Source organism: Triticum aestivum, chromosome 2D, assembly GCF_018294505.1.
Source record: "Triticum aestivum cultivar Chinese Spring chromosome 2D, IWGSC CS RefSeq v2.1, whole genome shotgun sequence".
Lineage (NCBI taxonomy): Eukaryota > Viridiplantae > Streptophyta > Magnoliopsida > Poales > Poaceae > Triticum > Triticum aestivum.
In genome coordinates, this window is record NC_057799.1 from 95,229,175 (window position 1) to 95,297,155 (window position 67,981).

At 46.7% G+C, this 67,981-nt stretch overlaps 1 protein-coding gene and 1 pseudogene across 1 annotated transcript; both read left to right on the forward strand.

Moving 5' to 3' along the window:
- Window positions 1-19,753: 19,753 nt before the first annotated feature.
- LOC123048900 (sinapine esterase) lies at window positions 19,754-22,832 on the forward strand. The gene is made up of 4 exons (XM_044471919.1): window positions 19,754-20,197; window positions 21,422-21,640; window positions 21,767-22,009; window positions 22,119-22,832. The coding sequence occupies exons 1-4, from the start codon at window positions 20,089-20,091 to the stop codon at window positions 22,739-22,741; spliced, it is 1,194 nt and encodes a 397-aa protein (XP_044327854.1). The 5' UTR covers window positions 19,754-20,088; the 3' UTR covers window positions 22,742-22,832.
- A 3,828-nt stretch (window positions 22,833-26,660) lies between these two features.
- LOC123055688 (GDSL esterase/lipase At1g28570-like) lies at window positions 26,661-53,644 on the forward strand (annotated as a pseudogene).
- Window positions 53,645-67,981: the final 14,337 nt, after the last annotated feature.

The following is a 67,981-nucleotide window of genomic DNA, read 5'->3' on the forward strand; positions in this document are numbered from 1 at the left end:
TAAGAAAGTACAACGTAAGTATGCGATATATAGTAAAAGTATGAGACGTTGGCCTGCCAATAAGGTTGGGCCAAGTGTGGGGCTATATCAGATTTTTATAGCCCCTGGTGTCCTTTATGGGATTACATATACGGTGCCCTGGTTTAGTTTTATCCGGGCTGCCAGACTCGTCTAACCGTGTCTGTGGTCTTAAAGACCAGTCATGTTTTCTGATATTGGAGGCCGCTTATAGTCCGGCCGCTAGGGCCGCCACTTGTTCCTCTGCACATGAAGAGCGTTGTGTGCTTCCGTTAACGGTGATAACGCCACGTGGACCGGGCATTTTGAGTGTAAGGTAGCCATAGTGCGGTAATGCATTGAAGCGGGCGAAGGCCGTTCTTCCAAGCAATGCATGATAGCCGCTTTGGAAGGGTGCAATGGTGAAGAGTAGTTCTTCACTTCTGGAGTTGCCTGGGGAGCCAAATGTTACCTCCAGTACGAGGAGCCCCTGCCGTAGGCTTGAACACCTGGTATCACCCCTTCAAAGGTGGTGTTGCTTTGGCTAATTCTGGATGGGTTTATCCCCATCCTGCGGACAGTGTCCTCGTATATTAAATTGAGACTGCTGCCGCCGTCCATGAGGACATGGGTTAGATGGTATCCGTTGATTATTGGGTTAAGCACCAAGGCCTCTGATCCTCCGCGCCGAATACTAGTTCGGCCGTCCGTGTGATCGAAGGTGATCGGATGGGACGTCAAGTAGTTAGGTGTGGGTACGATGGGCTCTATATCATGCGCGTCCCTGAGCGCGCGTTCGTGCCTTCTCGTGGACGTGTGAGTCGCGTGGATCATGTTTACTATTTTAACCTCTGGCGGGAATTTTTTCTGTCCCCCAGTGTTCGGCTGACGTGGTTCATCCTCGTCTTCACTTGGTGTTTCCCATGCCTTGTGATCGGCGTTTAATTTGCCGGCCTGCTTAAAGACCCAGCACTCTCTGTGCGTGTGGTTCGCAGGTTTGTCAGGGGTGCCATGAATTTGGCACAGTCTGTCTAGGACTCTGTTCGGACCGGATGGTCCCTCTTTACTGCCTTTAAATGGCTTCTTTTGCTGATCGGGTCGAGAGCCTCTGAATCCGGCATTGACCGTTGTATTGTCCGGGCTCTCGTCCTTGCTTTGGCGTTTGTTTTTGTTACGCCGTGGTTTCCCGTTGCCATCCCTTATTTCGGATGTGCTTGGGTCGCTGGTGCCTTTACGGGCCAGCCAGCTATCTTCTCCCGCACAAAAGCAGGTCATCAGGCTTGTTAAGGCTGCCATTGTCCTTGGCTTTTCTTGGCCGAGGTGTCTGGCGAGCCACTCGTCTCGGATGCTGTGTTTGAATGCCGCTAAGGCTTCAGCGTCCGGACAATCGACAATTTGATTCTTCTTGGTGAGGAATCTGTTCCAAAGCTGGCAGGCGGACTCTCCGGGCTTTTGGATTATGTGACTTAAATCGTCTGCATCCGGAGGCCGGACATAAGTCCCTTGAAACTTGGCCCTGAAAGCGTCCTCGAGTTCCTCCCAACTCCCGATTGAATTTTCGGGGAGACTCTTCAACCAGTGTCGAGCTGGTCCCTTCAGCTTGAGGGGAAGGTATTTAATGGCGTAGAGGTCATCCCCGCGAGCCATGTGAATATGCAGGATAAAATTCTCGATCCAGACCCCTGGGTCTGTCGTTCCGTCGTATGCCTCTATATTCACAGGTTTAAAACCCTATGGAAATTCATGGTCCAGTACTTCTTCGGTGAAGCACATGGGGTGAGCAGCCCCTCTGTATCTGGGCGTGTTGTGGCGTGCCGTCGGCTGTTGTTGTGTCCGGTGCTTATTCCGAACTGGTATTTGGTTGGTATGATCGTTTTGGTGACCATAGTCGCTCGCCGGGGTGTGTCCCTTATGTTCGTATATGGACCTGGCCGCGCCGGATTTCTTATCAAGGTGCTCGCGCTAATCGTGCGGTTGTGAAGCGGTACGTCTGGCTTCCTGGTCATGTTATTCTTGGGTGGAACGGCCTCGTCGTCGAATTCTGGCAGTAACTTGCGTTTTGGATAGCTCTTTGTATGGCGATCGTCGCCGTACCCTTCTTCAGTGTCTAGCACTTTATTCCATCTGCGATTGAGTGTTTCCTGTGCGGCTTTGCGCCGTTGCTTCTGCTTCTTTAGACTTCTCGCTGTGGCCATAAGCTTTCTGTGGAGGTTATCTTGTTCCACGCGTTCTTCCGGAATGATGAATGCATCATCGTCCGGACTGTGTTCTTGTCCTGGGGCGGTTTGATGAACTTGTCCCGCGTGGTCATTGTGATCGGGCGTCTGCTCCGGACTCGGTTCGGCGTGACCTGGCTCGTCCTGCTCCATCGCTGGGTCCATGTGGTCGTTGTTACCTTCGGAGTTTACTGGTATGTCAATCTTTCTTGCGCTCTTGTCGCTATTTTTACTGTTGCTGGACTTTGAGCGGCGTCTGCGCCGTTGTTTTGGCTTTTGCCCGGGGGTTTTATCCTCCGGATTGTCACCGTCGTCCTCCCTGGGCGTATCCACCATGTATATATCATGTGACGAGGCAGCAGTCCAGTGCCCCAGAGATTCTGTATCTTCTCCTGCATCGTCGTCCATACCGTCGATGCCTTCGGAGTCGAAGTCAAGCACGTCGGTTAAATCATCAACCGTGGCAATGAAGTGGGTGGTGGGTGGGCAGCGAATTCCTTCGTCGTCTGCTTCCCACTCGAGCCGGACATAGTTTGGCCGAGAGCCTCCTGACAAAGAGAGAGACTTTAATGAGTTCAACATGTCGCCAAAGGGCGAGTGCTGGGAGATATCCGCAGCGGTAAACTCCGTCACCGGAGCCCAACCTGTCTCGGCTGGCTCGAGAGTGCGCGAACTGGAACCAACATTCGGATACAAGTCCGGGGGTCTGGAGTCACAGGCTTCCACAGAGGTGAGACCTGTGTTCGGCTCCACCGCCGATGAGCGTGCGGCCTGCAGGGCGGGGTCCATCCACCCGTCCTCGGGCCATGCAGCCTGCTCCGGATTTAGGTCCGGGTCTACTGCAGGGGTAATATCCTGAGCATGGTCCGACGGCAGGTCTAGGCCGTGCTCATCGTGACTGCCCGGCACTCCAGGCACAGGCCCGATTTCGTCGAGGATCAAGTCTCCACGGATATCGGCCGTATAGTTCAGGTTTCCGAACCTGACCTGGGGGCCAGGGGCGTAACTGTCAATCTACTCCAGATGGTCAAGCGAATTGGCCCGCAGTGCGAAGCCGCCGAATGCGAAGATCTGTCCGGGGAGAAAAGTCTCACCCTGGACCATGTTGTTGATGATTGAAGGCGCCATCAAGCCTCGCAGCGACGACACAGAGGAACTCTCAATGAAAGCACCAATATCGGTGTTAAAACCGGCGGATCTCGGGTAGGGGGTCCCGATCTGTGCGTCTTTGGCTGATGGTAACAGGAAGCAAGGGACACAATGTTTACCCAGGTTCGGGCCCTCTCGGTGGAGGTAAAACCCTACTTCCTGCTTGATTAATATTGACGATATGAGTAGTACAAGAGTAGATCTACCACGAGATCGTAGAGGCTAAACCCTAGGAGCTAGCCTATGATGATTATGATTGTAATTGTGATCGGCCTTCTAAGGACCAACCTCTCCGGTTTATATAGACACCGGAGAGGGCTAGGGTTTACATGGAGTCGGTTACAAGGAAGGAAACACAATATCCGGATCGCCAAGCTTGTCTTCCAGGCAAAGGAGAGTCCCATCCGGACACGGGACGGAGTCTTGAGTCTTGTATCTTCACGCTTCAATAATCCGGACGATGTATATAGTCCGGCTGTCCGGATACCCCCTAATCCAGGACTCCCTCAGCCCCCTCCACCATAATCCACCTCGGTCATATCGTACCGGTGCTTAGGTGAAGCCCTGCGTCGGTAGCATCATCATCACCGTCATCACGTTGTCGTGCTGACGGAACTCTCCCTTGAAGCTCTACTGGATCATGAGTTCGAGCGACGTCATCGAGCTGTACGTGTGCTGAACTCAGAGGTGTCGTGCGTTCGGTACTTGGATCGGTCGGATCATGAAGACGTACGACTACATCAACCGCGTTGTCATAACGCTTCCGCTTTCGGTCTACGAGGGTACGTGGACAACACTCTCCCCTCTCGTTGCTATGTCTCACCATGATCTTGCGTGGGCGTAGGAATTTTTTTGAAATTACTACGTTCCCCAACAACCAAGTTGTTGCAGTTTTGAGCTCAGTCGAGAATACCATGTCCTTGGGGCTTGCTTAAGCCCGTAAAGGGCCTTGTCCAGCTTGAATACATGAAAGGGTGAGTTCTTTCCTCATATCCTGGTGGCTGCCTCATATAGACCTTTTCTTCCAGAACACCATGAAAAAACATGTTCTGCACATCTAGGTGTCTCAAACTCCACCCCCTCGATAGAGCAATAGAAAGAACAAGCCTGATAGTAGCAGCTTTAACAACTGGACTAAAGGTGTCCTCATAATCTATACCGTACCGTTGTTAATTTAAAACCTTTGGCTACTAATCTAGCTTTGTATCTATCTATACTACCATCAGATTTTTTTTATTCTATAGACCCACTTACAATCTATAATATTTTTACCACTTCTTGGAGGAACAAGATGCCATGTCTTGTTTCTTTGAAGTGCTAGAAATTCCTCATCCATTGCTTTTCTCCATCTTGAGTCATCCAATGCTTCTTGGACACTTTGTGGCTCACCTGTTGAACAAAACGAACCATATTTTATTTTATAAATTTTTTCATACCGAACAGTATCATCTGAGGGAATCAGTGGTTTCATGATTCCTGACTGAAGTCGTGTACATCCTTGCACAGGAGTCTGCACAATCTAGGAATCAGCCTCCTCCACAGAAGATCCGGGCGTTGGCACGTCAGACACATGCGCCGAATCCTCAGAACCAGCAGCCGAATGCCCACTGTTGGACAGCGACTACACGAGCCCAGGTGAGCCCACTGGACCGGGCGCAGACCCAGACTGGATCGGCTGCTCCGCGCGCGCGAGTGGCGATGCAGTACCGAGCGACGTGGCAGCCTGGTGTTGGTTGCCGCCGCTTGAGGGCGTGCGCACCCGCCCAGACGGGATCCGCTGCGGACTGGGGCTAGGCGACTGCGCGGGACTCGATGACGACGTGGCGTTGTGACGTTGGCGGGTGCCACTGCGCGTTACCTCCTCTGCGCATGCATCAGCACCGGATTGGGCGCCGATTTCTTCATGGGATCGCACGCTCGTATCTCCTCCGGATCGCGCGCCTGGATCAGCACCGGATCTCGTGCTGCTATCCTGTCGCCTGACATGCGATATGGACTCATTTTCTTCCATATATTCATGATTTGCCATTAATTCTGGATCATTTTGTTCCAAATTTTGACCTGTATAATCGTCCACAAATCCTGCATCATCTGGAGAGGGTGTGTGAGCAGTACAAATATCAGTCACATTACTTTGGTCATTGCCATTATTGCCCCCGTGATCAAGGGAAGTGGATGGGTGGAGATGTTCAGGAAGGAGCAAGATTTCCTTCCAGAGCAGGGTGCCTGCATTTGGATGGAGAGACGCAAATGGAAACACATTCTCATCGAATACGACATCTCGGGAGATGTATATGCGACCAGTAGATATATCAAGACATTTGACCCCCTTATGACGCGGACTGTAGCCTAAGAAGACACATTGTTTGGAGCGAAAAGAAAGTTTACGAGAATTATATGGGCGAAGATTTGGCCAACATGCGCATCCAAACACACGGAGAGAGTTGTAGGTAGTTTTTTTGTGAAAAAGACGTTCATAGGGGGTTTCAAAATTGATAACACTACTGGGAAGTAAATTGATGAGGTATGTGGCAGCAAGAAAAGCCTCATCCCAATATTTTAATGGCATAGAGGAGTTTGCAAGAAGAGCAAGTCCAACTTCAATGATGTGGCGGTGTTTTCTCTCAGCCGATCCATTCTGCTGATGAGCATGGGGGCAGGAAACATGATGTGCAATGCCAATATTTTGGAAAAATGAGTTTAGTTTCTCATATTCCCCACCCCAATCAGATTGGATGGCAAGGATTTTGGCATTACATTGGCGTTCAACACGTGCTTGGAAATTTTGAAAAACCTCAAAGACATCAGATTTTTTTCTCAATAAGATAAATCCATGAGAATTTGGTGTAATCCTCAATGAAACTTACATAATATTTATATCTACCAATAGAAAGAGGGGCATCTCCCCATACATCAGAAAAGATCAACTCAAGAGGTTTGGTAGATACACTAGTAGACACTGGATAGGGTAATTGGTGACTTTTTGCTGGTTGGCATGAGTCACATACCGATTCAACATCTAACTCCCCATGACAAGGAAGTTCATTATTCCTAAGCACACGTTAAACTATTGAAAACGAAGGGTGACCAAGCCGACCGTGCCAACGCGATGCAGATATCTTGATGACACCATAAGCTTGTTTATTTGACGTCCTAGATGGAATCAATGGATAGAGACCTCCTCTATACCTGCCTCGATGCAGCACCCTCCCCGTGACCTGATCCTTAATAAAAAAGAAATAAGGTCAAAATTCAATGTAAACATGATTGTCAAGGGTAAGACGATGAACAGAAAGGAGATTTTGTGAGGCAGTAGGAATATGTAGAATTTTGTTTAGATGGAGATCTTGATTTTGGGTTCTGATAATGGAATTTCCAACATGACTAATATTCATACCTGTACCATCAGCAGTGTGGACTTGATTGCCTCCGTGGTACTTGTCACGGGTGGTTAACTTCTCGAGTTCACCTTTGATGTGATTAGTACCACCACTGTCGGTGGCCAATCTTCTGGAAGATAGTCATCCGTGAACCGGTAGCAGCACTCCATCGCAAGGTGGCCTGGCTTGCTGCATATTTAGCAGTGGGGGCGATTGTCGTTGCGGAAACCCCCACCAGTCGGTCCTCTTCGTCCTCCTGGTCTAGGGCGCCCCTTGTTGTTGTTGTAGCTAGGGAAGGCACCACCAGGGCCGCGGCCATGTCCATCGCGCCCGCCACCGCGGCCATGGGACATGCCACGACCACGCTGCTGACCACACCCACGAGCAGCGGCGTTGGCTGAAGATCTGAAGCCGCCTTTGCCAGAGGCTTAAAGAAGCTCGATGCGCTGATCAAAGTTCGCCATCAGGGAATACAGTACATCTAGTGTAAGCGGTTCAGTACGAGCATCAAGGCAGAAACCAGGGGTTGTATTCCAGGTCGAGGCCGGCCAGGATGCAGGAGATCAGTTCATCTTTGCCAAGTGGTATGCCGGCAGCCGCCAGCTCATCAGTGAACGACCGCATCTTGGCGAAGTAGACCGCGACTGACTGGGTTCCCTTCTCGGCGTTGGAGAGGGAGATCCGGAGGTTGTTGATGCGGGAGCGGGAGTGCGATGAAAACATGTTCGTCAGAGCGGTCCATGCCGTGTGCGCCGTCTCCACGGTGACCATCTGCGTCAGCACCTCCCAAGAGATCGAAGTCAGGAGGTAGGCGAGCACTTGCTGGTCCTGGGTGACCCAGGCCGCGTGCGCCGGGTTTGGCATGCTCGTAGGCTTGCCATCTTTGTCGGCGTCGGTGGTGGTTTTCTTAGGCTCGGCAATGGATCCATCTAGGTATCCAAAAAGGGAGGCTCCACGTATCTGGGGAAGGAGTGTTGGGGAACGTAGTAATTACAAAAAAATTCCTACGCACATGCAAGATCATGGTGATGCATAGCAACGAGAGGGGAGGGTGTTGTCCACGTACCCTCGTAGACCGTAAACTCATAATCGACCGATCCTAGTACCAAAAGTATGGCACCTCCGCGATCTGCACACGTTCGGCTCGGTGACATCCCACGAACTCACGATCCAGCAGAGTGTCGAGGGAGAGCTTCGTCAGCACGACGGTGTGATGACAGTGATGATGAAGCTACCGGCGCAGGGCTTCACCTAAGCACTGCAACGATATGACCGAGGTGGATTATGGTGGAGGGGGCCACCGCACACGGCTAAGAGATCAATGATCAGCTTGTGTGTCTATGGGGTGCCCCCTTCCCCCGTATATAAAGGAGTGGAGGAGGGGGAGAGGGCCGGCCTCCTAGGCGCGCCCAAGGGGGGAGTCCTACTCCCCGGTGGGAGTAGGATTCCCCATTCCCTAGTTTGAGTAGGAAAGGGAAGGAAAGGGGAGAAGAAGAGAAGGAAAGGGGGCCAGCCCCCCTCCCAATTCGGATTGGGCTTGGGGGGCGCCCCCACCTTGGCCGCCTCCTCCTCCTTTCCACTATGACCCATTAAGGCCCATTGACTCCCCGGGGGGTTCTGGTAACCTCCCGGTACTCCGATAAATGCCCGAACTCACCCGGAACCATTCCGATGTCCAAACATAGCCATCCAATATATCGATCTTTATGTCTCGATCGAGACTCCTCGTCATGTCTGTGATCATATCAGGGACTCCGAACTACCTTCGGTACATCAAAACACATAAACTCATAATACCGATCGTCACCAAATGTTAAGCGTGCGGACCCTACGGGTTTGAGAACTATGTAGACATGACCGAGACAAGTCTCTGGTCAATAACCAATAGCGGAACCTGGATGCTCATATTGGCTCCCACATATTCTATGAAGATCTTTATCGGTCAAACCGCATAACAACATACGTTGTTCCCTTTGTCATGGTATGTTACTTGCCCGAGATTCGACCGTCGGTATCTCAATACCTAGTTCAATCTCGTTACCGGCAAGTCTCTTTACTCGTTCCATAATGCATCATCCCGCAACTAACTCATTAGTCACATTGCTTGCAAGGCTTACAGTGATGTGCATTACCGAGAGGGCCCAGAGATACCTCTCACACAATCGGATTGACAAATCCTAATCTCGATCTATGCCAACTCAACAAGTACCATCGGGGGACACCTGTAGAGCACCTTTATAATCACCCAGTTACGTTGTGATGTTTGGTAGCACACAAAGTGTTCCTCCGGCATTCAAGAGTTGCATAATCTCATAGTCGTAGGAACATGTATAAGTCATGAAGAAAGCAATAGCAATATACTGAATGATCAAGTGCTAAGCTAACGGAATGGGTCAAGTCAATCACATCAATCTCTAATGATGTGATCCCGTTAATCAATTGACAACTCATGTCTATGGCTAGGAAACTTAACCATCTTTGATTCTACGAGCTAGTCAAGTAGAGGCATACTAGTGACACTCTGTTTATCTATGTATTCACACATGTACTAAGTTTCCGGTTAATACAATTCTAGCATGAATAATAAATATTTATCATGATATAAGGAAATATAAATAACAACTTTATTATTGCCTCTAGGGCATATTTCCTTCAGTCTCCCACTTGCACTAGAGTCAATAATCTAGATTACATAGTAATGATTCTAACACCCATGGAGTCTTGGTGTTGATCATGTTTTGCTCGTGGAGAGGCTTAGTCAACGAGTCTGCAACATTCAGATCCGTATGTATTTTGCAAATCTCTATGTCTCCCTCATTGACTCGATCGTGTATGGAATTGAAGCGTCTCTTGATGTGCTTGGTTCTTTTGTGAAATCTGGATTCCTTTGCCAAGGCAATTGCACCAGTATTGTCACAAAAGATTTTCATTGGACCCGATGCACTAGGTATGACACCTAGATCGAATATGAACTCCTTCATCCAGACTCCTTCATTTGCTGCTTCCGAAGCAGCTATGTACTCCGCTTCACACGTAGATCCCGCCATGACGCTTTGCTTAGAACTGCACCAACTGACAGCTCCACCATTCAATATAAACACCTATCCGGTTTGTGACTTAGAGTCATCCGGATCAGTGTCAAAGCTTGCATCAACGTAACCATTTACGACGAGCTCTTTGTCACCTCCATAAACGAGAAACATATCCTTAGTCCTTTTCAGGTATTTCAGGATGTTCTTGACCGCTGTCCAGTGATCCACTCCTGGATTACTTTGGTACCTCCCTGCTAAACTGATAGCAAGGCACACATCAGGTCTAGTACACACCATTGCATACATGATAGAGCCTATGGCTGAAGCATAGGGAACACCTTTCATTTTCTCTCTATCTTCTACAGTGGTCGGGCATATAGTCTGACTCAACTTCACACCTTGTAACACAAGCAAGAACCCTTTCTTTGCTTGATCCATTTTGAACTTCTTCAAAACTTTGTCAAGGTATGTGCTCTGTGAAAGTCCAATTAAGCGTCTTGATCTATCTCTATAGATCTTAATGCCCAATATATAAGCAACTTCACCGAGGTCTTTCATTGAAAAACTCTTGTTCAAGTATCCTTTTATGCTATCCAGAAATTCTATATCATTTCCAATCAACAATATGTCATCCACATATAATATTAGAAATGCTACAGAGCTCCCACTCACTTTCTTGTAAATTCAGGCTTCTCCAAAAGTCTGTATAAAACCATATGCTTTGATCACACTATCAAAACGTTTATTACAACTCCGAGATGCTTGCACCAGTCCATAAATGGATCGCTGGAGCTTGCACACTTTGTTAGCATCCTTTGGATCGATAAAACCTTCAGGTTGCATCATATACAACTCTTCTTCCAGAAATCCATTCAGGAATGCAGTCTTTACATCCATTTGCCAAATTTCATAATCATAAAATGTAGCAATTGCTAACATGATTCGGACGGACTTAAGCATCGCTACGGGTGAGAATGTCTCATCGTAGTCAACTCCTTGAACTTGTCGAAAACCTTTCACACAAGTCGAGCTTTGTAGACAGTAACATTACCATCAGTGTCAGTCTTCTTCTTGAAGATCCATTTATTTTTGATGGCTTGCTGATCATCGGGCAAGTCAACCAAAGTCCACACTTTGTTCTCATACATGGATCCCATCTCAGATTTCATGGCCTCAAGCCATTCCGCGGAATCTGGGCTCATCATCGCTTCCTCATAGTTCGTAGGTTCGTCATTGTCAAGTAACATGACCTCCAGAACCGGATTACCATACCACTCTGGTGCGGATCTTACTCTAGTTGACCTACGAGGTTCGGTAGTAACTTGATCTGAAGTTACATGATCATCATCATTAGCTTCTTCACTAATTGGTGTAGGAGTCACAGGAATAGATTTCTGTGATGAACTACTTTCCAATAAGGGAGCAGGTACAGTTACCTCATCAAGTTCTACTTTCCTCCCGCTCACTTCTTTCGAGAGAAACTCCTTCTCTAGAAAGGATCCATTCTTAGCAACGAATGTCTTGCCTTCGGATCTGTGATAGAAGGTGTACCCAACAGTCTCCTTTGGGTATCCTATGAAGACACATTTCTTCGATTTGGGTTCGAGCTTATCAGGTTGAAGCTTTTTCACATAAGCATCGCAGCCCCAAACTTTAAGAAACGACAACTTTGGTTTCTTGCCAAACCACAGTTCATAAGGTGTCGTCTCAATGGATTTAGATGGTGCCCTATTTAACGTGAATGCAGCCGTCTCTAAAGCATAACCCCAAAATGATAGCTGTAAATCAGTAAGAGACATCATAGATCGCACCATATCTAGTAAAGTACGATTACGACGTTCGGACACACCATTACGTTGTGGTGTTCCGGGTGGCGTGAGTTGCGAAACTATTCCGCATTGTTTCAAATGAAGACCAAACTCGTAACTCAAATATTCTCCTCCACGATCAGATCGTAGAAACTTTATTTTCTTGTTATGATGATTTTCCATTTCACTCTGAAATTCTTTGAACTTTTCAAATGTTTCAGACTTATGTTTCATCAAGTAGATATACCCATATCTGCTCAAATCATCTATGAAGTGAGAAAATAACGATACCCGCCGCGAGCCTCAACATTCATCAGACCACATACATCAGTATGTATGATTTCCAACAAATCTGTTGCTCGCTCCATTGTTCCAGAGAACGGAGTTTTAGTCATCTTGCCCATGAGGCATGGTTTGCAAGTACCAAGTGATTCATAATCAAGTGATTCCAAAAGTCCATCAGAATGGAGTTTCTTCATGCGCTTTACACCAATATGACCCAAACGGCAGTGCCACAAATAAGTTGCACTATCATTATCAACTCTGCATCTTTTGGCTTCAATATTATGAATATGTGTGTCACTACTATCGAGATTCAACAAAAATAGACCACTCTTCAAGGGTGCATGACAATAAAAGATATTACTCATATAAATAGAACAACCATTATTCCCTGATTTAAATGAATAACCGTCTCGCATCAAACAAGATCCAGATATAATGTTCATGCTTAACGCTGGCACCAAATAACAATTATTCAGGTCTAAAACTAATCCCGAAGGTAGATGTAGAGGTAGCGTGCCGACCGCGATCACATCGACTTTGGAACCATTTCCCACGCGCATCGTCACCTCGTCCTTAGCCAATCTTCGCTTAATCCGTAGTCCCTGTTTCGAGTTGCAAATATTAGCAACAGAACCAGTATCAAATACCCAGGTGCTACTGCGAGCATTAGTAAGGTACACATCAATAACATGTATATCACATATACCTTTGTTCACCTTGCCATCCTTCTTATCCGCCAAATACTTGGGGCAGTTCCGCTTCCAGTGACCAGTCCCTTTGCAGTAGAAGCACTCAGTCTCAGGCTTAGGTCCAGACTTGGGCTTCTTCACTTGAGCAGCAACTTGCTTGCCGTTCTTCTTGAAGTTCCCCTTCTTCCCTTTACCCTTTTTCTTGAAACTGGTGGTCTTGTTGACCATCAACACTTGATGCTCCTTCTTGATTTCTACCTCCGCAGCCTTTAGCATTGCGAAGAGCTCGGGAATTGTATTATCCATCCCTTGCATGTTATAGTTCATCACAAAGCTCTTGTAGCTTGGTGGCAGTGATTGAAGAATTCTGTCAATGACACTATCATCAGGAAGATTAACTCCCAGTTGAATCAAGTGATTGTTATACCCAAACATTTAGAGTATATGCTCACTGACAGAACTATTCTCCTCCATCTTACAGCTATAGAACTTATTGGAGACTTCATATCTCTCAATCTGGGCATTTGCTTGAAATATTAACTTCAACTCCTGGAACATCTCATATGCTCCATGACGTTCAAAATGTCGTTGAAGTCCCAGTTCTAAGCGGTAAAGCATGGCACACTGAACTATCGAGTAGTCATCAGCTTTGCTCTGCCAGACGTTCATAACATCTGGAGTTGCTCCTGCAGCGGGTTTGGCACCTAGCGGTGCTTCCAGGACGTAATTCTTTTGTGCAGCAACGAGGATAATCCTCAAGTTACAGACCCAGTCTGTGTAGTTGCTACCATCATCTTTCAACTTAGCTTTCTCTAGGAACGCACTAAAATTCAACGGAACTACAGCACGGGCCATCTATCTACAACAACATAGACATGCAAAATACTATCAGGTACTAAGTTCATGATAAATTAAAGTTCAATTAATCATATTACTAAAGAACTCCCACTTAGATAGATATCCCTCTAATCATCTAAGTGATCACGTGATCCATATCAACTAAACCATGTCCGATCATCACGTGAGATGGAGTAGTTTTCAATGGTGAACATCACTATGTTGATCATATCTACTATATGATTCACGCTCGACCTTTCGGTCTCAGTGTTTCGAGGCCATATCTGCATATGCTAGGCTCGTCAAGTTTAACCCGAGTATTCTGCGTGTGCAAAACTGGCTTGCACCCGTTGTATGTGAACGTAGAGCTTATCACACCCGATCATCACATGGTGTCTCGGCACGACGAACTTTCGCAACGGTGCATACTCAGGGAGAACACTTGTACCTTGAAATTTAGTGAGAGATCATCTTATAATTCTACCATTGAACTAAGCAAGATAAGATGCATAAAGGATAAGCATCACATGCAATCAATATAAGTGATATGATATGGCCATCATCATCTTGTGCCTTTGATCTCCATCTCCAAAGCACCGCCATGATCACCATCGTCACCAACGCGACACCTTGATCTTCATCATAGCATCGTTGTCGTCTCGCCAACTATTGCTTCTACGACTATCGCTACTGCTTAGTGATAAAGTAAAGCAATTACATGGCGATTGCATTTCATACAATAAAGCGACAACCATATGGCTCCTGCCAGTTGCCGATAACTTCGTTACAAAATATGATCATCTCATACAATAAAATTTAGCATCATGTCTTGACCATATCACATCACAACATGCCCTGCAAAAACAAGTTAGACATCCTCTACTTTGTTGTTGCAAGTTTTACGTGGCTGCTACGGGCTGAGCAAGAACCGTTCTTACCTATGCATCAAAACCACAATGATTTTTCGTCAAGTATGTGCTGTTTTAACCTTCAACAAGGACCGGGCGTAGCCACACTCGATTCAACTAAAGTTGGAGAAACTGACACCCGCCAGCCACCTGTGTGCGAAGCACGTCGGTAGAACCAGTCTCGCGTAAGCGTACGCGTAATATCGGTCCGGGCCGCTTCATCCAACAATACCGCCGAATCAAAGTATGACATGCTGGTAAGTAGTATGACTATTATCGCCCACAACTCACTTGTGTTCTACTCGTGCATATAACATCTACGTATAAACCTGGCTCGGATGCCATTGTTGGGGAACGTAGTAATTTTAAAAAATTCCTACGCACACGCAAGATCATGGTGATGCATAGCAACGAGAGGGGAGAGTGTTGTCCACGTACCCTCGTAGACCGTAAGCGGAAGCGTTATGACAACGCAGTTGATGTAGTCGTACGTCTTCATGATCGACCGATCCTTGTACCGAAAGTACGGCACCTCCGCGATCTGCACACGTTCGGCTCGGTGACGTCCCACAAACTCACGATCTAGCAGAGTGTCGAGGGAGAGCTTCGTCAGCACGATGGCATGATGTTGGTGATGATGAAGCTACCGGCGCAGGGCTTCGCCTAAGAACTGCAACGATATGGCCGAGGTGGATTATGGTGGAGGGGGCCACCGCACACGGCTAAGAGATCAATGATCAACTTGTGTGTCTATGGGGTGCCCCCTTCCCCCGTATATAAAGGAGTGGAGGAGGGGGAGAGGGCCGGCCTCCTAGGCGCGCCCAAGGGGGGAGTCCTACTCCCGGTGGGAGTAGGATTCCCCCTTCCCTAGTTGGAGTAGGAGAGAGAAGGAAGGGGGAGAAGAAGAGAAGGAAAGGGGGCCAGCCCCCCTGCCAATTTGGATTGGGCTTGGGGGGGCGCCCCCACCTTGGGCGCCTGCTCGTCCTTTCCACTATGGCCCATTAAGGCCCACTGACTCCCCGGGGGGTTCCGGTAACCTCCCGGTACTCCGGTAAATGCCCGAACTCACCTGGAACCATTCTGATGTCCAAACATAGCCATCCAATATATCGATCTTTATGTCTCAACCATTTCGAGACTCCTCGTCATGTCCGTGATCATATCCGGGACTCCGAACTACCTTCGGTACATCAAAACACATAAACTCATAATACCGATCGTCACCGAACGTTAAGCGTGCCGACCCTACGGGTTCGAGAACTATGTAGACATGACCGAGACACGTCTTCGGTCAATAACCAATAGCGGAACCTAGATGCTCATATTGGCTCCCACATATTCTACGAAGATCTTTATCGGTCAAACCGCATAACAACATACGTTGTTCCCTTTGTCATCGGTATGTTACTTGCCCGAGATTCGATCGTCGGTATCTCAATACCTAGTTCAATCTCGTTACCGGCAAGTCTCTTTACTCGTTCCGTAATGCATCATCCCGCAACTAACTCATTAGTCACATTGCTTGCAAGGCTTATAGTGATGTGCATTACCGAGAGGGCCCAGAGATACCTCTCCAACAATCGGAGTACAAATCCTAATCTCGATCTATGCCAACTCAACAAGTACCATCGGAGACACCTGTAGATCACCTTTATAATCACCCAGTTACGTTGTGACGTTTGGTAGCACACAAAGTGTTCCTCCGGTATTCGGGAGTTGCATAATCTCATAGTCATAGGAACATGTATAAGTCATGAAGAAAGCAATAGCAATATACTAAACGATCAAGTGCTAAGCTAACGGAATGGGTCAAGTCAATCACATCATTCTCTAATGATGTGATCCCGTTAATCAAATGACAACTCATGTCTATGGCTAGGAAACTTAACCATCTTTGATTCAACGAGCTAGTCAAGTAGAGGCATACTAGTGACACTCTGTTTGTCTATGTATTCACACATGTACTAAGTTTCCGTTTAATACAATTCTAGCATGAATAATAAACATTTATCATGATATAAGGAAATATAAATAACAAATTTATTATTGCCTCTAGGGCATATTTCCTTCAAGGAGTTGGGTCTTCCACAGAAGGAAGTTTTCACGGGTAAGCTTCTCGGTGATTTGGTTGTTGAGGGGATTTGCCGTGGCGTGGGATGAGGAGGAAGACATGGCGGCTGGAAAGGAAAGGCTAGATGTGTTTTGGAAGGGAAGCTCTGATTACCATGTGAAATAAGGAAGCGTGTTAACCTACCGTAGTAGGCCGCTAGTTTCGTGCTATATAGGATCAAAAAGCCCTGATCGAGGCATATACAAGATATCGTTACAGACTTGGACTACAAGAATATAAAGAGATAACAACGAATCTAAAGAACTCTAGGCAGGGTTCGGTTTTGGTTTTATCTCAACCAAACCGAGTACAACGAGAATATCTAGAACTCTCTAGACTATTCCTAACATATCCATGGAGGCACATATGGTAGGGGTAGGAGGAGTAGCGATATCCTCTTCGGCCTTCTTGGGCGCTTGCTGCATGCCATGCTAGGGCATTACAAATCGTTTGGTTGCAGAGATTTTTGCTCTTCGTGAAGGTGTGGTGTTTGCGAAGCGTCGAGATTTTGCGCATGTGGAGATGGAGGCCGATAGCTTAGAGGTGGTGAACCTCTGGAACTCGTGCCATGATTCGCACTCTGTTATAACGCCATTACTCTTAGATATTGAAGAGTTAGCTTTTAGTTATAGTTTTTTCTTAAATTGTTTGGATTGCTTATCACATAAGGAGACATGCTAACATACCGAGCCACCTTTGTGCAAAGTAAGCTTGCACTCTGGAGGTGACGAAATGTTGAATGGACTCCCCTCCCCCCACCCTGGTTTGTGGTCACGAGCCTGATGGCTGACATTGCCGGAGCCGTTCCATACGAATAAAGCTCTTTAGATTCCCACGAAAACAAAAAACAGAACACATATAGGTAGTACAATACTAAGATACGGTCCACAACGTTGTATGTTTAATGTATATAATATACTCTCTTTATAAAACAAATATAACACATTTTAAATCACTATTGTTTACGGAGGAGCAGCTTTTCTGAGGAATTAGAGCATCTACAGTCGTGCGCCCTAAACACGTCTCAAACGCTCGGGAGGTCTGGCCGGTCACAAAAAATCAACCAACCCAAGAGCCTCAAACGGGCCTCAAACGCCTGGACTGACCGGCACCCCTCATATCCAGCCTAAATATGTGGCGGTCCAGGCGCGTCCGGGCATGCCCACCACGTTGGCTTGGCCCAGCCTGGCCCACGCCTGCCTTACAAATATCATCGTCTGGAAAACCCTAGACCACAGTCAATCCGAACTCCACTTCACCCCCCTCTCCGTCCACTCCACTTCCAATCCTCTCCAAAAGCATCCCATGGCCGGCGACCGAAGCAGCGCTGCCTCCGGTGGGGACTCCGGCTCCGACGATGACTGGTCTAGCCTACTGTGCGAAGCGGAGCCCGACGATGTGGAGGAGGTCGCCCTCTGCATCACATTGAGGCGTTCGTTCGTCGACCAAGGCGGGTCGGCAGCGGCGGATTCACTTCGTCAGCGCCAGACACAGCGTCGCCGACCCTTCCCGCCCGGCACGCAACTCCAACCACTCCGCTCCGCTCCTCAAGGTATGCCGCCCACTACCAGCACCCTCTGCTCCGGAGGTGGTGCCCGACCACCGTTGGGTCCTTGTGCCCGCGCCGGGGACGACGCGCACTCGGACGCCCGAGTTAGAGGCACAAGCAGCCCGGCGCAAGCGGCAGCAGACGAGGGAGAGAGCAGCGGCGTCCGAGTCGATGTCAGCACGCCGTTCACGCGCGAGCACGCCGGTCGATCCTGAGGCAGCGCTCCTCGCGTCTGTCCTCCATCGCTCGCTCACAATTGCGGAGACGGATGCGCGGTGCCCGCGCCGCAAGAATGCCAAGGCGCTCAGACTCGCCAGCGAGTTGTCGGAGCGGGAGGCAACAAAGGAGCAGGAAGACGGCTTACATTTGTTTGTTATCAGCTGGTTAAGAGTCAATTACACCACTGGTGTCACAACTTGGCGCGAAAAGTCAGTTTAGTGCTAAAACTTGCGGCATACATTGAACTGGTGCCACAACTTGGCTTTGATGTGCATATACGGTGCAAATCACGTTTCTATATGAACAGAGTGCTTTTTTTGGGAAACATACGAATAGAGTGCTGATCAGGCATGCCAACATGGCATGGGGCCCGCTGTCAGCGACTGGACGGCAAAGTGGACGTGTGGCCTGCTTTTTTGCAAAAATAAAATCTCAAAAAAAAATTGTCACGAAAAATACTATGCCACGACCACAAGGGTCCACTTGTCAGCTTCCCACAAATAAATGAAAAATAGGTACCTATAGACAGCAGCAGAGCAAGGCTAACCACCTGACTCTCAGGCATTTTATGTAATAATGGGATGCTGCTGCTATATATTCTTTGTCTATTAAGCGGGCTGCAGACCCTACAGCCCATTTTGTTCTTTTTCTTTTTCCGGAAATTTATAGAATATATATAAATTATTATAGTGTGTTATAAATTATATATATATATATATATAATAAATTACATTATAAAATAATCATGTATGGAGTTAGCATTTATCCATATAATAAATCATGAATTACAAAGTTTTTCATGTAATAATTTGCATATTGAATAAGAACTTATACTCAATAAATTCTTATATAAGTTTAAAATTGTTCATAGTTGTAACAAAATATTAATTTACAAATATAATCATGCTTTAAGTAAGTGTTTACGTTTTTATATATTTTAATAAATGCTTATATAACTTTAAAAATATTCAAAGTTAAAAAAATATGCATGTAGTGTATAAAAGTGTTCCTGCTTTAAGAAAGGTTTTTATTTTACTATATATTTAATAAATTCTGAAATAAGTTTTCTAATATTCACAGTTTTAACAAAATTTTCATTTAGTATATAAAGTGTTCATGCTTTAAAAAACATATATTCATCTCATAATGTAAAAATAGTTGGCTGGGATTAGAAGCAGCGACATGTAGTCAGCATGCCCGAGTGGCCACCACACCACCCAGCAGCGTTACCTTTCTTTAGGAATTTATAAAATATTTTTCTATTTCGATAAATGATAATATAAGTTTAGAATGTTCATGACTTAAATAAAAAATGTAGTATATAAAAGTTTTCATTGTTATTTTAAAATTTATTTTATGTTAACACACAGTTGCAATTTACATGTATTTCATTTATTTATTTTAAAAATAACAGTGTAAAATGGGTCGCTGGGACTCCAACCGGCTTAAGTGTTAATGGTTATTCGTTGGAGGCTTCGGAGAGGACCTCCTTCCTTCCACCCCTCCCAGGAGCTCAGGTGAAAACCTCAGACCCCCCTGTTCGAAGCGACGACGACACACGGTGGCGTGCTCCTTCCTGAAGGCGTTGCTCGGGGGCTGCTCAAGCGGCGGTGGAAGTGGCGGCGGTTCGGTGTCGACACATGCATTCTGGTCAGCTTCATCTTGGAGGTTGCGGCGACGTAGACGACGCTCGTCTGGTGGAGCTACTGCCGATGGTCGAGGCATCGTCGGCAGTCTGCGCCATCAGGTTTGGGATGCTCAGGGGGAAACCCCAGATCTGGGTCTTCCGGATCGGATGATGATGGCGTTCTATCGCTTTCCCTTCTGGGGGCATCGTCTTGGAGCAAGTGCTGGCTGGAGGGATGGTGGAGCGGTGTTTCATCTCACACATTGATGGCGGCGGAGATCGATGGCATGGCGCTGTGGAGACTCGGCGTCGATGCGCGGAGATGGGCTCGCGCAGGAGGAGGTTGCTGTCTGGCGTCATGGTGACGTCAATGGCCGAGTGGCCAGGCAAGGTAGAAGCCTCAATATGATCTGAAGACCTGTGGAAGATGGCGGCGACGACACACGAGTGCAGCTGACCGGATTGTGCCCCGGACCCGGTATGTGGCTCGGCTGGGGCTTCCGAATGAGTTTCGGCTTCCGGCTTTTGATGTTAGGCTTAGGTGAGTGGTTTGGGTAGTGGCCCAGCTAGCACCCCTTCATCATTTTGGATAGGAGTAGCGGCATATGTTGCCAAGATGGTGGATTCAGGCACATTGTTGTAATACTTTGTAAGATCCTCGAGAATAATCAATAAAGTGGCCGTATGCATCTTCCAGATGCAGAGGCCGGGGATCATCCTCCTTTTCTAAAAAAAAAGTGTTAATGGTTATATGAGTTTCGTAAATGATGTTTGGTGTATTGGTTTGTCGGCGGAACTACAGGCGTCATGTCATGTGATCGAATCCAAGAGTGACAATTTTTGCACAATACTAGCCTATCTCTGAGAAAAATATGGGCCCCTGCCAAGGGCTTTTTCATGAGAAAAAAATGTGCAAGGTTTTCTTTTTTGCAAAATAGCAGGCACATGTCGTCCAGTCGCTGACAGCGGGCCTCATGCTACGTTGGCGCGCCTAATTAGCATCATGTTCGTATATAAACATGATTTGCACCGTATATGCAGCAAAAGCTAAGTTGTGGCACTAGTTCAATGTATGCGTAAATTTTAGCACTAAACTGACTTTTTGCGTCAAGTTGTGGCATTAGTGGTATAATTGACTCGCCGGTTAATTTGATGGATGGCGAGGCGGCTTACACTTGTTTGTTATCAGCCGGTTAATTTGTAGCACTAGCAAAGATATGATGCATTGAGTGTGCCCTAGTGCAGTTGCCGACAATGTATATGTTATCCAGTAACAGATATTGGCCCTGCGTGTACGCCTTGTGTACTATACAAGTTGTGTACAAGTCAACTGGGCCAACAGTCGATCGATCAATTCCTCGAAGTCAAATCTCGTTACTCCATTGCCTCGTTTGCCACGAGTTTCGTTTTGCTAGCTGTTACTATCTCCTACCAGTACCATATTATTGTTGGAATTTATTTTCAAACAATCACGGAGATAAGATAAGATAGCTACGTGCGTATCACATCATATATAGCTCCAGCTGCAAGTCCGGGCTGTAGGGCAGAACTGGGTGAGGCTAGCTAGCTCGAAATCAAAACCATTACTTTCGATCCATCCACCACAATGGCGGAGGCGTCGGCTCGACAGCGTCGGCGTCGCCTGCGCCGGCGAACCGGAGCAGGTGCTACAAGCGTATGTTCAGCTTCGGCGACTCTCTGATCGACACCGGCAATTTCATCGTCCACTACGCCAATGCGTCGGGCCCCGTCCTGGCGTTGCCCTACGGGGAGACCTTCTTCGGCCGCCCCAACGGCCGCTGGTCCGACGGCCGCCTTGTTGTCGACTTCATCGGTAAGTACTTCCATTTCATGACGACGACAGACGAGGCGTGCTTAATTACTGCCCATCTTACTGTACGATACATAATGAATAATGAATATACGTACATGCATGAAAATTGGTACTACGTACGTGCAGTGGAGAGGCTGGGGTTCCCGTACTGGCCGGCGTACCTGCAAGCGGCGGCAGGGAAGTCGCCGGCGGAGGAGTTTCGGTACGGCGCCAATTTCGCGGTGGCGGCCGCCACGGCGTTGAGCCAGGAGTTCTTCATTAAAAAAAACCTCAGCGTTGACCAGTTCCCACCGATCCCCCCCTACTTCCTCGACGTCCAGATCGGCTTGTTCAACATAGTGCTCGCCGCGCTCGCCTCCACAAACCAAGGTACTTAGAACAAAATCTATGGCATATATATGCATGCGCCATGGCTACGCAAACGCACCGAGCATGCATATTATCTTCTAACCACACCATCTCGGCCATGCTCACGCAGAGCGGAAGGAGGTGATGGCGAGCTCGCTGTTCCTGGTGGGAGAGATCGGCGCCAACGACTACAACCACCCCTTCTTCCAAAACAAAACAGTCGAATGGGTCAGGCCCATCGTGCCCCAGGTCATCAGGTCCATCGCTCTCTCCATCGAGGCCTTGATCGAGCTGGGCGCCAAGACCATGTACGTGCCGGGCATCTTCCCGCTGGGGTGCACCCCGCAGTTCCTCTTCCTCTTCCCCGGCGACGACCGCGACCCTGCCACGGGCTGCCTCCGGTGGCTCAACGACCTTGTCCTCCTCCACAACCGCATGCTGAAAGCCACGCTCGAGGAGCTCCGCCGCGACCACCCCGGCGTGTCCATCACCTACGTCAACACCTACGACGACGTGCTCACCCTCATCACCAAGCCGGCGGAGAACGGGTTCAGCGTGGAGACGGTGCTGAAGGCGTGCTACCCCGTCTTGAACGCCGGGCCGGCGGCGGTGCCGTGCCCGGACCCGTCGACGTACGTGTCGTTCGACGGCCTGCACATGACAGAGGCGGCGTACAAGATCATGGCCCGAGGGGTGCTCGATGGCCCGTTCGCCGCGCCGCCCATCATGTCCACATGCAACCACAACTGTTAGACCTGCGTACAGTACCATGTCCCGCACGTACGAGTTGCTGCTGCCAAACCACAGGATCATATCATCATTAACCCGCAAAATATAAAATCATCATTTGATTTGAATCGACATTCTTCGTTGGTGTGTCTCCTCGACGCCTGAAATAATGTAAATCGTTCCCGAGCATGTGCTATGTTCCCGCTGAATAAATTCGCGTGTTGTGCATCATTGTTTTTACAGAGAGAACTGTGTTCGTTGGGTAAGCAGTTTAACATGATCTTTTTTCCCCCGGATGAAACTGATTGCATTAATCAAGTATGGTCATTACAATTGTGTTGGCATAAAATAGGAAGTACCTAAAACTCATCTAGATGAGATATAGTTTGGTCTCATTCACTTTGAAAACAAAAACAGATACAACCCACGTCAGCACACATGTATCTTATAGCATCACATCCGATGGCTATAAAAGGTAAATGAGACCAAATTATATCTCATCTATATGAGCTTTAGCAAAACTGAATAAAATATATAGGGAGTATCTAGAACTCATCTAGATGAGATATAATTTGGTCTCATTCGCTTTGAAAACAAAAACAGATACAACCCACGTCAGCACACACGCATCTTATAGCATCACATTCAATGGCTATAAAAGGTGAATGAGACCAAATTATATCTCAGATGAGTTCTAGCAAAGCTGAATATCTATCTCATCTGCTTTTATCATGTTACTCATCATGCTTTGCATCCACTTGATGCTATATTTTAAGTTAAAAAAACACTCTTTATCAAAAAAAATATGTCCCCATGCAGCCAAACAGCGGCACGAGGAAGAGCATGCCCCATCTAGGCAAGAGTATGGCTCACCCTATTCAGATCCCTACATACACGAGATATCGCATGCTCTCGACCTTATCCTAGCAGTTGTTTAATCACACTAACTAGAGAAACAACGGGAGCTATTCTGAATTGAGCGCTCATCATATCAGCCAGTGGCGAACCTAGCGGAGAGTCAAAGAGGGGAGGATTAGCGGCCCCCTAATCGAGGATGAAAGCCATTGTTGTCCGTCAGAGAGTGCCAACCCTTCCACACAAACGCTGACAACTCAGTCACTAGTGCACTCTCTTAGAGCATCTCCAACAGGTTGTATATTGTCTTATTGGTAAAATGTTCATGTTATGAGTAAATTGTACAAAACCATCACTTTAAAGGCAAGGTTTGCCAAAAACAGTACAATACATTTTTTTTTCAGAAAACACCGTGTCTTCTGTAATCTTTTTGCAGAAAGCACTGATAGGCGGATCGGGCTCAGTTAAGTGAGATTATGACAGGTGGAGCCCGTTGGTCAGGCTGACGTGGCACCAATCTGTCACACCGTTACATCGAATCGTTTTGCTTGACAGGGGACCCGCTCGTCAGTGAAACACTATCTGTGTCAGGCCACTCGGTCATTTTATCGAGCAGGTGCAGCTCACCGCGGCCGTGCAGGTGTTGCAATGGAGGCGCGCAGCTCACCGCGGCAAAATCACCGTTCGTGCCTACTCCTTCTGGGGCTGAGGCCGCCGTCCACCGTGGGCGAGGCAGAGGAGCCGGCACTCGACCCGGTCCTGACGGAGCTCCACCCACTGCTGCCCTTGCTCGCCGGGACCGCGCTCACCGCGCCACCGCTCTCTGCGCCCAATGCTGGCCGCGCCTGCGCTCGCCGCGCCCCCGCTCGCTGCGCCTGCTGCTGCCCGCTCCGGCGATGCAATGGAGGCGCGCAGCATGGATCCGGCGGAGATGACCCGATCCCGACGGGATCTGGACGAACTGGAGGGCGGCGAGGCGGTTCCCGATGGGTCCGGTTGCTGCCACCGCCGGCGAGGACTGTCGAGCTGGGGCGGACCAGCGGGCTCAGGTACATCGCGAACCTCGAGATCCCGTCGCCGTTGGCGCCTGATCCGCCGGGCCTGCCGCGCCGCTGGTGATGGTGCCTGGCCGGGGAGGGCGACGGGAACAACCAGCTGCTGCTCGTGCTGCCTCCTGGGGACTTGGGCTCCTCATCCACCGGCCGCGGCAGCGACGAGGACGACGTGCCCGGCCTCTGCTTGCGACGAGCCTGGCGAGGCAACGGCGATGGTGGACCTGGTGAAGATAAGATGAACAAGTTTTTTTTTCCTTTTTTCTTTCAATGATAGGTGGACCCACATAGGGATGATAACGTTACCAGACGTTCCCGTTACATGAGATGTTAAGTGGTGCCACATCAGCCTGACTGGCGGGTCCCCTCTGTCATAAACTCACTTATCTGAGCCCGATCCGCCGATCAGTGTTTTCTGCAAAATTATTACCGAAGACATGTTGTTTTCTGTAAAAAAAATGTATTGTAGTGTTTTTCGTAAACCTTGCCTTCAAAGTAGTGGTTTTGTGCAATTTACTCCCATGTCATTATCAACCAACAAGTTATCATACAACTACTCCAATAGGTTGTATCTAATTTATCCAATAGATGGTGAGAAAATAAATGTGGTTGCTCTCTATTTCACCTTGAAGCTTGTGCAAAGGTTGTTGGTTAATCTACATAATAGTACAACTTTGCTCTCTCTCCACATTTATTACATGCCACATCGTTACTATGTCCTAGATGGTAAATTTACCAACACATATCTTACAATTGTTGAAGATGCCCTTAGGTGATCATATTCCGACATGACACAAAAATGATTTCACCTGCGTGGTTCCTTAGAATCATACCCGCCCCTCCCGAGATGCATGTTTCTCTTCGAGCTCCGTTGACATTGAGCTTCGTCCACCCCTTGGGCGGCTTGACCCATCTCTTCGGCGGCTGGTTGCATGTAGCAGGGCTCGTTGCCTGCTCTTGCATACTGCCATGGGGTTGCTGCATGATGGCCATCTTTCCCTTAGTGACGTCGGCTTTAGGGAACTGGCAGATGCAGAGAAGTCTATCGATGTAGCTGCCCAATAAACGTATTGATGCCTTGATGGTGGCAGATGACTTATGGTGATAAACCTCATTATGCGCATGCCAGTTTTGCCCCAAGGTGATGATCACCGGAAGGCTATCTGCTTCCGAGCATTGGTTCAGCAAATGGAGAGCCCGTTACGGTGTTGAGTTGGTGATATCCTCGATGCGTGACATGCTCCATGACTACGATATCGCCTCGCAGAATGCATGCAGAGGGCATCTGCACATCGTGTGGAAAGTATCCACGGTTGTTAGACAACTTGAGGCCTCGTTTCACTTTATTCTCCATAGTTCCTAAGGAGTTTGGGGGAGTAGGTTACCCCCACATTTCCTCCAGATTGACACGAGTATCGTCTGATGCCCTGCTCACTGCAGTAGTAGTCATGCTTGTAAATGTGTCGATGTTGATACGGTACGCATTCCGTACAGTTTGACCTGATCTATTGCAAGGTCAAAATGAAAATAAAAAAACGACAATCTAGCTGTGGGACAAAAAAAATTAGAAAAATATATATAACAATGTATCAACATCAAAAAAGATCACGTCAAGCTGCCAAGATTTTTGACGTTGGTGCCAAAATGCAAACTCGGGCATTCTTTTGTTCAAAACATACAAACCCTTATGCGCACACAAAAAAAACATAAAAACTGTTAACGAAAATTATACATTAAAAGAAACAAAAATGCTAAGCCTACTGTTAAAATCATCCGGCGAAGTCTACGGACCTCTGCCCCACCTCACTAATTTACTAAACTCAGTCCACTCCCTTCACTATGGCCTTCCTTTCCCTATGATTTTCAATAAAATAATGCGGCCCGTGGATGAATGGCAATGTTTTTTCTTTTTAGTTAGTTTTTCGGGCTTCAATCTTCTTTGATTTTGTCTGTCTAGACAGGTTATGGAGTTTTGGCGTAGATTCATGCCAGCTTCTTGAGGCGGCTAGGTTATAGTTTCTTATTGTGTGTACACGATGACGAGATTTGATGGCAGGTTCTTCAGATCGATTCAAGTGTTCAATGGCAACTATTGTGACTCCATGGCGCTGGTCTTTAGGGGCACGTGCATAAAGACTTCTGAGCTGTCATTAACAAGGTCAGACTGGCTCGGTATAAAAGCAATGACAACGGTGCTTCGGCCGCTCATTCTGGCATGGAATTGGTCGTTCGATGGTCTAAGGACCACAATACAACTTTTATTATGTTTGAAATGTTTTGTACTCGTACTTCGATATAGCAAAGTTGTAAAAGAAATGGGTTTGCTATTTTTCACTTGGATTAATAAATAATTATTGCTCAATCAACTGTTAAACTTTCTAATTTGGCATGCTGTGACCCGTGCATGGTTTAATTTGGCGAGCTGTGATCCGTGCACCAGCGGATGTTTTTCTTAACACAATAAGTGCACATATACGCATCCACACTTACCTTTATAAACGCACATACATACGTCCTACTTCTATGAGCATCTTTAAAATACCGAGCCGGCATCATATTTTGAAATTGACGAAGTCATCACACACATCTCATAGTCTACGAAAACATCTTCTCCCGCTAAACGAACATTGCTGAAAAATTTGCAATAAATTCAAAAAATACAAGCATCAATGTCAAGTTTGAGACATGAACCTAAGGATTAGTTCCATCGCAAGATTGCACCAGCAGATATCCTAAAACAAGAAACGAAGCACGCCCCGGGCGCTCTCAGCGATTTGGAAGATCTGGCCGTCCATTGTGTTTCCTTGATGTGTTTCCGGCCTTTGGATCAAGGCGCTGGAGGACGTCGGCAGTTGGATCGAACCTGAGCTCCTGTAGCAATGGATAGTTACTCCCGCGGTGAAATATCTCGTGCCACGCGTGTAAAATCGGTGCCCCCAAGGGCATTTTAGTCATTTCACTTCTACGTATAAAATCTCACCAGCTCCCGTAGAACCCTAGCCGCCTCCTCGATCGCGTCCTTCTCTCCCCTTCCCAGCCACTTGCCCTACTGCCTCGCCCGCCCCGCCCTGCTGCCTCGCCCGCCCCGCCCTGCCCGTCCCGCTCACCGCGACCGTGGCCGATAACCGCACCCCCTGTCCCGCCCCGCTCGCCGTGGCCGATGCCCCACCTGTAGGAGATATGCCCTAGAGGCAATAATAAATGATATTATTTATCTCCGAGTTCACAATTATGTTTATGTTCCATGCTATAACTGCAATGATTCTCGAGTCTGCAATATCCACGAGGCTCGGAGGAAGACTCATATGCATGTGTGGAATAATAAACGATAAGAAGTATTCCTAGTCTGGCCTCTAAGACTAGCTCAAGTGTTGCATGATGATTCTGTTTTCCTGGTCATGGGCATGTCTATGCCAGCAATTTTGAGGGCACAATGTTAAGAGAACATTTGTGTTGAATCGATCCGGATTGATGTTATGCTATGAGATTCATTCGTCACAAGTTTATTGGTACATAACTGTAACGCCCGGATAATCATGCTACAGTAATCTCACGTTAATGATGGCACGTCACCTCTGTCACTGTAATTAATCTCGGGTTAATTCAAAACCGTTTCAAATTTAAATCTTAAATAAGTCAAACGACAAAAGTTTTCAAATATTATAATAAAAATGTTCGGGCCATGTCAATTATTGCATCGGTAATTATGGTGAAGTAATCACATTTTTATAAAATGCCTAAATGCTTTTAAATGAATTAAAACAGAAAAGAAAATAAATAAATAAAAAGAAATTACAAAAAGAAAAGAGAACAAAACAAAAAAAACAAAAAAAACAAAAAGAGGAGCCCCCCACCCCATTGGACCTGGCCCAACTGGGCCAACCCCCAGGCCCAGCCGGCCGGCCCACCCCTCTCCCCTTATCCACTCCCCAGTACCCCCCCCCACCGACACTCCCCCCCACCCGACGAAATATCCTCCCGTCCTCTGCCTCCTCCGATCTGGATCGGGAGGAGGCCACCGTCGCCGTCGCGCTCAACCCCGCGCCGCCTCGCCCTCGCCGGAGCACGCCCCCGCCGGCCTGCTTCCCCTTCTCCGCCTCGCCGGTCTTCCCCGTCACTCCTCCCCGCGCTCGCTGCCCAGACCGCGTCCTCCCCCCCGTGAGCGCTCCCCTCTCCTCTCCCCCTGCCCCGGCTAGGCCGCTCCGCGCGCGCCCACCAGTGGCCGCCGCGCGCTCCTCCGTTGCGCCCCGCCGCGGCCAGCGCCCCCCCCCCCCCGCCGTGGCCTCGACTGGCCACGTCCAGCTCGGGCGCCACCGCGCGCGACCGAAGCCCCTCGCGCGCCCGCGCCCTCGCCCCGCCACAGCTGCCCCGCTCCCTCCCCTCGCACTCGCCCGCGCCGATGCGAGCCCGGGTCGCCCGTCCTCCCGCACCGGCCAGGCCTACCCCGCGACCTGTCGTGCCGCGCTGGCCGCGCCTCCCCGGCAGCCCCTGCTCGCTCCGCTCGCCGGCCCTTGCTGCCGCTGGACCAGCAGTGGCCGCGGCCACAGCCGCCGGCGCCTACCCCCCCCCCCCCCCGCGCCTACCGAAGGCCGCCACGGCCCCGTCCTGCCGCGCTGGGCTACGACCACCGCCGGCGCCCCCTGATGCCCCGTTCGGATGCACGGGCGCCCACGCCACACCCCGCGCCCGTTAACCCTGATGGCCCCATGGGCCTATGACAAGTGGGCCTAGCCCCTGAACGAAAAAAAGAGGGAAATGAAAAAATAAAAATAAAATAAAAATAAAATAAAAATAATAATAATAATAATAATAAAAATAATAAATTAATTAATAGAAATTAATGAATAAATAAATAAAGAAAATAAAATTAAATATAAAAATAATTTTAATTAATTAATTAACTAAATTAATTAAGTTAATTAATCCTGTTTAAATTAATCTAATTAGATAATTAATTTAATTAAACAGTAATTATTTAGCTAAATCTTAATTAACCTAAACAGAGAATGACAGGTGGGTCCCACTGGACCCACATGTCAGTTTGACTTAGTCAACCCCTGTTGACTGCTGATGTCAGCATGGCATCATGCTGATGTCATAAATCCAAATTTCGAATTAAATTAAATAATTAATTAAATTCCAGAAATTAATAAATCTTTAGAAAATCATATCTTTTAATCCGTAACTCGGATTAAAATATTTTCAACATGAAAGTTGCTCAGAACGACGAGACGAATCCGAATACGCAGTCCGTTCATCCACCACACCTCCCTAACCTATCGAACTAGCAACTTTCCTCCTCCGGTCCGTCTGTCCGAAAACGCGAAACATCGGGAATACTTCCCGGATGTTCCCCCCCTTCGCCGGTACCACCTACTGTCGCGTTAGGACACACCTAGCACCGCTCATTGTCATGTCACGCATCGTCATGCTTATGTTTGCATTGTATTTACTGTTTCTTCCCCCTCTTCTCTCCGGTAGACTACGAGACCGACACTGCTGCTGCCCAGTTCGACTACGGAGTTGACGACCCCTCCTACTTGCCAGAGCAACCAGGCAAGGCCCCCCCCTTGATCACCAGATATCGCCTATTCGTCTCTATACTGCTTGCATTAGAGTAGTGTAGCATGTTACTGCTTTTTGATATCCTATCCTGATGCATAGCCTATCCTTGCTACTACTGTTGATACCTTTACCTGCAATCCTATATGCTTAGTATAGGATGCTAGATTTCCATCAGTGGCCCTACATTCTTGTCCGTCTGCTGTGCTATACTATCGGGCCGTGATCACCTGGGCGGTGATCATGGGTATATACTTATATACTATATACATGACACATGTGATGACTAAAGTCGGGTCGGCTCGAGTACCCGCGAGTGGATCTTTGTGGCGGAGCGACAGGGCAGGTTGAGACCGCCTAGGTGAGAGGTGGGCCTGGCCCTGGTCGGCGTTCGCGGTTACTTAACACGCTTAACGAGATCTTGGTATTTGATCTGAGTCTGACCATTTGGTCTATACGCACTAACCATCTACGTGGGAGTAGTTATGGGTATCCCGACGTCGTGGTATCAGCCGAAGCTCTTTTGACGTCAGCAACTGAGTGGCGCGCACCGCATTGGACCGTAAGCTCGCGCTTGTATTAAGGGGGCTAGGTCTGCTTCCGTCCGCGTACGCAACGTGCAGGTGTGCATAGGGCGATGGGCCCAGACCCCTGCGCGCATAGGTTTAGACCGGCATGCTGACCTCTCTGTTGAGCCTAGGTGGGGCTGCGACGTGTTGATCTTACGAGGCCGGGCATGACCCAGAAAGTGTGTCCGGCCAAATGGGATCGAGCGTGTTGGGTTATGTGGTGCACCCCTGCAGGGAAGTTTATCTATTCGAATAGCCGTGTCCCTCGGTAAAAGGACGACCCGGAGTTGTACCTTGACCTTATGACAACTAGAACTGGATACTGAATAAAATACACCCTTCCAAGTGCCAGATACAACCCGGTGATCGCTCTCTAACAGGGCGACGAGGAGGGGATCGCCGGGTAGGATTATGCTATGCGATGCTACTTGGAGGACTTCAATCTACTCTCTTCTACATGCTGCAAGATGGAGATGACCAGAAGCGTAGTCTTCGACAGGACTAGCTATCCCCCTTTTATTCTGGCATTCTGCAGTTCAGTCCACTGATATGCCCCTTTACACATATACCCATGCATATGTAGTATAGCTCCTTGCTTGCGAGTACTTTGGATGAGTACTCACGGTTGCTTCTCTCCCTCTTTTCCCCCTTTCCTTTCTATCTGGTTGTCGCAACCAGATGTTGGAGTCCAGGAGCCAGACGCCACCGTCGACGACGACACCTACGACGCTGGAGGTGCCTACTACTACGTGCAGGCCACTGACGACGACCAGGAGTAGTTAGGAGGATCCCAGGCAGGAGGCCTGCGCCTCGTTCGATCTGTATCCCAGTTTGTGCTAGCCTTCTTAAGGCAAACTTGTTTAACTTATGTCTGTACTCAGATATTGTTGCTTCCGCTGACTCGTCTGTGATCGAGCACTTGTATTCGAGCCCTCGAGACCCCTGGCTTGTATTATGATGCTTGTATGACTTATTTATGTTGTAGAGTTGTGTTGTGATATCTTCCCGTGAGTCCCTGACCTTGATCGTACACATTTGCGTGCATGATTAGTGTACGGTCAAATCGGGGGCGTCACAATAACACAGAGATGGTTAACGTTTGCATGATTCCTTAGACCATGAGAGTATCGAGTTTCTTCATGCTTGCCTCATGAACTTTGGGGTTTGTTAAACGTCATCCGTAAATGGGTGGCTATTACGGCGGCTTACGGGTTCATGGAAAAGTGTGTCAAGTAACTTGATAGCTCAAGATTGGGATTTGCTCCTCCGACGATGGAGAGATATCTCTGGGCCCTCTCGGTGTTACGGTATCCATCATCGTCTGGCCAGACACTTTGTGATTTGATCATGGGGATGCCGGAACACGATAACGAGAAAAGAGAACAATACCGGTAACGAGGTAACTAGCATAGTGGACAAGTTGTTGATCCACGGGAATGCCAACATGTCTCACCTCGGGTATTTGTAACATATCGCGAAGCAACAGGAATAGCACACGGCAACTGGAGGTTCACTCAAATATTTATTCGTGTGGGTATAGGGGTCAATATGGGTGTCCACGGCTCCGATGTTGATCATTGATCGGAAGGGGTTCCGGGTCATGTCTATACTTCACCGAACCTATAGGGTCACACGCTTAAGGGTCATCTATCTGCTGAATACTAGACAGGGAGTCTGAGAGAAAATCACCGAAAAAGTTTCGGACAGCGGAATCGTACCGCAGAGAGAGGTCACCGGATGAGTTTCGGTGAAACCGAAAAAGTTGTTTCGGGGTATGCCATTAAGTCAAAATGGTTTCGGCACATGCCTGATAATTCTTGGAGGGTGCCAGAATCATTCTGGAAACTTTTTGGAATTTTCAGAAATAAAAACTGAAAACGTTTCGGAGCTACCGGTACCGCTTTGGCTGTTTTTCGCAGATGAAATTCACTAATCTGAAATTGTTTCAGAACGAATCCAAAATCGTTTTAGTGGGTACTAGAATTATTCTAAGACCTACAGAAATATTTTCGGATTTAGTGGACGCGAAAAATTGTCTTCATGAATAGTGAAAACGCATTCTTGTTTGCTTTTCGCAGATGAAAATCACTAAACTGAAATTGTTTCGGAACGCGTTGAAAATTATTTTAGTGGGTACTGGAAATGTTCTGAGCCCACATAAATATTTTTAGTTCGAACGGACGCTGAAAACTGTCGTCATGAATAGTGAAAGTGCTTTTTGCTTGGCTTCTTGGAGAAGCCACCTTGAGGGCCTTTTTGGTATTTCCCCCCTTGGCTTCTTGGAGAAGCCACCCTTGGGCTTGGCCTATATATAGGGGTGGAGGGGGCTGCCTAAAGGATGATCCCTTCTCACATACAAGTGCCATGCATGATCTGGCTTCTCTCTCCCTCCCAGCGAAACAGTTTCGTAGAGCCGAAAGGCTGTCTGGGTTCCGGTGGGAACTAGTTCTGGACGGCGAAGCCCTGCCGGATAGATGACACCGTATGTGTGCAACTCTGTAGAGAGATCGTAGTTTCGGTCTTAGTTCGTGAGTGCCTCCCGAAGGGCTGTCCGTGTGACCGTCCGAGTTTCGAAGGTCCTCCCGAAGGGCTGTCCGAGTGACCGTTCGAGTTTCGAAGGTCCTCCCGAAGGGCTGTCCGCGACACCGTCCGGGGGGCTGTTCGACCGCCTCCCGAAGGGCTGTCTGAGGAGCAGATGAGGGTATACATCCTCGCGGTTGGGAGGTTGTAAATCCTAGCTGCGGGGATCTGCACCACCGATCGTCATCGACTCTACTTCCCGCTGCGCTACGAGTCGGTAACGAAAAAGATCAAACCATGTATGCAGTCTCCATAGTGGTCCTGGGCTGGTGCGTAGGTCGGAAAATTTTTGTTTTCTGACGCGTTACCCTACAGTGGCATCATGAGCCGTGCTATGCGTAGATGCAGGTTGCGATCTAGAATACATAGAGATGTATGGGTATTGCATAATATAATTAGGTAGTAGATGAGATCTATTGCTGAAAATTATTTATGCGGGTGACAGATGAAATCTGTTACCCGACGTTCTTGCTACTTCCCTAGAATTTGCGTTTGCTCAATCTCGAGACAGCATGGTGGAATTTGACAAAGTTCTGGCAATCCGTGATCCTGATTGATCATGGAAGTGCTATCAGTTCTTTGGGTTCTGCCGTAGTCAAAAGAAAGATGAAATTCGCAGATGAAAGGGCATTGCAGATATGATCTGCATGGGGGTCATGCGTATGACGAAGTTTAGTATGGGGCTCGAGATTTAAATTATCTCGTGTCTCATACACCCCGAGATGTTAATCTAGCAACTTGAATAATCATACTTGATGATAAAACGTTGGTAGCTGCGGTTTAAGTCAAAACCTTAGAAGCCACGTAAAATAAATTTTTGCATAAACCGATTAGAGGCGTCTAACTTGGTTTTGCAGGATGTGCATGTGATGTGGTATAGCAATGCTCATATTCAATTTGATTATGTATGAGATGACTATATGATGTAATTAACATGACCTGCGTGTCATGATTCGGCATGATGGTTGGAGCCATATGATTGTCACTTTAATGACCTGCGTGTCAACCTTAAGTAATGCACTTATTTTATTAGCTATAGAGATAGCAATATTATCTGGTGCATCGACAAGGTGGTGGCAATCTTCGTGAAGGTGAACACCGACGCGAATGCCGAAGACGAAGAAATGAAATACTTCTCCGTCAGAAAGGGCTATACCATATCATGCTATTATGAATTGCTTGAGATGTTTATCCCTTATGATGCACCCTTCTTGATTGCGCAGTAGTCGCTTTTTATTAGGGTGATCTCTCACTTAAAATATCAAAGTAGTTAGTGTTCACCCAAGTGTAGCACCGTCTGAAATTCGTATCTTTTCGGGGTGCGCCATGTACACATGAGCACGAACGAATCGAGAGGAATGAGGCGGGTGAGGTCAGACCTCGCAACAAGATCACTTGGTTGTCTTTGACGTTCAGGCAGGAGAGTCCTGAGCTCGGAACACGCCCATCGAAAGATGAACAAGAATCACATAGAGATGTGATCGGCAAGTTGGCCTACCGATTGAAATTCGTGTCATCAGTGATGAACCCGTCAATGGCATCGAATAGAAATATGGATCTTGAATCACTCTAAATCAATTATGAGAGATATTGATTTGAGTGGGAGCGCACTGTTGAATTAACATGTTTAATTCTCAGTGCAATTAATTATGAACACTGTCTAAGTGTTTCTTGCAAAATAGTTGTAGAATAATGGCTCGCGATTTCCACCTTCCCTGTTAAAATTGAATAGCTGTTAAATATCTGGTTAAAACTTTACGATTGGTAACGTAATATGAGGATTGTCCTCAAAAGTGCCGAGAAGGACTTTGTCCGATCGCATGCTTTCCGTATCCTCCCGCTAATGCTATGGATCATGTGACTCTCGTCCTTCGATCCAAAAGCTAGAATTCTGTTACGGTCAAGTGGAATATGTTTGCTTCCATGAAACCCAAACTTCGAAAGTTGGGATAGTTATATGATATTCATGGAACTGAAAATTATTTTCAGATACAAACAAAGCAATGTTTGTTTGCAAGTATTAGTAAAAGTGTTTACTATGCATTTGACTGTTGGGAAAGGGATCCAGAAGAACGCCTGTCATATAATGAAAGGTGAATAAAACAACAACTTAAGGAGAAAGGAAGTGTCCAAAGGGTGTTAGTATGACTTACACGCCTAGGAAGTCTGGGGCTAATGCCACTCTTAAGTTGGGTGCTTCTTCTGAGAGTAGGAGAAATACTAAAGGTTAAACTATTAGAAGTATAAAGGCAAAAGGAAAGAAGACTGGAATATCCAGCTCATGTATGAATGTCATACAAGTTTTTGATGTATAGTAGGCTGGTCAAAGATATAGTTCTTGGGAATTATGGTTAAACATGTTAATCACTAATTCTTGGGTATTGTGAGTTCATCACAAAATGCCCGCTCGATTGCATTCTGTTGCGAACTCGATGTAAGAGCTACTATGGCCTGAAAGGACTAGCTAGAAATGAGGTTAAGGTATACACAGGGAACATAGTAAATGTTACTATACCTTCCATCGGTGTATTGCCGTCTGTATTTATTTTCATAATTCATTTAGAGTTTTACAAACTCTATCCCATTGCATAAGGTATCTTGCAAGAAGGTTGTTCATAAGAGAACTTTTTATGTTCGATGTTATGAATAACACAAGGGCCATACTTTCATTATGAATGAGATGTATGTTATGAATATTGATAATAATACAATACCTCTGGGTTTACTTTCATAATTCATTTTAGAGTTTCATACACTCTAGCCCATTGCACAATGTTTGTTGCAAAAGAGTTGTTCATAAAAACACAATTGTTGTTAAGTATTATGAATAACATGAAGGGCCATGCTTCCATCCAAGATGGGATGTATGTTATGAATATTGATGGTAATATGATACATCCATAACACTGACGCTAAATGTCGCAAGACTAAAAGAATACCACACAAGTGTGGCACTACATTTGGTCACATTGGAGAAACCCGCATGGAAAATTCCATTATGATGGATTTTGAAGTCTTTTTGATTTTGAATCATCTGACACTTGCAACTTTCCTCCGAAAAGTGAAGTGACTAAAATACCGTTCACAGGCCATAAGGAACGAACAACAAACTTATTAGTGATCATACATTTGATGTGTGTAGTCCGATAAGTGTTGTTAGTGGTGGATTTATTTATCTTCAGAAATGACTCAAGTAGATATATGGATATTTACTTGATGAGACGTAAGTCTGGATCTTTTGAAATCATTCGAAAGGTTCTCAAAAATGAAGTAGAAGTTATTGTAACAAGAAAATTATGTTTCTGCAATTTGATTGCACAAAGGAATATTTGAGTTACATGTTTAGCGAATGTCTGATGAGTTGTGAAAGGGGTTTCATAACTTGCACCTCCCGGAACACCACTGCAAGTGGAAAGTCCGTGGAGATGTAATCAAACCATTTATGACATGGTAAGGTCAAAGATGACATAAATAAATTTGCCATTATCCCTTTTAAAGTGATGCTTTAGAGACTGCGGCTTTTACACTGAAAAGAGCTACATCGGGTCTGTTGAAATGAAGCCATGGTATGGTACGCCCAACCATGTTATATCTTTTCTTAACATTTGGAATATGGGGCTTGTGTAAAAGGTTACAAACCTATTCCAAATCAGACAAGTGCTACTTTGTAGGTTATACCAAAATGTTGGGTATTCCTCCCTCACTATACCGAGGCAAATAGTTTTGCCGCGAAACGGTGTGCTTTTAAAGAGAATGGTTCTTTCAAAAGGTGAGTGGGAGAATAGTGCAACTCGACGAGATAAACAGTATCTACGTCATCAGATCAAAGGAAAGAGACCTTGGAAGTAATTCCAGAGTTTCCTACTGCGACTGATACGGAAGTCTCTACAATAAAATGTATGAACTTCGGTCGAACTTGCAGCTGAACCACGTAGGCAAGGCTCGTGCAAACCTCTCAGGTGCGCAAACGAGATATTGTTGTTAGACAACATTATACCTACGATACACAAGGAAGCGTTGATGGGCCCTGACTCCGAATTGGCTAAATGCCAATACAACCCGAGTTAGTTTCCATATAAGTGATTCAAGATTAAGACCTTGATACACCTTTCGGAAGACTTAGAGTCTAACGAATATTCATGGAACTTAAAACTGATACAGATAAAATGTTTTATCCATAAAGCTCGACTTGTTGAAATAACAAGTTCAAGAGTTGACTACGATGAGGTTGTTTTCATCGTAGCGATGCTTAAAGTCGGTTCAGGTTGAACTAGCAATTAATACATATTTCAATCATGAGATATGAAACATGGATGATAAAAGGATTTCCATCTGATGGAAATGAAAGCTAGGACTTGTATATGATACAGTCCAAAGTAATTTGTCAATCCAGAGGATGCTAGTAGGTATGCAAACTTCAGAGTTCCAGCAATGGACAGAAGAGAGCAAAATGGAGTTGGAATCTTCGTGTTTTGATGAAATCGTCAAAGGGGTTTTGATTTCATCAATGGGTAACGAAGATGCTTGTAATTCAAGAAAGTAAGTGGGAGCGTAATAATATTTCTAAAAACCTTATGTGCTTGGTGTTGGGGAACGTAGCAAAAATTCAAAATTTTCTACGCATCACCAAGATCAATCTATGGAGTAATCTAGCAACGAGGGGAAGGGGAGTGCATCTACATACCCTTGTAGATCGCGATGCGGAAGCGTTGCAAGAACGCGGATGAAGGAGTCGTACTCGTAGCGATTCAGATCGCGGTTGATTCCGATCTAAGCACCGAAGAACGGTGCCTCCGCGTTCAACACACGTGCAGCCCGGTGACATCTCCCACGCCTTGATCCAGCAAGGAGAGAGGGAGAGGTTGGGGAAGACGCCGTCCAGCAGCAGCACGACGGCGTGGTGGTGGAGGAGGAGTGTGGCAATCCTGCAGGGCTTCGCCAAGCACTGCGGGAGAGGAGGAGGACATGGAAGAGGGGAAGGGCTGCGCCAAGAGAAGAAGAACTTCGTGCGTAGGGCTGCCCCTTTGCCTCCACTATATATAGGGGGAGAGGGAGGGCTGCACCCCCACCTAGGGTTCCCTCCCTAGGGGTGGCGGCAGCCCCAATCCCCATCTGGGGTGGCGGCCAAGTGGGGGGAGAGGGAGGCGCACCAGGCATGGGCCTTTAGGGCCCATCTGCCCTAGGGTTTGCCCCCTCTTCTCTCTAGGCGCATGGGCCTTGGTGGGGAGGCGCCCCAGCCCACCTAGGGGCTGGTCCCTTCTCACACTTGGCCCATGTATGCCTCCGGGGCCCGTGGCCCCTCCCGGTGGACCCCCGGACCCCTCCGGTGGTCCCGGTACACTACCGGTGATGCCCGGAACACTTCCGGTGGCCAAAACCATACTTCCTATATATAAATCTTTACCTCCGGACCATTCCAGAACTCCTCGTGACGTCCGGGATCTCATCCGGGACTCCGAACAACATTCGGTAACCACGTATATCTATTCCCTATAACCCTAGCGTCATCGAACCTTAAGTGTGTAGACCCTACGGGTTCGGGAACCATGCAGACATGACCGAGACGTTCTCCGGTCAATAACCAACAGCGGGATATGGATACCCATGTTGGCTCCCACATGTTCCACGATAATCTCATCGGATGAACCACGATGTGGGGGATTCAATCAATCCCGTATACAATTCCCTTTGTCTATCGGTATGCTACTTGCCCGAGATTCGATCGTCGGTATCCCGATACCTTGTTCAATCTCGTTACCGGCAAGTCTCTTTACTCGTTCCGTAACTCACATCATCCCGTGATCAACTCCTTGGTCACATTGTGCACATTATGATGATGTCCTACCGAGTGGGCCCAGAGATACCTCTCCGTTTACACGGAGTGACAAATCCCAGTCTCGATTCGTGCCAACCCAACAGACACTTTCGGAGATACCTGTAGTGCACCTTTATAGCCACCCAGTTACGTTGTGACGTTTGGTACACCCAAAGCATTCCTACGGTATCCGGGAGTTGCACAATCTCATGGTCTAAGGAAATGATACTTGACATTAGAAAAGCTCTGAGCAAACGAACTACACGATCTTGTGCTAGGCTTAGGATTGGGTCTTGTCCATCACATCATTCTCCTAATGATGTGATCCCGTTATCAACGACATCCAATGTCCATGGTCAGGAAACCGTAACCATCTATTGATCAACGAGCTAGTCAACTAGAGGCTTACTAGGGACATGGTGTTGTCTATGTATCCACACATGTATCTGAGTTTCCTATCAATACAATTCTAGCATGGATAATAAACGATTATCATGAACAAGGAAATATAATAATAACCTATTTATTATTGCCTCTAGGGCATATTTCCAACAGTCTCCCACTTGCACTAGAGTCAATAATCTAGTTCACATCACCATGTGATTAACACTCACAGGTCACATCACCATGTGACCAACATCCAAAGAGTTTACTAGAGTCAACAATCTAGTTCACATCACTATGTGATTAACACTCAATGAGTTCTGGTTTGATCATGTTATGCTTGTGAGAGAGGTTATTAGTCAACGGGTCTGAACCTTTCAGATCCGTGTGTGCTTTACGAATATCTATGTCATCTTGTGGATGCTACCACGCGCTATTTGGAGCCATTTCAAATAATTGCTCTACTATACGAATCCGGTTTACTACTCAGAGTCATCCGGATTAGTGTCAAAGTTCGCATCGGCGTAACCCTTTACGACAAACTCCTTTTCACCTCCATAATCGAGAAAATTCCTTAGTCCACTAGATACTAAGGATAAGTTCGACCGCTGTCATGTGATCCCATTGACCCAACTCATGGCAAGGCACACTTCATGTGCGGTACACAGCATAGCATACTGTAGAGCCTACATCTGAAGCATAGGGGACGACCTTCATCCTTTCTCTCTCTTCTGCTGTGGTCAGGTCTTGAGTCTTACTCAATACTCACACCTTGTAACACAGCCAAGAACTCCTTCTTTGCTGATCTATTTTGAACTCTTTCAAAATCATGTCAAGGTGTGCGTTCTTTGAAAGTATCATCAGGCGTCTTGATCTATCTCTATAGATCTTGATGCCCAATATGTAAGCAGCTTTATCCAGGTCTTCCTTTGAAAAACTCCTTTCAAACAACCCTTTATGCTTTCCAGAAATTTTACATCATTTCGGATCAACAATATGTCATTCACATATACTTATCAGAAATGTTGTAGCGCTCCCACTCACTTTATTGTAAATACAAGTTTCTAACAAACTTTGTATAAACCCAAAAACTTTGATCACTCCATCAAAGCGTATATTCTGACTCCGAGATGCTTGCTCTAGTCCATGGAAGGATCGCTGGAGCTAGCATACCTTTTAGCATCCTTAGGATCGACAAAACCTTTCTGATTGTATCACATACAACCTTTCCTTACGAAAACTGGTAAGGAAACTTGTTTTGACATCCATCTGCCAGATTTCATAAATGTAGCTAATGCTAACATGATTCCGACGGACTTAAGCATCGCTACGGATGAGAAAATCTCATCGTAGTCAACTCCTTGAACTTGTGGAAATACTCTTTGCCACAAGTCGAGCTTCATAGACGGTAACATTACCGTCCATGTCGTCTTCTTCTCAAAGATCCATTTATCTCGGATTTCATGGCTTCTAACCATTTGTCGGAATATGGGCCCACCATCGCTTCTCCATAGCTCGTAGGTTTAGTATTGTCCAACAACATGATATCTCAGACAGGATCACGTACCACTCTGAAGTAGCACGCATCCTCGTTGTCCTACGAGGTTTGGTAGTGACTTGATCCGAAGTTTCATGATCACTATCATAAGCTTCCACTTCAATTGGTGTAGGTGCCACAGGAACAACTTCATGTGCCCTGCTACACACTAGTTGAAGTGACGGTTCAATAACCTTATCAAGTCTCCACCATCCTCCCACTCAATTCTTTCGAGAGAAACTTTTCCTCGAGAAAGGACCCTGTTACTAGAAGCAATTACTTTTGCTTCCAGATCTGAAATAGGAGGTATACCCAACTGTTTTGGGTATTCTATGAAGACGCATTTATCCGCTTTGGGTTCGAGCTTATCAGCCTGAAACTTTTTCACATAAGCATCGCAGCCCCAAACTTTTAAGAAACGACAACTTAGGTTTCTCTAAACGGTGTCGTCTCAACGGAATTGCGTGGTGCCCCTATTTAAAGTGAATGCGGTTGTCTCTAATGCCTAACCCATAAACGATAGTGGTAATTCGATAAGAACATCATGGTATGCACCATATCCAATAGGGTGCAGTTATGATGTTCGGACACACCATCACACTATGGTGTTCCAGGCGGTATTAATTGTGAAACACTTTCCACAATGTCTTAATTGTGTGCCAAACTCGTAACTCAGATACTCATCTCTATGATCATATCACAGACATTTTATCCTCTTGTCACGACGATCTTCAACTTCACTCTGAAATTACTTGAACCTTTCAATAATTCAGACTTGTGTTTCATCAAGTAAATACACTCAGCATCTACTCAAATCATCTGTGAAGTAAGAACATAACGATATCCACTGCATGCCTCAGCACTCATTGGACTGCATACATCAAAATGTATTACTTCCAATAAGTTGCTCTCTTGTTCCATCTTACTGAAAACGAGGCCTTTCAGTCATCTTGCCCATGTGGTATGATTTGCATGTCTCAAGTGATTCAAAATCAAGTGAGTCCAAACGATCCATCTGCATGGAGTTTCTTCATGCATATATACCAATAGACATGGTTCGCATGTCTCAATCTTTTCAAAAACGAGTGAGTCCAAAGATCCATCTACATGGAGCTTCTTCATGCGTTCTATACCAATATGACTCAAATGGCAGTGCCACAAGTATGTGGTACTATCATTACTATTTTATATCTTTTGGCACGAACATGTGTATCACTGCGATCGAGATTCATTTTAGGTGCAAGACCATTGAAGGTATTATTCAAATAAACAGAGTAACCATTATTCTCCTTAAATGAATAACCGTATTGCGATAAACATAATCCAATCATGCTCAACGCAAACACCAAATCTCGATGGTAGAGGGAGCATGCGATGCTTGATCACATCAACCTTGGAAACACTTCCAACACATATCGTCATCTCACCTTTAGCTAGTCTCCGTTCATTCCGCAGCTTTTATTTCGAGTTACTAACACTTAGCAACCGAACCGGTATCTAATACCCTGGTGTTGCTAGGAGTACTAGTAAAGTACACATTCATATAATGTATATCCAATATACTTCTGTCGAGCTTGCCTGCCTTCTCATCTACCAAGTATCTAGGGTAGTACTGCTTCAGTGACCGTTCCCCTCATTACAGAAGCACTTAGTCTCGGGTTTGGGTTCAACCTTGGGATTCTACACTAGAGCAGCAAATGATTTGTTGTTTCATGGAGTATCCCTCTTGCCCTTGCCCTTCTAGAAACTAGTGGTTCTACTAACCATCAACAATTGATGCTCCTTCTTGATTTCTACTTTCGCGGTGTCAAACATCACGAGTTGCTCAAGGATCATCATATCTATCCCTGATATGTTATAGTTCATCACGAAGCTCTAATAGCTTGGTGGCAGTGACTATGGAGAACCATCACTATCTCATCTGGAAGATTAACTCCCACTCGATTCAAGCGATTGTGGCACTCAGACAATCTGAGCACATGCTCAACGATTGAGCTTTTCTCCCTTAGTCTGCAGGCTTAAGAAACTTGTCAGAGGTCTCATACCTCTTGACGTGGGCATTAGTCTGAAATCCCAATTTCAGTCTTCGGAACATCTCATATGTTCTGTGACGTTTCAAAAACGTCTCTGGTGCCACAATTCTAAACCATTAGCATTACGCACTGAACTATCACGTAGTCATCAAAAACGTGTATGTCAGATGTTTCGTAACATCTACAGACGACGCTGAGGTTCAGCACACCGAGCGGTGCATTAAGGACATAAGCCTTCTGTGCAGCAATGAGGACAATCCTCAGTTTACGGACCCAGTCCGCATAATTGCTACTACCAACTTTCAACTAAATTTCTCTAGGAACATATCTTAAATAGTAGAACTAAAGCGTATGACATAATTTGCAAAGACCTTTTTGACTATGTTCATGATAATGAAGTTCATCTGAATTATGAACTCCCACTCAGATAGACATCCCTCTAGTCATCTAAGTGATACATGATCCGAGTCAAACTAGGCCGTGTCCGATCATCACGTGAGACGGACTAGTCATCATCGGTGAACATCTCCATGTTGATCGTATCTACTATACGACTCATGTTCGACCTTTCGATCTCTTATGTTCCGAGGCCATGTCTGTACATGCTAGGCTCGTCAAGTCAACCTAAGTGTTTTGCATGTGTTCCGAGGCCATGTCTGTACATGCTAAGCTCGTCAACACCCGTTGTATTCGAACGTTAGAATCTATCACACCCGATCATCACGTGGTGCTTCGAAACAACGAACCTTCGCAACGGTGCACAGTTAGGGGGAACACGTCTCTTGAAATTTTAGTAAGGGATCATCTTATTTATGCTACCGTCGTTCTAAGCAAATAAGATGCATAACATGATAAACATCACATGCAATCAAATAGTGACATGATATGGCCAATATCATTTTGCTCCTTTGATCTCCATCTTCGGGGCACCATGATCATCTTTGTCACCGGCATGACACCATGATCTCCATCATCATGATCTCCATCATTGTGTCTTCATGAAGTTGTCACGCCAACGATTACTTCTACTTCTATGGCTAACGCGCTTAGCAATAAAGTAAAGTAATTTACATGGCGTTATTCAATGACACGCAGGTCATACAAAAATAAAGACAACTCCTATGGCTCCTGCCGGTTGTCATACTCATCGACATGCAAGTCGTGACTCCTATTACAAGAATATGATCAATCTCATACATCACATATATCATTCATCACATCTTCTGGCCATATCACATCACATAGCACATGCTGCAAAAACAAGTTAGACGTCCTCTAATTGTTGTTGCATGTTTTACGTGGCTTGCTATGGGTTTCTAGCAAGAACGTTTCTTACCTACGCAAAAGCCACAACGTGATATGCCAATTTCTATTTACCCTTCATAAGGACCCTTTTCATCGAATCCGATCCGACTAAAGTGGGAGAGACAAACACCCGCTAGCCACCTTATGCAACTAGTGCATGTCAGTCCGTGGAACCTGTCTCACGTAAGAGTACGTGTAAGGTCGGTCCGGGCCGCTTCATCCCACGATGCCGCCGAATCAAGATAAGACTAGTAACGGCAAGTAAATTGACAAAATCGACGCCCACAACTACTTTGTGTTCTACTCGTGCATAGAAACTACGCATAGACCTAGCTCATGATGCCACTGTTGGGGAACGTAGCAGAAATTCAAAATTTTCTACGCATCACCAAGATCAATCTATGGAGTAATCTAGCAACGAGGGGAAGGGGAGTGCATCTACATACCCTTGTAGATCGCGATGCGGAAGCGTTGCAAGAATGCGGATGAAGGAGTCGTACTCGTAGCGATTCAGATCGCGGTTGATTCCGATCTAAGCACCGAAGAACGGTGCCTCCGTGTTCAACAAACGTGCAGCCCGGTGACATCTCCCACGCCTTGATCCAGCAAGGAGAGAGGGAGAGGTTGGGGAAGACTCCATCCAGCAGCAGCACGAAGGCGTGGTGGTGGTGGAGGAGTGTGGCAATCCTGCAGGGCTTCGCCAAGCACTGCGGGAGAGGAGGAGGACATGGAAGAGGGGAAGGGCTGCGCCAAGAGAAGAAGAACTTCGTGCGTAGGGCTGCCCCTTTGCCTCCACTATATATAGGGGGAGAGGGAGGGCTGCGCCCCCACCTAGGGTTCCCTCCCTAGGGGTGGCGGCAGCCCCAATCCCCATCTGGGGTGGTGGCCAAGTGGGGGGAGAGGGAGGCGCACCAGGCATGGGCCTTTAGGGCCCATCTGCCCTAGGGTTTGCCCCCTCTTCTCTCTAGGCGCATGGGCCTTGGTGGGGAGGTGCCCCAGCCTACCTAGGGGCTGGTCCCTTCTCACACTTGGCCCATGTATGCCTCCGGGGCCCGTGGCCCCTCCCGGTGGACCCCCGGACCCCTCCGGTGGTCCCGGTACACTACCGGTGATGCCCGGAACACTTCCGGTGGCCAAAACCATACTTCCTATATATAAATCTTTACCTCCGGACCATTCCGGAACTCCTCGTGACGTCTGGGGTCTCATCCGGGACTCCGAACAACATTCGGTAACCACGTATATCTATTCCCTATAACCCTAGCGTCATCGAACCTTAAGTGTGTAGACCCTACGGGTTCGGGAACCATGCAGACATGACCGAGACGTTCTCCGGTCAATAACCAACAGCGGGATCTGGATACCCATGTTGGCTCCCACATGTTCCACGATGATCTCATCGGATGAACCATGATGTCGGGTATTCAATCAATCCCGTATACAATTCCCTTTGTCTATCGGTATGCTACTTGCCCGAGATTCGATCGTCGGTATCCCGATACCTTGTTCAATCTCGTTACCGGCAAGTCTCTTTACTCGTTCCGTAACTCACATCATCACGTGATCAACTCCTTGGTCACATTGTGCACATTATGATGATGTCCTACCGAGTGGGCCCAGAGATACCTCTCCGTTTACACGGAGTGACAAATCCCAGTCTCGATTCGTGCCAACCCAACAGACACTTTCGGAGATACCTGTAGTGCACCTTTATAGCCACCCAGTTACGTTGTGACGTTTGGTACACCCAAAGCATTCCTACGGTATCCGGGAGTTGCACAATCTCATGGTCTAAGGAAATGATACTTGACATTAGAAAAGCTCTGAGCAAACGAACTACACGATCTTGTGCTAGGCTTAGAATTGGGTCTTGTCCATCACATCATTCTCCTAATGATGTGATCCCGTTATCAACGACATCCAATGTCCATGGTTAGGAAACCGTAACCATCTATTGATCAACGAGCTAGTCAACTAGAGGCTTACTAGGGACATGGTGTTGTCTATGTATCCACACATGTATCTGAGTTTCCAATCAATACAATTCTAGCATGGATAATAAACGATTATCATGAACAAGGAAATATAATAATAACCTATTTATTATTGCCTCTAGGGCATATTTCCGACAATGGACAGAAGAGAGCAAAATGGAGTTGGTTGTCGATCCAGAGGATGCTAGTAGGTATGCAAACTTCAGAGTTCCAGCAATGGACAGAAGAGAGCAAAATGGAGTTGGAATCTTCGTGTTTTGATGAAATGGTCAAAGGGGTTTCGATTTCATCAATGGGTAACGAAGATGCTTGTAATTCAAGAAAGTAAGTGGGAGCGTAATAATATTTCTAAAAACCTTATGTGCTTGGCACATTGGTAATTGGAAATAAATTTCTTGACACGAATTAGGACTTCATTTGAAAATAGTTTTTCGATGAAGTGCTTAGGCTAAATAGCCTCAATATTAGGCATGATGATCTATGGAGATAGATTTACCTAATGGGTCTAAGCAATGAATACATATTGACAAGGTGCTAAAACCTATTTAGCATTTAAAACGCCAAGGAGTGTTTCTTGACTAAGTCACATGGAAAGAGTTTTTACAAGACTCGGTGTCCCAAAACACTGAGGAGTAAAATACATGATGGAGATTCCACACACCTTCATGTTTTGGATTAATCATGTATTCCATGGTATGTAAAACAACCAGATATGTCCAATACTCCCAAGGTGTTGCGAGTATGGATACTAAAGTGATCAAAGTACTGATCGTGGGACAACAGTGAAAGATGTCATTGAGTACTAGAGTAAGTACTGATGATATGTTTTCTTGCAAGCAGAGATCATGAAGAGTTCGTTGTAAAATGTTACATGGATACAGTCTTCATCTTTTCTCCATGCGATTTTCGATTTAAGTTAAGGGTTTTGTGTAATACACAATATGTTGGCATGGTAGTTGGAAATTGTTCCCAATAGGATACTGTGGCGAATTCTATAACAAATGACTAAGTATGTTGACGCTTTAGAAGCGACAAAAGAAGATGTTGAATCATATAGTTCATTCATGAACTTAGTATGGTTCCAAGATGGCTTTTGTCAATGGGACACTACTGCAGGTACTTGCTCCATAACTCAGTCTGAGGAATCCAGGTTCGACCTATGATTCAAATACATACAACGCCAAGTCCACACAAAATATGAATTTTGTGAAAGCATGAAAATGCGAGGATATGCAGAGATACACACGGAGCTGAAATTGTCAGATCCGATGGACATCAGGCTATACCACATGCGAAGCATTTTTTACACCAGTATGCCATAGGTGTAAAGTGCATTAGCATTAACTAGATTATTGACTCTAGTGCAAGTGGGAGTCTGTAGGAGATATGCCTTAGAGGCAATAATAAATGATATTATTTATCTCCGAGTTCACAATTATGTTTATGTTCCATGCTATAACTGCAATGATTCTCGAGTCTGCAATATCCACGAGGCTCGGAGGAAGACTCATATGCACGTGTGGAATAATAAACGATAAGAAGTATTCCTAGTCTGGCCTCTAAGACTAGCTCAAGTGTTGCATGATGATTCTGTTTTCCTGGTCATGGGCATGTCTATGCCAGCAATTTCGAGGGCACAATGTTAAGAGAACATTTGTGTTGAATCGACCCGGATTGATGTTATGCTATGAGATTCATTCGTCACAAGTTATTGGTACATAACACAGAGATGGTTAACGTTTGCATGATTCCTTAGACCATGAGAGTATCGAGTTTCTTCATGCTTGCTTCATGAACTTTGGGGTTTGTTAAATGTCATCCGTAAATGGGTGGCTATTACGGCGGCTTACGGGTTCATGGAAAAGTGTGTCAAGTAACTTGATAGCTCAAGATTGGGATTTGCTCCTCCGACGATGGAGAGATATCTCTGGGCCCTCTCGGTGTTACGGTATCCATCATCGTCTGGCCAGACACTTTGTGATTTGATCATGGGGATGCCGGAACACGATAACGAGAAAAGAGAACAATACCGGTAACGAGGTAACTAGCATAGTGGACAAGTTGTTGATCCACGGGAATGCCAACATGTCTCACCTCGGGTATTTGTAACATATCGCGAAGCAACAGGAATAGCACACGGCAACTGGAGGTTCACTCGAATATTTATTCGTGTGGGTATAGGGGTCAATATGGGTGTCCACGGCTCCGATGTTGATCATTGATCGGAAGGGGTTCCGGGTCATGTCTATACTTCACCGAACCTATAGGGTCACACGCTTAAGGGTCATCTATCTGCTGAATACTAGACAGGGAGTCTGAGAGAAAATCACCGAAAAAGTTTCGGACACCGAAAAGTTTCGGACAGCGGAATCGTACCGCAGAGAGAGGTCACCGGATGAGTTTCGGTGAAACCGAAAAAGTTGTTTCGGGGTATGCCATTAAGTCAAAATGGTTTCGGCACATGCCTGATAATTCTTGGAGGGTGCCAGAATCATTCTGGAAACTTTTTGGAATTTTCAGAAATAAAAACCGAAAATGTTTCGGAGCTGCCGGTACCGCTTTGGCTGTTTTTCGCAGATGAAATTCACTAATCTGAAATTGTTTCAGAACGAATCCAAAATCATTTTAGTGGGTACTAGAATTATTCTAAGACCCACAGAAATATTTTCGGATTTAGTGGACGCGAAAAATTGTCTTCATGAATAGTGAAAACGCATTCTTGTTTGCTTTTCGCAGATGAAAATCACTAAACCGAAATTGTTTCGGAACGCGTTGAAAATTATTTTAGTGGGTACTGGAAATGTTCTGAGCCCACATAAATATTTTCAGTTCGAACGGACGCTGAAAAATGTCGTCATGAATAGTGAAAGTGCTTTTTGCTTGGCTTCTTGGAGAAGCCACCTTGAGGGCCTTTTTGGTATTTCCCCCCTTGGCTTCTTGGAGAAGCCACCCTTGGGCTTGGCCTATAAATAGGGGTGGAGGGGGCTGCCTAAAGGATCATCCCTTCTCACATACAAGTGCCATGCATGATCTGGCTTCTCTCTCCCTCCCAGCGAAACAGTTTCGTAGAGCCGAAAGGTTGTCTGGGTTCCGGTGGGAACTAGTTCTGGACGGCGAAGCCCTGCCGGATAGATGACACCGTATGTGTGCAACTCTGTAGAGAGATCGTAGTTTCGGTCTTAGTTCGTGAGTGCCTCCCGAAGGGCTGTCCGTTTGACCGTCCGAGTTTCGAAGGTCCTCCCGAAGGGCTGTCCGAGTGACCATTCGAGTTTCGAAGGTCCTCCCGAAGGGCTGTCCGCGACACCGTCCGGGGGGCTGTTCGACCGCCTCCCGGAGGGCTGTCTGAGGAGCAGATGAGGGTATACATTCTCGCGGTTGGGAGGTTGTAAATCCTAGCTGCGGGGATCTGCACCACCGATCGTCATCGACTCTACTTCCCGCTGCGCTACGAGTCGGTAACGAAAAAGATCAAACCATGTATGCAGTCTCCATAGTGGTCCTGGGCTGGTGCGTAGGTCGGAAAATTTTTGTTTTCTGTCGCGTTACCCTACACCACCGCCTCGCCCGCCCGTCCCGCTCGTCGTGGCCGATGACCGTGATAACCCACAAGTATAGGGGATCGTTTGTAGCCTTCTTCGATAAATAAGAGTGTCGAACCCAAAGAGGAGCTAAAGGCAGAACAAATATTCCCTCAAGTTCTATCGACCACCGGTACAACTCTACGCACACTTGACGTTTGCTTTATCTAGAACAAGTATGAAACTAGTTTGCTAGAATAAAACTATGAATAAATTGCAAGGTAGTAAAAGTGGATAGCTTTTGTCAACGAGAAAAGTCATTTGTCCCTAGGCAATCGATAACATGTACCGGTAATCATTCTTGCAATTTTATATGAGGGAGAGGCATGAGCTAATATACTTTCTCTACTTGGATCATATGCACTTATGATTGGAACTCTAGAAAGTATCCGCAACTACTAAAGATCATTAAGGTCGTGAAACTCAACCATGGCATTAAGTATCAAGTCCTCTTTACTCCAATACGTCATACCCCACTTACTCGGGTTTAAGCTTCTATCACTCTCGCAATCCACCATAAGCGAACAATGAACATATTGCAACACCCTACAGTGGGGGCCCCTCAGGCTTGCGCGAGACGGAGGGCACCGTAGAACAGCACCATAAATAAAATATACAATCATACCAGCCAAGATCACGATTAACCCATAGGACAAAACGGATCTAATCAAACATCATAGGATAACCATAGATCATTGGGAAATAATATATGGAGTTGAGCACTATGTTTAAGTAGAGATTACAACGGAGAGAAGGGGTGTTACACTGCTGCATAGAGGGGGAGAGAGTGGGTGTTGACGGTAGCAAGATTGTTGACGAAGATCGCCGTCACGATCCTAGCCCCGGCGGCACTCCGACGCCACCGGGAGAGAGGGGGAGAGAGCCCCCTCCTTCTTCTTCTTCCTTGGCCTCCCCCCTACATGGGAGGAGGGTTCCCCCTCTGGTCCATGGCCTCCATGGCGACGGAGGGGCGGGAACCCCTCCGTTGGATCTCCCTCCCTCTTCTCTTTTGTTTCGTGCTCCCAGATCTGGCCGAAAACTGTTTCTTATATCTCCGGATGCTCTTCCGTTCTTTCCAATGACAAACAGGAAGTCAGGTTTAAAATGTAATTCTATGGACTGGATTCTTCAGCCCTTTTTCTATGTGTTGGTGTTCTATATGACCGACATAAGACTCGACTTGTTAGATATTATGGAGGTTTAGTGAGCACCATGCCAAATTTCTCTACCATTTTCTTCTTTTTCACTTTAGCCAATATGAGTTACCCGGAGATCCGTAACTCCGATTGCGCTGATCTTTTTACACGATTTTTTCCTGATATAAGCTTCCTTGCGCCCGAAGTATAGCTCCAACCGACGTACGAGGTGAGCACAACCCACCACCACGCGCCAGGGGCCCGGGGCACGCCCTGGTGTATCATGGTCTGTGTGGGCCTCCGTTTGCGGTGATTCCAACTCCCAAAAATCACAAATATTCCAAAATAATTCTCTGTGGAGTTTCATCACATTTGGACTTTTTTTGATATGTATTTTCTGCGATACAAAAACAGGCAACAAACAGGAACTAGCACTGGGCACTGGATAAGTAAGTTAGCCCAAATAAATCATATAAAAAGTTGTCAAAAGTATGTAAAACTTGTATAATATTGACATGAAACAATCAAAAATTATAGATACGACGGAGACGTATCAGCATCCCCAAGCTTAATTCCTGCTCGTCCTCGAGTAGGTAAATGATAAAAAGATAATTTTGATGTGGAATGCTACCTAGCATAAACTTGATCATATATCTAGTCATGGTATAAATATTAAGACATAAGTGATTCAAAGCAATAGTCTATAATTTGACATAAAGACATCAATACTCAGGCATCCCAATAAACAATCACGTCTTTCAAAATATCAACGCTAAAGAAAGTTATCCCTACAAAATTATATAGTCTTGTCATGCTCTGTCTTCCTAACACAAAGTATAAATCATGTACTATCCCGGTGTCAGCCAAGCAATTGTTTCATATTTTTTAACGCGCTTCAGATTTTTCAACCTCACGCAATACATGAGCGCAAGCCATGGATTTAGCACTACGGATGGAGTAGAGTATGATGATAGGGGTAAATATAAAGAAGACAAAAAGGTAAGAAAGTCTCACATCGATGCGGCTAACCAACGGGCTATGGAGATGCCCATCAATTGATATCAACGTGAGGAGTAGGGATTGCCATGCAACGAATGCACTAAGAGCTATAAGTGTATAAAAGCTCCATATGAAAACTAAGTGGGTGTACATCTAATCCTATAATGAAACATTCCCACTAGTACATGAAAGTGACAACATATGAGACTCTCCATATGAAAACTAAGTGGGTGTACATCTAATCCTATAATGAAACATTCCCACTAGTACATGAAAGTGACAACATATGAGACTCTCCATATGAAAAACATGGTGCTACTTTAAAGCACAAGTGTGGTAAAGGATACTAACAATGCCCCTTCTCTCTTTATTTATTTTTTTTCTTTCCCTTTTTTTCTTTCTTTTTCTTTCTTTTCTTGTTTCCTTTTTTTCTCTTATTGTCCGGAGTCTCATCCTGACTCGTAGGGGAATCATAGTCTCCATCATCCTTTCCTCACTGGGGCACTGCTGTAAAAATGATGATCATCACACTTCTATTTACTTATAACTCAAAAGGAATAAAAATTACAACTCGATATCTATGATAAATTATGACTCTATATGAATGCCTCTGGCAATGTACCAGGATGTGCAATGATCTAGCGTAACGTGCAGAGAGGAAGGAGGTGATGGCGAGCTCGCTGTTCCTGGTGGGGGAGATCGGCGCCAACGACTACAACCACCCCTTCTTCCAGAACAGGACGCTCGAATGGGTCAGGCCCCTCGTGGCCCAGGTCATCAGCTCCATCACTCTCTCCATCGAGGTACGTGTACGCGCTCGACGACCAAAAATCCAAGCTGCAGCACGATTGGTCTTGACTGTTTCCACCACTTGCATGCCATTGCCAGGCTTTGATCGAGTTGGCAGCCAAGACCATGTACGTTCCGGGCATCTTCCCATTGGGGTGCACCCCGCGGTACCTCTTCCTCTTCCCCGGCGACGACCGCGACCCTGCCACGGGCTGCCTCCGGCGGTTGAACGACCTTTTCCTTGTCCACAACCGCATGCTGAAAGCCAAGCTCGAGGAGCTCCGCCGCGACCACCCCGGCGTGTCCATCACCTACGTCAACACCTACGACGACGTGCTCACCCTCATCGCCAAGCCGGCGGAGAACGGGTTCGGCGCGGAGACGGTGCTGAAGGCGTGCTACCCCATCTTGGACGCCCGGGACGGCGGCAGTGCCGTGCCCGGACCCGTCGAGGTACGTGTCATTCGACGGCCTGCACCTGACCGAGGCGGCGTACAAGATCATGGCCAGCGGGATGCTCGATGGCCCGTACGCCGCGCCGCCCATCATGTCCACATGCAACCACAACTGCTAGACCTGCGTACAGTACATATGCAGGTGATCAAATAAAATCATCATTTGATTTGAATCGACAATAAAATCATCATTTCATTTGAGTCGACATTCTTCGTTGGTGTGTCTCCTCGACGCCTAAAATATGTAAATCGTTTGTGAGCCCACCATGTTCCCGCTGAATAGATTCGTGTGTTGTGCATCCTTTTTTTCTATCAAAAATGCTAGAGAACTGTGCGCATCCGTAATCCGTTGAGTAAACTGTTTGACCTGATCTTTCTTTTTTCGATAAAATGCCTATCTCTTTTCTTTTTGAAGGGCATAAAATGCCTATCTCATCTGCACCATCTGGGCAAGAGTGTGGCTCACCCTATTTTGATCCATACTACATACACGAGATGTCGCATTCCCACGACCTTGTCCTAGCAGTCATTTAATCTCATCAACTGGAGAAGCTGCAAGGGGATCTATTCTGAGTTGAGTCGCTCATCGTATCAGCCACGACCAAGCAATCCGTCTACAGGATGAAAGACATTATTGTGCATTCGAGAGAGACATTGGGCGCGCGGGTGCCGCAGTCCTTGGCGTCCACTCAGCTCTTTGGCTTGCCTTGTCACGCCATCACTGTCTCGCCTCAGCACCAAGTATTGTCGAGCTCCAGCTTCTTGTGGGGGTCCGATGAAATCCACGCTCCCCTACAAGGCGCTTCATCGAGAGTCTTGGGCGTCGATTGTTTCTGATGATGTTGGCTCGGCACCCCCAACCGATGTGCTGCTGCACTCCACTTTAGCAACTCAAGCCAAACTGTTGATGCGTGTTGAGAACTTTCTGGAGCGGACAGAGGCGGCCCTGGACAAGCTCTCTCTTGTGTCGGCTGTGCTGCAGTCCACTCCTATGTCGCATCCTTCTAGTCAGGATGATGTTGTTGGTGGCTCAGTGGAGAACATGGATGAAGAGTTCTATGGTTGTTTCCCCCTCGAGTTGGGGACAACTTGTCGTCGATGTCTGCCGATGTAAGCAAGGCCATCGCCGTGGTCGTCGCCCCTGTGTTGCAGATTATGCCCGAGCTTCAACAACTATGTGCGAGACCTGCTTCGCCTCAGCCATTGGAGCATGTAGAGGTTGTCTCGCCGGTGAACCTTGTTGAGGGGCAGGATTCGCGTAGGTCATGTGAGCAACTAGAAGCGTCTGAGTCCATCGTGTCAATAGTATCTGTGACTGATAATGTTGAGGCAGTCAACATGTTGGCGTCTGATCCTTTGGAGCCCAGCCAGCCGCTCGCCATTGTGGAGCGTGAAGGTTCCAATGTTACAGTCACTCACTCGCACGAGACCATTGGGCAGGTTTCTGTGCGTGACAAGGTCAATGATATTCTCTTCCAAATAGAGATTCACAGCTTGCTCAAACGTTTGGAGGCGGCTAGCCCTGGATCTGGCAAGGCGATTGTAGAGGAGGCTCTCAGGAGCAAGAGAACGAACAGCGGCGCCACAAGAAAGGCGTCCGCAGTTGCTTGATGGATGGTCATCAGTCCCTTGGGTTGTCCTTATGGTCTGAGTTGTTAGCGCAGATTTGGTGGTGCCCGTGGTCTTCGGTTGTGTTACTCTCGTTAGGGGTTTCTTTGCGATGTAGCAGTGTGGGGGTTGGTGGTCGTTATGTGTTGGGTATGGTTGTCGGGTTGGTGTGTTTACGGGGTTGCATGCTTCGTGAGTAGTCCACATGTGGTTGTTTTTTTTTTGGAAAAGGGGGTTTGCCCCGGCCTCTGCATCAAAACGATGCATACGGCCATATAATTGATAATCAAAAGGTCCAACATAAGTCTCGAGGTCTCAAACAAAAGGAAAAATGCTCACAAAGAGCACGAATGCAAAAGCAGGATGGCCACAACCGGCAGGCAAAACAAAAGATAGGAAACTAAACACCTATCCAATTACATGACCGCCATCCAAACCGGTTGAAAATAGCCCGTGCTACCGTCTCCCACCGGATAGATCCAGTAACCAAATGCTCCCTGGCCTCCTCGGGGTGAGTAGCGACCACGTACGGATGAATGTAGTGGCCCGGAAAATAACCTGCAAGAAATGAATATTTGTTGTTCTATTAAAAACCAAGTCGTTTCTGCAGTTCCAGACTGCCCATAATAAAGCACATACTCCCACACGGATATGTCTCGCTGTTTCTGCATCAATACCATCTAGTCACGTTTCAAATAACGTGTTGATGGAATTCGGAGGAGTAATATTAAAAGCTATGTAGACCGACCTCCACAAATTTTTTGCCAATGGTCAGTCAAGAAAAAGGTGTTTGATTGATTCATCACTATCACAGAAACTACATCTTTTAGATCCAGTCCAGTTGCGTTTCGCCAAATTGTCCTTAGTTAGTATAACTCGTTTGTGGATAAACCACATAAACACTTTGATTTTTAAAGGCACTTTGACTTGCCAAACATGTTCGAACGAGGAATAGCGCTAGTGTTGATAATATCTAAATACATGGATTTAACCGAAAACTCACCATTCTTAGCTAGTTTCCAGCGCAACTGATCGGGCTGTTGAGAAAGATGGACATCCATCAATCTTCTCACAAGATGGAGCCATGCTTTCCAACGGTTTCCCGCTAGCGTCCTCCTGAATTGAATATTAAGAGGATTGGACTGTAATACTGTTACAACATAAGAGTCTCTTCGCTGAACAATATTATAGAGAGAAGGATATTGGAGTGCAAGGGGCGTCTTCCCTAGCTATGTATCCTCCCAGAATCTTGTGAAAGTACCATTTCCAACTACAAATTTTGTCCTGTTAAAAAAGCCTAATTTCACTCTCATCAGTCCCTTCCAAAATGGTGAATCAGTCGGTCTTACCGTCAGCTGGGACAAGGTTTTGGACTGGAGGTACTTATTACGAAGAATCTGGGCCCATGTGGCATCTGTCTCTACAGATAACTTATACAGCCACTTGCTGAGAAGACATCTGTTCTTCACCTCTAAATTTTCAATGCCTAGACCCCCTTGATCTTTCGGCCTACAAATGATATCCCACTTAGCGAGTCTGTATTTTCGTTTTAATTGGTCGCTCTACCAGAAGAAGCGCGGTCGATAGAAATCTAGCCTTTTTCGTACTCCAACTGGTACTTCAAAAAAGGACAAGAGAAACATAGGCATACTTGTGAGAACCGAATTAATCAGAATCAGTCGTCCTCCGTATGATATAAGCTTGCCCTTCCAGCAGCTCAGTTTTTTTTCAAATCAATATTCAATGCACTTCCACTCCTTGTTGGAAAGCTTGCGATGGTGGATTGGTATACCCAAATACGTGAAGGGTAAAGACCCCAATTCGCACCCAAACAATTCCTTATAAGCTTCTTGTTCTTCTTTAGCTCTTCCAAAACAGAACAATTCACTTTTATGGAAGTTAATATTTAACCCCGATAATTGTTCGAACAAGCAGAACACCAGCTTCATGTTTCTAACTTTAGAGCATCTCCAACAGGCACGCCAAAAGACGCGCCCGCGCGGTAAAATCGTTTTTTAGCGCGTGCGGCCCGGTTTCGCGTGCTCCAGTGGTGGCGGCAAATTACCGCGCGCGGGAGAAAGCGGCAGCTGGCGCGATAGATTTGGCGCGCCGCTTCGCGCGCGCCTATAAAATCTGGCGCTCGCCACGCGCTCAACCACACTGCCACGTGCCCTCCTCCTCGCCACCTCGACGCTCTTTCTCGCCGCTTTCCCCGCCACCACCGCGCCACCATGCCGCCGCGCCATCGGGTTCTTCGGGCTACCGCGGCGTCCGCGAGCGCCCCTCGGGCTGGTACTCCGCCGAGATCCGGTCCGGCGACGTCCGGCTCGGCCTCAGCTCGTTCCGGACCGCGCACGAGGCGGCCCGTGTGTACGACGCGGCGGTGTGGCGCTTGGAGAGGCCCCCGTCGCAGATGAACTTCCGGGACGTCTTCACGTGCGAGCAGGCGCAGTGCCTCGCCCCTCCGCCTCGTCTCATCACCGACCAGGACCGTGCGGACCACGTGCGGCAGCAGCGCCGCCTCCTCATCGCCGAGGAGGACGAGCGAGCCATGGCGGAGTGGCGCCATCGCCACCCGGAGGACGTCGCCGCCGAGAACGAGTTCTGGGCAGAGAGGACGGCAAGGCGCCGCGCGGAGCGTGCCGACAAGGGTCGGCGCAAGGCACTGGCCTTATCGCAGTGCGATATCGTCGAGAACGGCGGACAGTCGATCTTCTCCCCCAACGATCTGCGTTGGGATGACATGTGGCTCGATACCTCGGACAACACCACCGAGGATGATGATGGTGATGATGATGACGGCTGGGAGTCATCGTAGTTTGTCTCGTTGCATCGTAGTTTTTTCTATCTAGTTGCACCGTAGTTCTATCTATCTATGCTTTGGAATTATGTAAAATATCTTTGTATCCTTTTTTATCTGTGCTATGAACTATGTATCGTTTTTTATCTATGCTAGAACTATGTATCGTTTATTTTATCTATGCAAAGTTATTAAAAAAATGTTGTAGCATGAGCGCGCGCTGTATTTTAGCGCGCCTGCTGGAGCTACGCGCGCGTGTTGCATTTTAGCGCGGCCGCTGGAGTCAGCGCTGCGCACCGCGCCAAACCTGGCGAAGGGCGCGCCGCGCGTTCAGCGCCTGTTGGAGATGCTCTTAGCCAAATCATGCTCCATGAAGATGATAGTATCATCAGCGTACTGTAGGATGGACACTCCTCCGTCAACTAAATGCGGAACGAGGCCACCTACCTGGCCGATCTGGCCATCATCCTTAGACCACCCCATCTAGTTTGTATCGGTTTTTGCCCGTTTTTCGTTGATTAACTGGGCAATACTCTTCTGCTTAATTAATCGATGAGGCAAATCTTTTGCCTCCGTTTCAAAAAAAAAGAAAAAAGAGCGCCATCCCTTCCATACACGCTCACAGCTCCACCTCCAGAGCATTCTCACAGGTGAACAAATACCGACACGTCGCTAAAATGATTTCATCTGTGTGGTTTCTTATGATCATACCCTCTCCTCTGAGATGTTTGTTTCTCTCCGCACTCTGTCGACGCTGAGCTTCGCCCATCCTGGGCGGCTTGACCCATCTCTTCGGCGGCCGATTGCATTTACCAGGGGTCGCTGCCTGCATACTTCCCTCGGGTTGCTGCATGATGGCCATCTTTCCTTTATGATGTTGGGATTTGTCCATGGATCGATCACATTAAATCACGATAAACACATGCACTATTTTTTATATAGCCAAAGGCTCGTATAGTGCCCTTGTTTTCCTCCTTATTTCTTGTTCTTCTTTTTTCTCACGGTACCAAGGTACAATGTATATCCCCTGTGTGTACATGTAGGAGCAAGCCTTCTAGCCAGTCGACCTAAGCTCGCACTTTAAGACCTACACGGACATATACATAGGGGTTGTTTGGATTGTGACTATCATTGCCATATATTGCCACATGATTTTTGCCACACTTGCTTTAGTTGAGTTGCTTAAATTGTCTGTTTGGATTGTTTTTTTTTTTTGAGTTGCTCAAATTGTTAGCCACACTTTGGCTTGTCTAAGGGAATCTTGCCATATTTTGTGTGTCTATGACATGTGGGGTTTACTGCTCATAAAAAAATTCTTGCCTTAGGTGTGGCTAGAACCAAACACCTATCTAACTTGGTCAAACTTGCTTAAGGTTAAGTGTGGCAAAGTATGGCAAGATATGGCTAGAAACCAAACGGCCCCATGAACTCCCAAACCTACATGATATTTGGCAAAATACAAACTAGGACACGTATCAGTACTATTAATCAGGACTAACAAAGCCTAAACTACTACTACACAGGACACGCCTGAATACTAGTAGTCCTAGCCGGACTCATTAATCATCTAGTACTAATATGACTTAGATTCTTAGCTGATTACAACTCAAGATTATTTTTCACATTCTCTGCTTAATCTTAACACTTTGTCTTCCATACTTCTTCTGATCTTGGTCGTTGTAGATCACCCTTGTCGACTCATCCATCTAGCAGCACGACAAGTCAAATTGTTGGCTTGGTTGTTCGCAACAATTTCTCCTTCAATTTTGACTTGACGAATTTATGGATCAATTTAATATGCATTAGATTACCCAGTCTACTAGAAACCTTGTGGAATACACCACTTGATAGACTTCACCGTCCACCTTAGCGAGATACATGCTGGCTCCTTGTGGATCATAGCACCCCGTGCACTACACCATGCACTGCAGCCTCATATGCAGACATGGTCTCATTGAAGAGACTCACCTTCACAGGTTTACCGCCCCCACATACATGAACTTGATCCTCCCGTCGAGACACATAGACGACATGGGTATACTTCATCTTCAACGCCTCCTCACGGAGACGGGCACTTGGACATGACGCCGACCGAGACGTGCTGACTCACATGACTCCTCGCCGCCGAGCGTCCGTCTCCGGCGTCGTAAGCGACCAGCGGTAGACCCACGCGAGGAGCCACGCGTCCTCGTCGGGCTCCGTTGGTACCCCTTGGCGGCGGCGGACAGAGCTCTCCGCAGCGTCCTTATCCCTTGCCCGCTGCCTCTCGCGGCGGGTGGTGCGCGCCTCCGACTCAGGCGTGCGCGTCCAGGCCGGCGGGGCGGGCACAAGCACCCACCGCTACCCACGAGGTGGAGCAGCAGACGGCGGGACCAGGGGACGGTGTAGGGGAGGCGCGGATTGCGCAGGCCTCCTGTCGGAGCTACCCCCGGGCCGGGAGGGGCCATCGCCGACGTCCGAGCTGCGCCGGTGCTATAGATCCAGAGCTGCCCCCGGTCTCCACCTTGGACCGCTCCAAGGCGATGCGGAGGGCAAGCTCATACTCCGGATCCAGCTCGCCGTCGGAGCGGCTGCTGGAGCTCGACCTTGCGCTGGATTCGCCCGAAATTGAGGAGAGTAAGTGAGCTAGGGTTTCGGAGCAATGAGCCCGATGGGGGGTTTTTGTGGGACATCCGTAGGGTCGATGGTGGGCCGGGCTTTGCAGGGCGTGCCTCGGTCGCCTCATATCCGCCTTACATTTAGAACGGATATGAGGGGTGCTAGTCAGCCCGGACGTTTGAGGCCCGTTTGAGAGCTCCGGTTGGGTGGGTATTTTGTGACCGGTCAGTGACCGGACGACCTGCCCATATGTATGAGACGGATATAGGGCGCCCGGCTGTAGATGCTCTCGATGAGGAGTGCTAAATCTGCAAAAATGGGGGCAAATCGTGTGGGTGTTGGCGGCCGGGTATCACTTGGGTCCTTTTGCTAGTCTTTGGGACCACAACATATATATCAGCAAACTAATGCTGAGGCACTTGACCAAGTATGAAATAGTTTTTGCTCATTCATGGAGTTGTATTTAGGACCTCTAAGAAAGATGATTATCCACTGTTAGTTAGTAATGTGCGTTGGCTTGGATTACTTAGTGTTGCGCGCCTAGGAGGGCAGCGCGCTTGGGATGCGGAGGAGCTATTATTGCCCAGCTCCCTAACCTAATGCGGCCGGACCGTAGGGAACCTTAGCATGGGGGACGTCCTAATCCTTTTGCCATCGCAAGGCCGGCTAATCGTACGCAGCAGGAGCAAGGGAACTCCCCTGGTTCAGGAAGGCACATGAGTCCGAACGCTATTATGAATGTGCGACCGACACTACACTATGTAGGTACCTGTGCATGCACGTGAGGTGTCGGTCGGTCCTACAAACGGCGGCAGCTAGCGAGGAGTTAACGACCGGACGTGCTACAACCTAGGGATCACTAGGCAGCTCTTTCGCTCTATAGGGATATCGGGGGGGGGGCATAGCACAATTCTTCTTGGAGGAGGTGGGTTTTGGTTTGCCTAGGTGACTGATCCTGCCATAATATACTCCCGCCAATTCTATTGCACCGGCAACCAAAGTCGAACATACATACGACGATCTTCATGCGTGAAGGGACGGGAGGAAAGAAAGGGCGGTAGATGATAATGCGAAAGGGCTATAAATTATATCTGATAACCTGTAAAATTTAATTTTATATATAGTGATGTATGGCAACCAATGTACCTATCTGTAGTTGAACAGAGTGCATTCAATTAGTCAGTTGATTGATTCATTGTACAGTACGGTGTATAAAGCAAGTCCTTTCATTTAGTTATTCTGAGGCTACGAGTGGCACGAGAAATTATAGTTAAGCACCACTACAAACAAAAGTCAAGGGCATTAGGCCATCTCACTCAAACCTCCCACATCCGTCTGGACCGCGAAAGTCATCCAACATGGTTCTGTATCAATGGTTCAGACGTACTTTCTCCCTTAAACCGAAGACAAACGTGGGGAGGGGGGCTTTGCGGGAGTCCGTGCCGCTGCCAAGCCCGCTTTTGATTGCCCCGACTAGCGAAAAATCCCCCCCCTCCCGCGCATGCTTCTCGCCCGAAACGTTCAGCGCTGGTCCAGAGCGCCAGTGCCCGCATTGATGCCCGGTTAGAGCGGACGCGACCGCTCACTGGCGCCGCAATTGGTGCGCCGGCCGAGAGAGTGTTGCATGCGCCACTTCGGGGTGCAGGCAACTGTTGCGCGTTCAAACGACACGACAGCCGCTCGTCCGTCCATCCGTCTACCGCCCACATTGATGGCACGCGGTTGCCCATGCGTCTCCTCTGGCTCCACCCGTTCGTCCTTCTGTCGCCTGCCATTGCTATATAAACCGCTAGCCCGACCATAGTCGCCGTCATCCGCCTCCGATCCCTCTCTGCACCACTCCCATCATGGATTCCTCCCCTGCCAAAGCCCTCTGGGACGGGCTGATGCCGGACCTGAAGAAGGCGTTGGCCGCCATTGCCACTGGCTGGCTGGCTGTGAGGCAGCCGGAGGATGAGGACATCCCAATGGTGGACGCGGCCGACAACCAGCTGGCGCCACCTCCTCGTCCTTCGTGCGACCCTCTCCTTCTCTGAGCCACCCTCGCCAGTGCACTGCACCATGACCATCGGCGAGGCCAGTGCCCGTTATATGGACATGATGCGGGAGGAACGAGAGGAGCAGTTCCGAAAGGCGTAGGCCGACGCCGCCTACAACCACCACCTCCTCCAGGAGCACCTGCAGGCAGAGGAGCAGCTCAACGCCGGCAGAGAGATCGCGCCAGACATGGGCATAGCAGAGTAGGTGGCGTTGCTCGAGTCCTACTGCTCCGCCTGCGAGATCCGCCTCACCCGTTGGAGGTACCGCCAACGGGTTGCGGAGGTGGCGGCCGACTTCAAGGAGGGGACGAGGCGGGCGAGGCGGTGTTCAGCGAGACCAACGACGATGAGGACATTGCTAAGGCCGCGCCCCACCACCACGACCACGAAGCCGGCAATGTCCGTGTGCAACGCCGATAGCGAGGAAGAGTAGTGCATGGTAGGTCACCGTCGCTCGGGTCCCAGGAAGGCCACCGCTCCTCCCCTCCCGTCGTCGCTAAGCTTGGTGGGCTCAACATTGGCGGCCGATTAGCTGGTTGGCGACGATGTGAAGGCGGGCATCTTCACTTCTCGGGTCTCCGGAGGCGGTGGTTACGTAGGCGGAACTGGAGAGCGCCGAGGTGGAGCTGGAGAAGGAGAAGCTTCACTTCTCGGGGCTCATGGCCGGACACGGGGAATGGGCACCGGTGACCATTTAGATTAGGTATTAATTATACCACCAGAGCCGGATAGTTGATGTAAATGTTATGAAATCCGTCATGTTTATATGCAATCCGGCCGTGTTTTAACGGATTTGGTCCGGTTAGTTTAAATTGTTGGCCGGATGTATGCGGACAGCGTTGGATGGCGGCATCTCGCATCCATGTCTGTGAACTGATCCCCCTATCCACGAACGAATACGAGAGAAAATTTACGGGTTGCCGTTGAAGATGCACTTAGAAAAAAAAAGCTAACAAAAGAAACATTGTCTAGTATGCATGTACGTACTGAATCCTTTGCCATGAAGGACTTAATTTACCATGTTTATCACATCTGGCCATCTAAAAAAAATTGGAATGCTTGAACGTAGTCACCTGAACACACGTTAATAGATCATGCATCACCCCTGCACAAACTTAGATCTGCCCAAGGTGCATCTTTGGCACTGTAATTCCTTATTGAAGTATAGTTGATGTGTCACCAAATACATGTGCCTAAGGCTGCACTTGTGACTCCAAATTCTAAATGGTAAAAGAGTGGAGAGAGTGAGTACTACCTATCCTCCTCATTACAAAACTAGGCCATCTGAATTCTGAAATACCACGAAAGTTTAAAGCTTGTCAACAAAAATTAACTAATAGTGCAGCAGTACAATTGTACCTGTGAAAACATCTCTGTAAACTAGGGCCAGCAGACTAAGGCATAGCCTAGTCGCGGGAAGGGGTTGATGCCTTCCCACCCACTCAGATTCAAGGCATGGTACTTGCAATTTGGGTTTGTTGCATCAATTATACTGTAGGGGTTTCCTTACAGTCTTTTTATAAAAAAAACATCTCTGTAAACTGTTCTTGCCACAAAAGGAGAAGCTTCTAAATCCGAGGTAGTAAAACAACCTTCATGAAATAACATAACAATAAATAAGTACTAATGAACATGACCTTTAGGTTGTTAGGACAAGTATCGTACTTAAGCTCAATGATTTTAAATTCAACAACACACACTGTGCTTCTGTTTGCTTCACGCAAACCCTGTAAAGGAAAAAAACAAAATAACGAGACTGTAAAGCAAACAAACACAACTCTGCAAACATAACTACACCTATCCAGTTCAGTTATTTGTACTCCCTCCATCCAATAATGAAAAACATTTTTTTGACACTAGTGTAGTGTCAAAAACGTCTTACATTATGGGACTAGTACATAAAGATTTATTTGGAATTTCTGTAGAATTTTGCAGGAGGGAATAGTAACTAAAGTTCATGGAGATACCATGAGGAACCATAAGCGGCCGCCCTTCTACAATGATTCAACTTGTTGCTGGAAGGTTTACATGTTAATCTAGAGTCACCAATTGCAGTTTAGATAGACTGAATATAATGGACGGTGTAACAACTCCAAAGTTTAGTTACACCTTGACTGATACTTTTTTTTGAAAAGGAGAAAAGCCTCCAGCCTCTGCATCAATCAATGTATACAATCATATTATTAAAAAGTAGCGTAACAAAGCTTAGATCCACAAATAGCTCACAACCTGAGCGCAAGTCGAAAGACAACATATAAAAAAGAATAGGCTACAATGCCTATGCACCTAGCCTATTATTACCTCACCATCAAAATCGGCTGAAGATAGCCCATGCTACCGTCCCCCAACGGTTGCACCCAATAATCAAAATTAGTGAAGTTTGTCCTATCAAAAATTAAATCATTTCTAGTGTTCCATATAGCCCAAAATAGTGCACATATCCCTATCCGAATATGTTTCGCTATATGTATGTCCACTCCATTAAGCCACATCCCAAATAACGTGTTTATGCTCATTGGGGATGAACGTTAAAAGCTTTATGTATTGAGCGCCATGATAATTTTGCAAGTGGACACTCGAGAAAGAGGTGTTTAATCGTTTCATTTTGATCACAATAACGACATCTGGGATTATCAACCCAACTTTTTTGCACCAAGTTATTTTTGGTCAGTATGACTCCTTTGTGTACGAACCACATGAAGATTTTAATTCAAAGCAGAACTTCAATGTTCCTTATATGCAATGACCTTGACAATGGCCCGGAATCAATTAAGTCCAAATACATAGATTTCACTGAAAAGGATCCATTTGTAGCTAACTTCCAGTAAATCGTATCAACATGGTCCGATAGTTGAACATCCATCAACCTGCGGACCAGGTGCAACCAAGCGTTCCAACGTTCCCCCACTAGGGATCTCCTAAATTGGATATTAAGCGGTACCAAATTTAATACTGTGGCGACATAATCCTCCTTACGTTGCATAATATTATATAAAGAAGGATATTGCAAAGCCAAGGGTGTCTCGCCTAGCTATGTATCCTCCCAGAATCTAGTAGTGGTATCATTACCTACTACGAACTTCACCCATTGGAAGAAGGTTACCTTTGTCCTCATTAACCCCTTCCAAAAAGGTGAGTCCGTAGGCTTACCGGTAACCTAGGCCAATGTCTTAGAGTGTAGATACTTATTTCGCAAGATATGTACCCACATACCCTCGGTCTCGACAGATAGCCTATACAGCCATTTACTAAGCAAGCATCTATTCTTTACTTCTAAATTTTTGATCCCTAACCCACCTTGGTCCTTTGGTCTGCAAATAATATCCCATCTGGCCAATCTGTACGATACTGATTGTTATGTTTTTTATGAACAAAGATTGCATTCGTCAAAGGGAAAGAACCAAGTTGCACAAAGTCTATTATGAATACAGAAGTCTAGTTACACCTTGACTGATACTAATTGTCATGTTTTCTACGAACAAAAACCGCATCCGTCAAAGTGAAAGAACCGAATTATAACAATCAATCTAGAACACAAGCAAATGGTTCAGGAGTTTCCACATAAAACTCCCTAAAGACAGGAAATCAACCTTAGGGCACCATTAGGGAGTGAGCATATGTGAGTCTTAATATAAAGTTCTGAATTAATGCATCTCTGGAATATATACATACATATATATAGGCTTTTTAGGTAATATGTATCCTATTTTAAGCATACTCTTTTTTACGTATAATTTATGTACGCATTTCATAAATACAATAAAAACTATGGGCTTATATGTAATTTTTTCGTGTAACTTGCGTTGAAATATCTTAGATATAGTATATGAAGATATATATAGGGTAACGATATTCTCAGCGCGAGTGTACAATAGCTTATTCTACACCCCCAGTAACGGTATGTACAAAATCTAGTAAAATACTATAAAATGTAGTAAATATGAAATATGTTTTTTCAATACAAGTTTTTAATTTACTACATTGTCAAAACAATTATTATATTTTGTATGCTACGTTACTATATTTTATATAGAGCGTTAGTGGATTAGCATAAATTTTCACAGATCACTGGTACCTCCATTGGGTTGTTCTAGATCATTCCATGGAAGTATTCCTCTCTAACAACCAATATTGAGGATCTCAACTTTTTCAAAGCCTATGACCACCAACCCGCATCGAACATCGATGCAAATATATAAGGAAAATTATGGACTTATGGAACCACACAAAGCCATTTTGTGGGCATTAGTAGGATGGAACAGAACATATGATGAGAACTCCAATTACATTATTTAATTAAAAAACATCGAACAACACACCAATTTTAATAAAATAACGGGCATGTACTCATCTGTAGCAGTATCGCTTCCATCAGTATACAACAATTTTAGGCTAATAAAAGAATATGTAAGATACATAAGAGCAACTCCAACCGAGCGACCCATTTCGTCCGCCCACTTCCATCAGAAGACGGCACGAGGAGGAGGGGGAGCGCGCCTGCCTCGCCGCAATGCCGCCGCCGTAGCAGACGCCAGATGAGGCTCCCCTGCGGCCTGTCAAGCCATGTTCGGTTGGCTGGGCCGCCTCCCGTCTTTATCGACCTCACCGGCGATGACAACGACGCCGGCAAGGGAAAGGGCAAGCCAGTCTACTAGGGCAGCGTGCAGGCATTCATTAGAGTTTTTTAATGCTCAGTTATGTTTAAGTGGACTTTGGCCTGTGTTTGACCGGATTTGACCGGTCATTTATGTATAATTATGCTAATTTAAGTCAGTTTTGGCCACGTCAGCAAAAATAGGTATGCCACCCGTTGGACGCATCTGCCGACCCAAATAAAAAAGTGGACGCGCACATCCGGCTGGCCGACCCAAACGGACGAAAAGCGGACAAAGCGCACGTCCGTTTGGGTCGGTGCATTGGAGTTGCTGACTGCTTGTATAGCAAAAAACGAAGAAAGCTTTTTTTGTTTGTAGAACATGACAAGTACATCTTTTTATGTTTCAGAAGAAAGCACTGGACCACCATTATTTATCAGAATTTCCTCATGTTTTATCTCACAAAAACACAGTCAACAGTGGTAGCACATTAGCACACAAATCCCTTGCATTCTAAACCGAGCACCACGTAGTAATTTGTCATAGTAGGAGAACATCTCAAAGAGAGTTTATGAAGGATGGTACAAAACCGCGAGAGTAATCCGTTTAGGCTTTTGCCATTTCACGGCATTTCTGTAACGATACTCTTTTCTTAATTAATAAAAATGACAATTTTTTTGCCTAGTTTCAAAAGAAAAGATGGTACAAAATCAAATAACTAATTAAAGATTACTAGATAGGTAGATGACAAAGACCAGTGACACAGATGACTACATTGCCCATAAAGAGAAAGCCAGGAAGAGGAAATATACCCAAAAAAATCAGTAGAGTAGAATGGAGAAGAATGGCCTCACTACGGGCTCAGGTTCACCTATCTGGAAGCTGTGAGGCTGGCATGATCACCACACAGGCTCATGTTTTATGCATTTTTTTATAATCTTGGTGAACAGTACATACGGCAATAAACTACTTTGAGAAAAT

Bases quoted from the DNA above. Each gene is read 5' to 3' on its own strand.
- LOC123048900 (XM_044471919.1), top strand. From the start codon at position 20,089: ATGGCATGGCGCTGTGGAGACTCGGCGTCGATGCGCGGAGATGGGCTC. The intron at 20,198-21,421 runs GTAGAAGCCTCA...ACAATGGCGGAG, and splicing joins TGGCCGAGTGGCCAGGCAAG to GCGTCGGCTCGACAGCGTCG. The intron at 21,641-21,766 runs GTAAGTACTTCC...ACGTACGTGCAG, and splicing joins CCTTGTTGTCGACTTCATCG to TGGAGAGGCTGGGGTTCCCG.